The sequence below is a fragment of the Anomaloglossus baeobatrachus genome, chromosome 4 (genome assembly GCF_048569485.1).
Source record: "Anomaloglossus baeobatrachus isolate aAnoBae1 chromosome 4, aAnoBae1.hap1, whole genome shotgun sequence".
NCBI classification, from domain to species: domain Eukaryota; kingdom Metazoa; phylum Chordata; class Amphibia; order Anura; family Aromobatidae; genus Anomaloglossus; species Anomaloglossus baeobatrachus.
This window is the reverse complement of record NC_134356.1, coordinates 333398921-333471009: the sequence shown is the minus strand read 5'-3', so window position 1 is coordinate 333471009 and position 72089 is coordinate 333398921.

Below are 72089 nucleotides of genomic sequence, written 5' to 3'. Positions count from 1 at the left end.
TTGATCAATTCAGTAGCTAAATTTCTCTTGATTCATATGTTCATGGCAGTAATGCAGATTCCATTTTTCACGTTTTCACTCTTACATATAGCTATTGGATTTTTCAAGTCAGTATTCACACAGCAGTTTCTGCTATTTCATGTATTCCCCTTACATAGTCACTGGTGTGCATACCTTATCTCCCCATAGTGATGTTTTTTAGGTTTTTGCACCCAGTTCAGACTTAGAATGGTGTTCCAAACGTTATTCCTTATTTGTTAGTAGTTTTTCGTTTGTGAACCCTCCCCAACCACACCTATTGCCAATCCATATCATACGCATAAATAGCCTGGGTCTCAGCTTCCCATACACGGTAAGTTTTTTAACTGCATGAGAGGACACACACAAGCTAGGGACCCCAGCGTAGAGAAATACTTTGGCGTAGTTTTGGGGCTGTATTGCATTGATCAATTCAGTAGCTAAATTTCTCTTGATTCATATGTTCATGGCAGTAATGCAGATTCCATTTTTCACATTTTCACTCTTACATATAGCTATTGGATTTTTCAAGTCAGTATTCACACAGCAGTTTCTGCTATTTCATGTATTCCCCTTACATAGTCACTGGTGTGCATACCTTATCTCCCCATAGTGATGTTTTTTAGGTTTTTGCACCCAGTTCAGACTTAGAATGGTGTTCCAAACGTTATTCCTTATTTGTTAGTAGTTTTTCGTTTGTGAACCCTCCCCAACCACACCTATTGCCAATCCATATCATACGCATAAATAGCCTGGGTATCAGCTTCCCATACACGGTAAGTTTTTTAACTGCATGAGAGGACACACACAAGCTAGGGACCCCAACGTAGAGAAATACTTTGGCGTAGTGTTGGGGCTCTATTGCATTGATCAATTCAGTAGCTAAATTTCTCTTGATTCATATGTTCATGGCAGTAATGCAGATTCCATTTTTCACGTTTTCACTCTTACATATAGCTATTGGATTTTTCAAGTCAGTATTCACACAGCAGTTTCTGCTATTTCATGTATTCCCCTTACATAGTCACTGGTGTGCATACCTTATCTCCCCATAGTGATGTTTTTTAGGTTTTTGCACCCAGTTCAGACTTAGAATGGTGTTCCAAACGTTATTCCTTATTTGTTAGTAGTTTTTCGTTTGTGAACCCTCCCCAACCACACCTATTGCCAATCCATATCATACGCATAAATAGCCTGGGTCTCAGCTTCCCATACACGGTAGGTTTTTTAACTGCATGAGAGGACACACACAAGCTAGGGACCCCAACGTAGAGAAATACTTTGGCATAGTGTTGGGGCTCTATTGCATTGATCAATTCAGTAGCTAAATTTCTCTTGATTCATATGTTCATGGCAGTAATGCAGATTCCATTTTTCACATTTTCACTCTTACATATAGCTATTGGATTTTTCAAGTCAGTATTCACACAGCAGTTTCTGCTATTTCATGTATTCCCCTTACATAGTCACTGGTGTGCATACCTTATCTCCCCATAGTGATGTTTTTTAGGTTTTTGCACCCAGTTCAGACTTAGAATGGTGTTCCAAACGTTATTCCTTATTTGTTAGTAGTTTTTCGTTTGTGAACCCTCCCCAACCACACCTATTGCCAATCCATATCATACGCATAAATAGCCTGGGTCTCAGCTTCCCATACACGGTAGGTTTTTTAACTGCATGAGAGGACACACACAAGCTAGGGACCCCAACGTAGAGAAATACTTTGGCATAGTGTTGGGGCTCTATTGCATTGATCAATTCAGTAGCTAAATTTCTCTTGATTCATATGTTCATGGCAGTAATGCAGATTCCATTTTTTCACATTTTCACTCTTACATATAGCTATTGGATTTTTCAAGTCAGTATTCACACAGCAGTTTCTGCTATTTCATGTATTCCCCTTACATAGTCACTGGTGTGCATACCTTATCTCCCCATAGTGATGTTTTTTAGGTTTTTGCACCCAGTTCAGACTTAGAATGGTGTTCCAAACGTTATTCCTTATTTGCAACCAATCACAGGCCCAATTTGCGAGTCAGTATTATGGTTTAAAAATAAACAAAACAACTGGCATAGGGTACACACATATTCTGATACCCAGCACAGATAAAGCCCATGGCTATAGGCTGCAGCCATGTGCTTATCTAGGTTGTGTATCAAAATATGAGGACTCACATGTGGCTTTATTTTAACTATTTAACTAAATAACTTAAAAAAATGGTGTGCAGTCCCTCCAATTTTGATACCCAGCCAAGATAAAGGCAGACAGCTTAGGCTGGTATTCTCACACTGAGAAGGCCTATGGCTATTAGGCCCCCCAGCCTAAAAATAGGTAGCTGTCCAAGATTGTCACATCCATTAGATGTGACAAGCTCGGCGCTTTACCAGGCTCTTCCCGATTGCCATGATGTAGTGTAAATTGGAGTAATGAGGGGTTAATAAATGGGAAGGGGTCTATGAGACCCCCCCATCACTAATCCTATAAGTAAAAAGAAATACACAAACACCGAGAAAAATCCTTTATTTGGAATAAAATATAAAAACCACCCTCATTCACCACTTTATTAACCCCCAAAACACCCCTCCAGGTCCGTTGTAATCCACACGAGGTCCCATGATGCTTCCAGCACTACTACATCTGACAATTACAGCGAGCGGCCACAGAGCATGACTGCCCGCTGTGAGGTTCAGGCCATGACTAAAGTGAGCAGCGGGATCAGCAATGACGTCACTCATGTGATTTGTGGTTACAGGTGAATGACTCCAGCTGTTGCTTCGGCTAACCTGAGTGACATCACCACTGATTGCGTTGCTCACTTCCGTCGCGGCATGAACCTCACAGCGGGCAGTCATGTTCTATGGCTGCTCACTGTGATTGTCAAATGTAGCAGATGAGCTGTGGCTGCACTGACAGACGGAGATAAGCAGTGACAGAGAGATAAACAATGACAGGAACAGTGATGGAGGAATACATGGCGACAAGAGGTGTTGTACAGTGATGGAGGGATACAGGGTAGCAGGGGTTGTTGTACAGTATGGAGCGATACACGATGACAGGAGGAGCAATGGAAGGATACACAGTGACAGGAGGTGTTGTACAGCGATGGAGGGAAACAGGGTGACAGGAGGTTTTGTACAGGGACGGAGGGATACAGGGTGACAGGTGTTGTACAGGGATGGAGGAATACATGATGACAGGAGAAGTGACGGAGGGATACATGATGACAGGGTGTGTTGTACAGGGATGGAGGGAGACACAGTGACATGAGGTGTTGTACAGAGATGGAGGGGTACACAATGACAGGAGGTGTTGTACAGAGATAGAGGGATATACGTTGACAGGAAGTGTTGTATAGGGATGGAGGCATACACGGTGAAAGGAGTTGTTGTACAGGGATGGAGAGATATACGATAAGAGGAGGCGAGAGGAGGGCTGCGCAACAGATGTAGAAATCCCAGTAGATAGAAGGACCTTGGGCGTTACCGGCTTCATTGGTGGGCGTGGTGATGTTTCATCCCATCTGAGGGTCTTACCCCCAGACCACCGCTTCTATAATAACCAACTCCATGCCAATGTGGACTTAGAAAAATAATGTTGCTTCTTTGTATCTGCTATGTTGGCGGAGGCCCCGCCTCTTTTGGTCACATGGGCATGATGTCAGAAAAGGTCCTTCTAGCCACTTGGATTTAGATGTTACCGTAGCAAGCCAATGTAGTAGTCGTGGACCCAGAAGCAATAGAATCACCAGGAACAGCATCGCCAGTGTGTGTAGTGATATCAGAAGGTCATCTGAGTATCTAGCAAACTCAGATGACCTCCTGACGACACTGCCATGACACCAGTGCTATCAGGTGTTGCGGGGTTGTCGTCAGGCGGTTTTCCGAGTTAAAGGTATAAAGGCTCTGTGGAGACACGGGGGTCAGTGGGTGCTCTCGTCCGCTGGCCTGGCCGCCTTTAGAAAGACAGCATGGCCCAGGGCTCATCCCAACTTAACGCCCGACCTCCTTAACCGTGGGCGGAACACCACTCAGACAACACAGGGTGAGAGAATAACAATATTAAGACTTTATTGGATCCCTAAACAATTAACGGCACATACTACATAACCAGCAAAACACACAAATGTAATAGGCAACAGAGTCTCACCCTTCCGCTGGCTCACCAGGGATTTAGAATGTCTGTGCCTCAGAGCTTCCAGGGCTACTTACTCCAATCCAGCAGCACCCCACTTTCGGCGGGCACCCACCGAGAATGGAATAATGCCAGATTTAGGAAGCTGGCTGAGGTCTGCAAAGTCTGTTGTCAGGTGACTGGATTGTCCCAAGCTGGATTCCTTCCTTAGGTAGTCCTTGATATCTCAGCCGGATCATTGCATTCAATGCTGAAGTCCATGTAGAGTTATAATCCAGGTTCAGCTATGGCTTGCCAATCGGATCCGCAGGTCCCAGATTGGTATCATGTAGCAAAAGTCTAACTGGGCAATGGACAGTCCTCCTTCTTTTACCCCTGAGCTCTCCATTCAGACCATTAAGGTCTTCACGATTGGTGGAAAAGACTGGGCTCTTATCGGCTAGATTTCAAGCCATATTCAAATATCCAGAGACAAGGGTGAGACAGGTAAGTTAAATCACATCTAGCAATTCACTTAGTAATACAATGGGAAGTTTGCATAATTGATTTATCTGTGTGTGTGGCCTTCATTAGCCAAGGCAATTACATGAGTCAACAAGAGTCTTGTAAAAACAATGAGGGCTTATCTCCCATCTATAAACAAACTATCTAGGTAAATGATGTTTGGTGGGAACAATATCTGGGCTGCCCAGGGTGGTGGAAGATACAGTGTCTCGAAGTCATTGAGCTTGTATATCACCAACCTTGACCGTCTGGATGTGGCGGTGGAGGCTGGCTGGCTTACGGTGTCTGGCTTGTCATAGAGTGTGGACTGGGTAAACCACTTCCTCAGCTATTGGTGTTTCTCGGGAGTAGCAATCCTCAGGTCTCGTTGGTTCATCTCGGCATATGTTGACTGGTTGGACTGGCAGACAGGCTCCAGGCATGGGGCCCTGACTTTGAAGACACTCTTTCGCCATGTGTCCAAGGCGCCCACACATATAACAGCGCTGTGGGTTAGACAAGTCACCGGCCCTGTTGGTTAACCTTTGTCTTGTTGGGGCTTCTGTGGGGTAATGAGCTAGTCCAGCACGGGAGTCTGGAGGTCACTGGGATCCATCGTTGAGGGACCACCTGGGATTGGTGGGCCTATTGGGCCTCCAGCTAGGTCGGTTGGCTGTAAATTCGTCAGTCAATCGCGCTGCTTGCTCTGGGTATTGGGTTTTTTGTCAGCTACCCATTCTCGGATTTCCTTGTCCATCGTATCAAGCAGCTGTTCAAGCACCATCACATCCCGGAGGGCAGCAGCGGAGTGGGCAGCCCAACCATCGAGCCAGCGATTACAGTGTCATCGGAGTTGACTGCCAAATTCGAAGTATGAGACACCCTGGTGAGACATAGTCCGGAACTTAGTGCGATGTCTCTCGGGTGTTATGGTAAAAAGGGCCAACAAAGTGTCCTTAATAATTCCGTAGTCGAGACAGTCCTGAGGCCCAATTGATCGGACAGCCTCCTGGGCCCGGACCAGCAAGCTTGTCCACAGGTATTTGGACCACTCATCTGTGGGCACCTGGTGCATACGCATTAGCACCTCAAAGTTTTGCAAGTGTTCAGCTATCTCAGTGCTGGAATCATTAAACACTGGCACGTCCCTGTAGCGAAGAAGACTTCCTTGGGGGTGGTCTATCCTGGAGGTAGGTGTTGATGGTAAGGAAATTGGAACTCCCAACACGAATTGCAGAACTCCAGCTCTCTCTTCTCTTGAAGCTTCAGGCCCCAATGCAGCCAACAATACCCTGACTCGGTCTGTGTGGGCTTGGTTTGTTTCCAGACTGTCACTGGACCTAGGATGAGACACACAGTTTACATCCTCTGGTACCACATCGGCGGTGTCCTCATCATCATCTATCATAAGCTATGGCTTGCCAATCGGATCCGCAGGTCCCAGATTGGTATCATGTAGCAAGAGTCTAACTGGGCAATGGACAGTCCTCCTTCTTATACCACTGAGCTCTCCATTCAGACCATTGGGGTCTTCACGATTGGTGGAAAAGACCGGGCTCTTATTGGCTAGATTTCAAGCCATATTCAAATATCCAGAGACAAGGGTGAGACAGGTAAGTTACACCACATCTAGCAATTCATTTAGTAATACAATGGTAAGTTTGCATAATTGATTTATCTGTGTGTCTGGCCTTCATTAGCCAAGGCAATTACATGAGTCAACAAGAGTCTTGTAAAAACAATGAGGGCTTATCCCCCGTCTATAAACAAACTATCTGTAATGCCTGCCTGGATCCACAGACTCAGATGGGCTGTAAAGGGGAGGCTAGAGGGAAGCCACTCACCAAGCAGGACCCTCAGAACCCTGAAATCCTTTAACCCCTATACAGGGATTTGGAATTACACAGGACCCTGGAGATCACTACCTGTGGAAGGCTGCAGTCCGATGAGAGTAGTAGTCAGGCAGGGTCAAACCAGGAATTGCAAAACAGGGACAGAATCGGCAGGCAATGACGTAGTCAGCAAATGTAGCAGAGGTCAAATCCGGATCGGGCAGCGAGGTACAAAAACAGTAGGCAGGAGGGTAGTCAGAAAACACGCAGAAGTCAACACACAGGAATCACCAAACAGAATAGGACGTAACAGGAGCCAGGAAAATCAGAACTATCTCTGGCAGTGGTCATATGACAAGAGGGGGGAATAAGAAGGGTGTGGTGTCTTCCCATTGGCTGTAGCTGAACGCTGGCAACTTCAGCTAGAAGACACATGCCACCCACAGTCAGCCAACGGTACTGCAGATCCCAAGCTAACCCAGCCCAGTGGATGATCGGAGCCTGCGCCCACTGGTGCCGCTGGCATCGACTCCTCTCCCATCACCAGCACCATCCATGGCAGGAACACGGCGTCGCCTGGCGATCGGAGCAGAAGTCGCTGGAGCAGACTATCTTCATGTCTGGCTGAATTTTAAGAAATGTAACCCCTGCTAAGCACTGACAAAGTCCATGTCGACACAGGCTCTGATAAAGGTTTAGGTTCGGCTTGGGTTCGGTTCGATAAACGTTCGTGAGCACACCCCTGGTTCGGCTTGACGAGCCGAGCCACAGGGGGTTCGCTCATCTCTACTAATTATTTGCTAAATAACTGTAAGTCAACTTTATGTATGAGATAGCCAAGATGATTGTCTATAAAATGAAGGTAGTCTCATGTTTAAAGCTGTAGTGGATAATACAATATGGAGCCTGAAAGTTAAAAGTACAAAACATTATTAACGTTTTCCTCATCAGTGTCTGTATATAACCAAATGTATTATTTGCACTTTGCCAGAAATAATTTTTAGCAAAACAAACTGAGCTAAATCAGTCAATTGCAGCAATGTTTTTACTTCTAAAGTGTCACATTGAAACCTATAATGCAGCATAAAGAGTTATTGATAAAAATCTAACAAAAAAATATATTTTTACTGCAGCCCAAAAACTTTCCTTTGATGCTCCATCAACCTTCTATCCATGAGTAGCAACATGATTTCTGCATTCTGCATGTTCCGTAAATTCTCTTTCCTCTAGTGGTTTGACACTGAGCAATACATCAAGCAGACGTTAAGTGTATTTTGCATGGATCTACTAGTCAACTTTATAACTTTCAAGTATATTTACAACTGCCATTTATATATCTTGCTTTCCAATTCTGTGAAAAGTAAAATACACAATTACATGTAATACTCTAGCTAGAAATAGTATATCACACAGTCAGAGTGTCATTTATTTGTGCGCTGATTGATAGGAAATCCTCTGGAATATTTTACTTGCCAGAGAAATATTTTTTTAGATATGTATCTTGTTGCAGTATTTATATAGCTATTGGTACATAATCAATCAGTATGTTATTATTGCTCTAAAGAAACTGCTATAAACAACCTTCAAATCTATTAAAATTGCAGATAAAAACCGTGTGCACTTATATTCATACTAGAAGGTGGCCCGATTCTACGCATCGGGTATTCTAGAATTTACGTATTGTGTAGTTCATGTATGATTTTTGTTATAGATATAGATATAGATATATATATATATATATATATATATAGATGTTGTTGTGTGTAGTTACCAAGTGTTTGTGTAGGGCGCTGTACATGTTCTGGGTGTTGTCTGGGTGTGGCGGGGGGTGAGAGCGGTGTTGTGTGTGTGTTGCGTTGTTTGTGGAGCGCTGTGTGTCTGTCGCGTTGTGTGTGTGTGTTGCGCGGTTTGTGTGGGTGTGGTGTGTTTTGGGGGGAGGTATGTTTTGTGCAATGTGTGTGTTGTGCGGTATGTGCGTATATTTATGTATGCCGCGGTGTTTGTGTGTTGGGTGTTGTGTGTGTGCAGCGTTGTCTGTGTGTGTGGGTGTCTGTGTATGGCGGTGTTTGTGGTTCCCTGTGTGTGTGTGTGTGTGTGTGTTGGGGGGAGGTGTGCACCTCCCATCGTGCTCCATCCCCCATGCTGCGCACCCCCATCATGCCCCATCCCCTATGCTGCGCATTCCCCATCGTGCTCCATCCCCCATGCTGCGCACCCCCCCCATCGTGCTCCATCCCCCATGATGCAAACTCCCCATCGTGCTCCATCCTCCATGCTGCGCACTCCCCATCGTGCTCCATCCTCCATGCTGCGCACTCCCCATCATGCTCCATCCCCCATGCTGCGCACCCCCCCATCGTGCTACATCCCCCATGCTGCGCACCCCCCCCATCGTGCTACATACCCCATGCTGCGCACTCCCCATCGTGCTACATCCCCCATGCTGCGCACTCCCCATCGTGCTACATCCCCCATGCTGCGCACCCCCCATCGTGCTACATCCCCCATCGTGCTACATCCCCCATCGTGCTACATCCCCCATGCTGCGCACTCCCCATCGTGCTACATCCCCCATGCTGCGCACCCGCCATCGTGCTCCATCCGCCATGCTGCGCACTCCCCATCGTGCTACATCCGCCATGCTGCGCACTCCCCATCGTGCTACATCCCCCATGCTGCGCACTCCCCATCGTGCTACATCCCCCATGCTGCGCACTCCCCATCGTGCTACATCCCCCATGCTGCGCACTCCCCATCGTGCTACATCCCCCATGCTGCGTACTCCCCATCGTGCTACATCCCCCATCGTGCTACATCCCCCATGCTGCGCACGCCCCATCGTGCTACATCCCCCATGCTGCGCACCCGCCATTGTGCTCCATCCGCCATGCTGCACACTCCCCATCGTGCTACATCCGCCATGCTGCGCACTCCCCATCGTGCTACATCCCCCATGCTGCGCACTCCCCATCGTGCTACATCCCCCATGCTGCGCACTCCCCATCGTGCTACATCCCCCATGCTGCGCACTCCCCATCGTGCTACATCCCCCATGCTGCGCACCCCCCATCGTGCTACATCCCCCATCGTGCTACATCCCCCATCGTGCTACATCCCCCATGCTGCGCACTCCCCATCGTGCTACATCCCCCATGCTGCGCACTCCCCATCGTGCTACATCCCCCATGCTGCGCACCCTCCATCGTGCTACATCCCCCATCGTGCTACATCCCCCCATCGTGCTACATCCCCCATGCTGCGCACTCCCCATCGTGCTACATCCCCCATGCTGCGCACTCCCCATCGTGCTTCATCCCCCATGCTGGGCACTCCCCATCGTGCTACATCCCCCATGCTGCGCACCCCCCATCGTGCTACATCCCCCATCGTGCTACATCCCCCATCGTGCTACATCCCCCATGCTGCGCACTCCCCATCGTGCTACATCCCCCATGCTGCGCACCCGCCATCGTGCTCCATCCGCCATGCTGCGCACTCCCCATCGTGCTACATCCCCCATGCTGCGCACTCCCCATCGTGCTACATCCCCCATGCTGCGCACCTCCCCATCGTGCTACATCCCCCATGCTGCGCACTCCCCATCGTGCTACATCCCCCATGCTGCGCACTCCCCATCGTGCTACATCCCCCATGCTGCACACTCCCCATCGTGCTACATCCCCCATGCTGCGCACTCCCCATCGTGCTACATCCCCCATGCTGCGCACTCCCCATCGTGCTACATCCCCCATGCTGCGCACTCCCCATCGTGCTACATCCCCCATGCTGCGCACTCCCCATCGTGCTACATCTCCCATGCTGCGCACTCCCCATCGTGCTACATCCCCCATGCTGCGCACCCCATCGTGCTACATCCCCCATGCTGCGCACCCCCCATCGTGCTACATCCCCCATGCTATAATAGTTCTCCTATTATACTCAGAGAGGAGTATAATAGGAGGACTGTAATAGGAGGAGTAGTCCTGGGGGGAGAGGAGTATAATGCCGGCTCCCTGCACATGTGTACCGGGAGCCGGTGTACACTGGTAACTATGATACACATCGGGTAACTAAGGGACCTTAGTTACCCGATGTGTATAATGGTTACCAGCGTTCACGGGCTCCGTCAAGATCCCAGCATCGCAAGGTTATGTCTGGCGCTGCTGGGATCGTGACGGAGCCGGTGTACACTGGTAACTATGATACACATCGGGTAACCAAGGGACCTTAGTTACCCAATGTGTATAATGGTTACCAGCGTTCACGGGCTCCGTCAAGATCCCAGCATCGCAAGGTTATGTTTGGCACTGCTGGGATCGTGACGGAGCCGGTGTACGCTGGTAACTATGATACACATCGGGTAACCAAGGGACCTTAGTTACCCGATGTGTATAATGGTTACCAGCGTTCACGGGCTCCGTCAAGATCCCAGCATCGCAAGGTTATGTCTGGCGATGCTGGGATCGTGACGGAGCCGGTGTAGAAGCAAGCGATATCCCAGGATGTTGTGAGTGTGTGGATGTGATGTGTGAGGTGTGTGTGAGAGTGAGTGTGATCTGATGTGTGTGTGTGTACTCACCTGGGAGTCGGAGCTCCGTGTCAGTTGGGCCAGAGCGAGTGTGCATTGCGTGAGGGGGACGGGGCCTGCAGAGAGCCGGGGCGAGAGGCCAATCCGTGTGGGGGGGCGCTGCCATGGCGAGTCCAGCGGCCAATCAGCTTTGTGTCACCGTAAGGACACAATTTTGGAGCATGACAGACAGACAGACAGACAGAATAAGGCAATTATATATATAGATATTTAAGTGTGTAAAGGATCATACATATTTTTAATCTTTTGTTATGCGGTTTAATTTCTTAATCCTAAACTGTAATATAAACTCCAAATTAAACAGCTTTAATGGTATTTGATGAGCACTAATTTATATGAATTTTCCCAGGAATAGGAAAAAGGATCTGCTGTTTATTTCCAGGGCTGTCATATATTACACCATGGTAAATTAATCCATCGCACTCTGAAAACAATATCCAATGTTGCGCTCACTTTATTTGTGAAAACGCATACAGGTAAGTATTGAAATAAACGTGAAAAAGAGACAAATGAAGACTTCTTGACCTGTCCCAAGTACGGACAGGAAGGGCCAGGGGCAGAGGGCAACTAAAGGATACTTTACAGACAACGATATCGCTAACAATATATCGTCAGGGTCACGTCGTTAATGACGCATATCCGGCGCCGTTAGTGATATCGTTGTGTGGGACACCAAGGAGCAACGATCAACGATCACAAAAATGTCTAAAATTGTTGATTGTTGACACGTCGCTCCTTTTCATAATAACGTTGGTGGTGCATGCTGCTGGTTATTCATAGTTCCTGCGGCGTCACACATCGCTATGTGTGACGCCGGAGGAACGACGAACATCTCCTTACTTGCGTCCACCGGCAATGAGGAAGGAAGGAGGTGGGCGGCATGTTCCAGCCGCTTATCTCCGCCCCTCCTCGGCTATTGGGCGGCCGCTTAGTGACGTCGCTATGACGCCGAATGCACCTCCCCCTTGAAGGAGGGATTGTTCGGCGGTCACAGCGACGTCGCTGAAAAGGTATGTGTGTGAAGCTGCCGTAGCGATAATGTTTGGTAGGGCAGCGATCACCAAATGTCGCACGAACGACGGAGATGGGTGCTGTCGCTTGCGACATCGCTAGCAATCGGTGTAAAGCACCCTTTAGTGTCTATCACTACAAGGGAGGGGCGCGCTACAGGCAGAGCTCTGCCCCCTTATCTCCATTCTATCCACATAGAATCTCAGTAACATCTGCCATCTCCTATCTCAGTAATGGGAAAGTTCACTGAATACTGAATACCGTATTTTTCGTTTTACAAGATGCACCGAATTATAAGACGCACCCCAAATTTGGAGGAAAAAAAAAGGTAAAACAAAATAAATATATGGGGTCTGTTTTATAATCCGGTGGTGTTTTATCAGGGAGAGGAGGCAGCAGCCGAGTAGTGGATCACAGGAGGCAGGGGCGGTACTGGGGTACTGCAATGCTGCCAATGGTACAGATGGGGCCCAGATACTCACTGCGGGGGCTGCTATGTGCGGGGCTGGTGAAGCGTCTCTGCTCTGTGCTGGGCTGGTGACGCAGCATTTCTCTGTGCGGGGCTGGTGACGGGGCTCTGCTCTGTTCGGGGCTGGTGACACGGCTCTGCTCTGTGCGGGGCTGATGACGGAGCTCTGCTCTGTGTGGGGCTGGTGATGCGGCTCTGTTCTGTGCAGGGCTGGTGATGTGGCTCTGCTCTGTGCGGGGCTGGTGACGCGGCTCTGCTCTGTGCGGGGCTGGTGACATGGGTGGCATGGCTCTGCTCTGTGCGGGAGGCAGTGAGTCACAGGCCAGTCTGAAGATGTCGGTGGTCGACAGTGAGGGTTTCAAATAATGGCGGCTGGAGTCAAAATGTGCGCAGATGAGAGCTTGAACTGAGAGCTCCATCTGCGCACGCGCTGACTTTAGGGGCCATTATTTGAAGCCCTGACTGCGACATCTTCAGAATGACCACCCACCGCACTGAGCAGCCTCGCACAGAGCAGGACAGAGCAGAGCAGCCCCGAACAGAACAGAGCCACGTCACCAGCCCCACACAGAGCAGAGCAGCCCCACACAGAGCAGAGCAGCCCCGAACAGAACAGAGCCACATCACCAGCCCCACACAGAGCAGAGCAGCCCCACACAGAGCAGCGCAGCCCCGCACAGAGCAGAGTGGCACCACCCGATGCATAGAACAGCGCCACACAGACCAGCGTAGGCAGCACACCTCATAGCATTACCCCTGCCTCCTTTGACTCCTCTTCAATACCCCCCCAGTAAACTACATTCGGATTTCAAGACGCATCCCTTATTTTCCTTCCAAATTTTTGGGAGGAAAGTGCATCTTATAATCCGAAAAATACAGTACTTTTTTTTTTTTTGTTTAACTATACGTTTTTTATTAAAAAAAAAATTTCTAGTATATAACAACAAATACAGAGAAATAGAGGTAAAGAGCAAGCACATAATCACCTTTGCCGTTTCAACTTAGAATATAAACAAACCCTTCCCATTAACTGTCGAAATTCTGATTTATGGCAATAATAAGGCTAATCATACAAAAGATTATCCAATAACACAGCGTAACTAAACAGGAGAGGCAAAGAAAAGAAGAGAGAAAAGAAGAGAGGGGAACTTCAGTGACCTGTATGTTGCACTGAGATCCGAAGGAAAAATATCTGAAAAAGTCCTATGTCTCCCATTATCATCTATCCTATTATCAAGTTTAGTGGGTTTTTAAGCCAAGTCTTCCACACTTGGAGATATCACTGGACTGAATTGTTTTTATACGCAAACATTTTTTCTTATGAGCAAGGAGTTTATATCAGACTTTATTTCGTCGAGTAATGGTATGTTTGAGCTTTTCCAAATTTTGTTGCTGTAACAAAGTGTGCTATAAATTTTCGGTTCTTATGAAGGTTCGATTGAGTGTTCAGCAACAATAAGGCTAATGATGGAGAAAGGCGTATCTTCTTTCCCATCACTGAGGACAAGAAGCAAAATCCTGAGACCCATAAGGGGCGAATCTTCGAACAATCCCATAAAGTGTAAAGGAGTGATCCTTTGCCTCCACAGCCCCTCCAACAGCGGTCTGAAACATTTGGAAATAGCATATTCAGTTTCTGAGGGGTGTAATACCACCTCAATACCGTTTTCATGTAGGCCAATATATGCGAGCTACAACAAAGATTTATTAGCCAGCGAAAGGGCACAGTTCCAATCCTCCTCTTAAAATTCTGAAGTCCTCCTCCTTGAAATAAATGGGGCTGATTTCACAAATCTGTTTCTATCATGCATGAAAAAATAACCTTTCAGTGAAATACTTTTGTTGCTCAAAATTTGGGTTAGACCTGACTTAATTCTCACCTGCATAAGCGGGGAAGTTTGCACATAGTGACGGATGTGGAGGTATTTGTAAAATTCGTTATTAGGAAATAGATATCCACAATGTAGGGTTTCGAAAGAATGAATCTACGAGTCTGACATCAGGGAGGAAATGTCAGTGAGACCTTTAGCTATCCATAGCCCTAAATCTAGATCTTGAATTAGATACTCCAACATCGCCAGGGGAACTACTTTGTACAACAGAATGCCTAAAGGACTCCTTGAGATATGTATAGATTTCAACACCGCTGCAGAGTTTGCTGTGGAGGCCAAGGGGACACCTTGCTATGAAGAGGGTAGTACATAGGCATACAAAAACACTTTCAAGTCCACAGACCTGAGGGAGGCTGTTTCTAGTTGGGCCCAGATGGGTATAGATTCACCACTCCACCATGGTCCAGCTGTGTAGCGACATAATAACCTTTCAAATCTGGGAGACCCAATCCCCCAGTTTCTTTGTTTTTTTTTTAAGTAGAGAATGGGATAGCCGGGGTGCTTTTCCTTTCCAAACAAACTTATTAATCATTTGGTGAGCTATCTGAAAAAAGGATTTTAGTATGTCCATAGGCAAAGTGTTAAATAGATACAAAAATGTTGATAAAGTAAATATTTGAAAAGTGTCTATCTGTCCTACCTACGTATAAATCCTGTTTTGAGAACCCGGCTAGCTCCTTATCCACCTTTACCAGTAGCAGACTATAGTTAGCCTGATACAGGGAGTCTATCTGCACTGTGAGGTGAACGCCAAGATAAGAAATGTATTCCCCCCTCGAGTCAAATGGGAATTGTTATTTTAATGTGAATAGTTGCTGTTTGGGGATGTTGATAGGGAATATTTGAGATTTATCTGTGTTTATCTTCTAAAGAGAGAATTCCCCATATTGCTCAATTACCTTCAATGTTTTCATCAAATATATATCATTGGGTTTTTTTAAAGATAAAATTATATTGTCTGCATATAATGAGATGCATTAACACACAAATGGTCCTAATAATTGTGGACACTCCCATTATACAATTATATCAACAATTGAAAAAACTTTGTGAACTCATTTTTTCAAAAAGGAGCAAACAGTCCTGAGTATACCATATAAACTTTATTCAATATACAATCACACAAGCATAAAAAGATGTATGCAACAAACAAACATGGATTAGCAGCATGAAAATATTGCACATATATCCGATCCACTATGCAAAGTGACTAGTGCTGTACAAAAATGCCATTAATAGTAAATTCCCCTATCATGTCAGTATGAAGGATTCTAGGCCTAAACTAATTTACCACCAGGAATAATTAGTAGGAAGTCCACAAATGACCTGACAATTTTTAGGAATAGTATATTATTGCATACAGAAATAAATATATGTGAGTCACTATATTACTCAAGGGGTCTGAATATCGTGTCATATAACCCAGTTGCAAATGGATGGTGGTTTTTACCCAATTGCGTCTATAGGTGGCGCTGCGGTCCAACTTGTACGTGGGACCAATATAGAACTCATAAGACAGATAAGTCAGCCGGCGCCTGCAGAACCACTCCCGAACGGGAGAGATCATCGTGTACTAGCAGACGCCGAACCGGCAAAGTATGGGTGCCAAACCACCAAACAAAAGCAAGAAATTACCTGGGAATACTGTAATAAAAGGCTGCCAACCTCTTACCCCGACGTACGTTTCGCTTCCCGCTTCAACGGGGGACATGTCGGGCTGGAGAAAGCGCCAAGATTAAATACCGGCAGACATCCAATCAGCCGCATTCACGGCGCTTGCGTCAGTCGTGTTCCTCCCTTGATGTAACACAACTTCCTGTCGGGCGACCGTGGAACGCAGCTTGCGTGTCAAGCACCCGGAAGTGACCAACAAGCAATGCCGCTCCACTCACTGCGCCCGGCATTTCAGTTCCGGGAGGCTTCGGACCACGCAAGCGCTCAGCATTTGAATGGCAGGTCTGCCGCGTTACGGCGCATTAAATGCATAAAATTCCTACCCATAAAGACTATTCTTCATCAGATGACCAAATATAGAAACATGTAAATATATCTCAAACATTACAATAACCATCTCATCAGTATTACAATTAATTTCCTAACAATTATTATAGCCAATGTCAAATACTACTATACAAAAAATGTTCCTCATCAACTTTATTATGATAAAAATGACCCAAAGCCACCAAAGACTACTGCAAACTCCCAATTATATATTACAACCCAAATAACAAACTATTTATCCTAACCTCACTATTATAAATATACATATTGTATGCAAAGAAAATCTTCAGGATTTTGAAGGTGGATTTCTGTAAACTCCGACAGTTTCAGATGAGAAAACAGTTTCTATAATAGAGAAGACAATCATATAAGTAAGGAATCATATAAATATTAAAAAACACCCTAAACACACTTACATCCATACCCAAACACAAATTAAAATCAAGATTAAAAAAGGAATTGACAACGGAAGCATAAAAATATATACAATTCTTAGATTGCTGTTATGGACACCTCTACTTCACCTTACAAAAATGCCCCAAAACCCAAAGTCTCATTTAGTCCCTGTGGACTAAGTGTACCTAACCGATAGATCCAACGTCTTTCTACTCTAGCCAATATCTTTCCCAGATCTCCGCCTCTGATCCCCAGATCCACCTGATCTATGGCCCTAACTTTCAACCCAAACGGGTTGCAGTTATGAAATTCTTTAAAATGCCGTGGGAGAGTTTTTAATTGTGTGCTATCCTCAACCGTTTTTGCTTTGGCAATGTCTCTGTAGTGTTCTCGTACCCTAATCTTTATTTCACGGGTCGTTAAGCCAACATAAAGTTTTTTACATGGGAATTCACCAAGGTAAATAACTCCCCTTGATGAACATGTCAATTGTTTCCTTATAGTAAAAGTTCTCGACCCGTCAAAATTAACAAAGGTTTTAGACTTAACCAAATTCGCACAGGATTTACATAGCCCACAAGGAAAAAACCCCTGATCTATTGCGGTGACTGGTCTTTTGAGTTTTATACTTGGGTCAAAATGACTGTGGACCAGTGTATCCCTCAAATTTTTAGATCTTCTTGCTGTGACCAATGGTTTAGGGGGTAAAATACTTTTCAAAACCACATCAGAACGTAAAATGTCCCAATGTTTTTGTAAAATCCCCTTCATCTCTGCCCACTGATTATGATAAGTGGTAATAAACCGTACAGGTCCCGTTTTCTCCACTTTAATTTTATTTCTATTTGTATTTGTGTTATTAGAAAATAGAAGCGCATTTCTAGAAGAAAGTGTAGCCTGATGGTACCCTCTTTTTATCGTTCTCTTACTGTAGCCTCTTTCCAAAATCCTCTGGGCCAGGTCACTTGATTGTTTATCAAAGCTCAGTTGGTCCGAGCAGATCCTTTTCGTTCTTAAAAATTGACCCATTGGGATACCCGAAATCAATGTTTTCGGGTGAGAAGACGAGGCATGGAGAAGGCTATTAGTTGCCGTATCTTTCCTGAAAATAGAGGTCGACAAAATGCCATTATCTTCAGTTTTAATAGCAATATCCAAAAACTCAAGCTCTCTTCCCTGTTTAAATGTTAATTTGATATTCTGTTCATTGTTGTTTAAGGCTTGAATCATCCCATCCAATTCAGATGGGGTGCCATCCCAAATGAACAGAATATCATCTATGTAGCGCATCCAGTTAAGGATGCGACTACATTCAGGGATAGCATCACTCAAAAAAATATCTCTCTCCCAGGCTCCTAAAAATAAATTGGCATAGGAGGGGGCACATGCCGCCCCCATTGCCGTTCCCTGTATTTGGAGAAAAATCTTTCCATCAAAAGTGAACGTATTATGTGTTAATACGAATTCCAATAGTATCAACAATAATTCTACCATAGATTTATCAATTGCACTATTCCTCAGAAAAAAGGCAGCTGCTCGTAAACCATCTGTATGTATAATTGACGTATACAAGGACTCGACATCGGCCGTGACTAAGATCATATTTGGACTCAACTGAATCCCATCCAGTCTACATAGGGCCGATGTCGTGTCCTTGATATATGATGGAAGTTCGGCAACTAACGGTTTAAGGTAATAATCAATTATGTTGCAAATCATTTCACACAGCCCTCCATTACCTGCCACAATAGGTCTCCCGGGAGGGTCTGTGATGTTTTTATGAACCTTCGGGATCAAATAAAAGGTTGCCAGTCGGGGATGTAAGTTCTTCATGAAATCCAACAATTTTTTTGGTATTATCCCTTCCTCAAAAGCTTGGGATAAAATTGAAAGTAGTTCATCCTGGAAAATTGAAAGGGGATTAGATACTAGTTTTTTATAGCAATGTTTTACATTTAATAGTTTGTAGGCCTGTCGCTCATACATAGCGATCGGCCATACAACTATGTTCCCGCCTTTATCAGCGCCTTTAAAGACTGCATCAGTCCATGATTGCAGATCTTTAAGTGCTTCCCTTTCATTCTTGGACAAATTAGAATGACCCAATTGTCCAGGTAACAGTTGCTCAAATTCTTGTGTTACCATTCTCGTAAAGATCTCAATAGCAGGGCATGTGTTAAAGGCAGGAAATTTACTAGATTTGTTCAATAGATCATGCGGAAAGCTACTCACTACCTGAGATGCGTTTTCATCCTCTAAGGATTGTAATGTGGCCAACGCCTCCTTTTCCACCTCAGAGAATGAGTCCTCAGGCTGATGGGATTTGCTATATAGTCTCTTGAAGAAGAGTTTTCTTGAGAACAAATGTAAATCTTTTACTGATGTAAACGTATCTGCAGAACATGAGGGAGACAATGATAAACCTTTCTCTAATAGCGACACATGTGTTTCTGTCAAAACGTGATCTGAAAGGTTGATTACCTTGGGTTGTTGTTGTTCACCACCATGATTTTTGCCGAAAATATCATAAGGTCTTTTATTAAATTTCTGCTTGTTTTTGGACCGCGGTATTGAAAGTATGCCCCTGGTCTGCTGAAACACTGCCACTTGCCCCACTTGATGATGCTGACTGTATAGAAGAGCTCCTTGAACGATTTAAAATGGGTTCCATCTTCCTATTTTGCCATCGAAAGATCTTATTACTATCATAATCCCCTACATCTCGCATATATTTTTTCTGTTTATCTGTACTTATTTCCCTCTCCCATTTTTCAAAATCTTTATCTAGCAAAGAGATGAAGTTCTGAAAGGATTCATTATTCATCTCCTTTTGTAAGGTAGATTGAATAGATTCAATTTCTTTTTCAATTTTGCTCATGGTCAAAGAATTCTTCTCCATAATAATTCGTATAAATTCTAATGAGCAGGTGGTCGCTGCTGCAATCCACCTTTGATTTAAACTTTCTTCCTCCAAATCAAAAGAGGGGTAGATCTGAACCCTTAATCCTCTAGGTATTATTTTTTGGTCATGGTAATTTTCCAATGAAGTGCGGGTCCACCACAATTTCATTTTTTTGTATAACATATTTTTATATCTCCTTGTCAAATCCTTATATACCACATTACTATCAACACTTGCTGCAACATCTCTCTTAAAAATCCCTGAGGCTTTGGACTGCCAGGCTGTAAGCTTGGCTTCAAAATCCATATTGAAATGACCAATCTGTAACAAAAACAGAAGCAAGTGAATTAACACACAAATGGTCCTAATAATTGTGGACACTCCCATTATACAATTATATCAACAATTGAAAAAACTTTGTGAACTCATTTTTTCAAAAAGGAGCAAACAGTCCTGAGTATACCATATAAACTTTATTCAATATACAATCACACAAGCATAAAAAGATGTATGCAACAAACAAACATGGATTAGCAGCATGAAAATATTGCACATATATCCGATCCACTATGCAAAGTGACTAGTGCTGTACAAAAATGCCATTAATAGTAAATTCCCCTATCATGTCAGTATTAAGGATTCTAGGCCTAAACTAATTTACCACCAGGAATAATTAGTAGGAAGTCCACAAATGACCTGACAATTTTTAGGAATAGTATATTATTGCATACAGAAATAAATATATGTGAGTCACTATATTACTCAAGGGGTCTGAATATCGTGTCATATAACCCAGTTGCAAATGGATGGTGGTTTTTACCCAATTGCGTCTATAGGTGGCGCTGCGGTCCAACTTGTACGTGGGACCAATATAGAACTAATAAGACAGATAAGTCAGCCGGCGCCTGCAGAACCACTCCCGAACGGGAGAGATTATCGTGTACTAGCAGACGCCGAACCGGCAAAGTATGGGCGCCAAACCACCAAACAAAAGCAAGAAATTACCTGGGAATACTGTAATAAAAGGCTGCCAACCTCTTACCCCGACGTACGTTTCGCTTCCCGCTTCAACGGGGGGCATGTCGGGCTGGAGAAAGCGCCAAGATTAAATACCGGCAGACATCCAATCAGCCGCATTCACGGCGCTTGCGTCAGTCGTGTTCCTCCCTTGATGTAACACAACTTCCTGTCGGGCGACCGTGGAACGCAGCTTGCGTGTCAAGCACCCGGAAGTGACCAACAAGCAAAGCCGCTCCACTCACTGCGCCCGGCATTTCAGTTCCGGGAGGCTTCGGACCACGCAAGCGCTCAGCATTTGAATGGCAGGTCTGCCGCGTTACGGCGCATTAAATGCATAAAATTCCTACCCATAAAGACTATTCTTCATCAGATGACCAAATATAGAAACATGTAAATATATCTCAAACATTACAATAACCATCTCATCAGTATTACAATTAATTTCCTAACAATTATTATAGCCAATGTCAAATACTACTATACAAAAAATGTTCCTCATCAACTTTATTATGATAAAAATGACCCAAAGCCACCAAAGACTACTGCAAACTCCCAATTATATATTACAACCCAAATAACAAACTATTTATCCTAACCTCACTATTATAAATATACATATTGTATGCAAAGAAAATCTTCAGGATTTTGAAGGTGGATTTCTGTAAACTCCGACAGTTTCAGATGAGAAAACAGTTTCTATAATAGAGAAGACAATCATATAAGTAAGGAATCATATAAATATTATTATCATTTGGGATGGCACCCCATCTGAATTGGATGGGATGATTCAAGCCTTAAACAACAATGAACAGAATATCAAATTAACATTTAAACAGGGAAGAGAGCTTGAGTTTTTGGATATTGCTATTAAAACTGAAGATAATGGCATTTTGTCGACCTCTATTTTCAGGAAAGATACGGCAACTAATAGCCTTCTCCATGCCTCGTCTTCTCACCCGAAAACATTGATTTCGGGTATCCCAATGGGTCAATTTTTAAGAACGAAAAGGATCTGCTCGGACCAACTGAGCTTTGATAAACAATCAAGTGACCTGGCCCAGAGGTTTTTGGAAAGAGGCTACAGTAAGAGAACGATAAAAAGAGGGTACCATCGGGCTACACTTTCTTCTAGAAATGCGCTTCTATTTTCTAATAACACAAATACAAATAGAAATAAAATTAAAGTGGAGAAAACGGGACCTGTACGGTTTATTACCACTTATCATAATCAGTGGGCAGAGATGAAGGGGATTTTACAAAAACATTGGGACATTTTACGTTCTGATGTGGTTTTGAAAAGTATTTTACCCCCTAAACCATTGGTCACAGCAAGAAGATCTAAAAATTTGAGGGATACACTGGTCCACAGTCATTTTGACCCAAGTATAAAACTCAAAAGACCAGTCACCGCAATAGATCAGGGGTTTTTTCCTTGTGGGCTATGTAAAGCCTGTGCGAATTTGGTTAAGTCTAAAACCTTTGTTAATTTTGACGGGTCGAGAACTTTTACTATAAGGAAACAATTGACATGTTCATCAAGGGGAGTTATTTACCTTGGTGAATGCCCATGTAAAAAACTTTATGTTGGCTTAACGACCCGTGAAATAAAGATTAGGGTACGAGAACACTGCAGAGACATTGCCAAAGCAAAAACGGTTGAGGATAGCACACAATTAAAAACTCTCCCACGGCATTTTAAAGAATTTCATAACTGCAACCCGTTTGGGTTGAAAGTTAGGGCCATAGATCAGGTGGATCTGGGGATCAGAGGCGGAGATCTGGGAAAGATATTGGCTAGAGTAGAAAGCCGTTGGATCTATGGGTTAGGTACACTTAGTCCACAGGGACTAAATGAGACTTTGGGTTTTGGGGCATTTTTGTAAGGTGAAGTAGAGGTGTCCATAACAGCAATCTAAGAATTGTATATATTTTTATGCTTCCGTTGTCAATTCCTTTTTTAATCTTGATTTTAATTTGTGTTTGGGTATGGATGTAAGTGTGTTTAGGGTGTTTTTTAATATTTATATGATTCCTTACTTATATGATTGTCTTCTCTATTATAGAAACTGTTTTCTCATCTGAAACTGTCGGAGTTTACAGAAATCCACCTTCAAAATCCTGAAGATTTTCTTTGCATACAATATGTATATTTATAATAGTGAGGTTAGGATAAATAGTTTATTTGGGTTGTAATATATAATTGGGAGTTTGCAGTAGTCTTTGGTGGCTTTGGGTCATTTTTATCATAATAAAGTTGATGAGGAACATTTTTTGTATAGTAGTATTTGACATTGGCTATAATAATTGTTAGGAAATTAATTGTAATACTGATGAGATGGTTATTGTAATGTTTGAGATATATTTACATGTTTCTATATTTGGTCATCTGATGAAGAATAGCCTTTATGGGTAGGAATTTTATGCATTTAATGCGCCGTAACGCGGCAGACCTGCCATTCAAATGCTGAGCGCTTGCGTGGTCCGAAGCCTCCCGGAACTGAAATGCCGGGCGCAGTGAGTGGAGCGGCTTTGCTTGTTGGTCACTTCCGGGTGCTTGACACGCAAGCTGCGTTCCACGGTCGCCCGACAGGAAGTTGTGTTACATCAAGGGAGGAACACGACTGACGCAAGCGCCGTGAATGCAGCTGATTGGATGTCTGCCGGTATTTAATCTTGGCGCTTTCTCCAGCCCGACATGTCCCCCGTTGAAGCGGGAAGCGAAACGTACGTCGGGGTAAGAGGTTGGCAGCCTTTTATTACAGTATTCCCAGGTAATTTCTTGCTTTTGTTTGGTGGTTTGGCGCCCATACTTTGCCGGTTCGGCGTCTGCTAGTACACGATAATCTCTCCCGTTCGGGAGTGGTTCTGCAGGCGCCGGCTGACTTATCTGTCTTATTAGTTCTATATTGGTCCCACGTACAAGTTGGACCGCAGCGCCACCTATAGACGCAATTGGGTAAAAACCACCATCCATTTGCAACTGGGTTATATGACACGATATTCAGACCCCTTGAGTAATATAGTGACTCACGTATATTTATTTCTGTATGCAATAATATACTATTCCTAAAAATTGTCAGGTCATTTGTGGACTTCCTACTAATTATTCCTGGTGGTAAATTAGTTTAGGCCTAGAATCCTTCATACTGACATGATAGGGGAATTTACTATTAATGGCATTTTTGTACAGCACTAGTCACTTTGCATAGTGGATCGGATATATGTGCAATATTTTCATGCTGCTAATCCATGTTTGTTTGTTGCATACATCTTTTTATGCTTGTGTGATTGTATATTGAATAAAGTTTATATGGTATACTCAGGACTGTTTGCTCCTTTTTGAAAAAATGAGTTCACAAAGTTTTTTCAATTGTTGATATAATGAGATGCGATGAGATTTCCCCTGTACTGAGATTCCCTGAATATCCCTATGCGATGGATGCTCTTCACAACAAGTGTCCCAGGAATCTAGAGTAGGCCTTACCTCCCATTGCATTAATTCTGACAGTGTAGAGGGAAAATTCAGACAGATCAAGCAGAAATGATACTGATAGTTTTGCTCTGGCACAAAAGTATTTGGTTCACGTAGCTGTGCCTAATGGTAGTAGGAGATCCGTGGGTCCTTCCAGAAATCCCAGATCTTCTATCTCAGGAGACAATCCTGCCTGTATCCCAATATGAAGAGCCTTCATCTCACTGTGTAGCGTTTGAGCGGACGTTACAAACAGCCAGACGGTTCTCAAAAAATACGATCTCTAACCTAGTGATTTGTGGCTCATGGAAAAAAGTCATAAATTCCCCAAAAAATCACAGAAAAAGAAACAGCTATTACCAACACATGGTCAGATTACCAGTGTACTAGTAGGATGTAGCAGGGTCCATGATAAAGGTGGGGGCAGCACAGGTGCAAGATACTAATGAAACAACTACTCACAACCTATCAATTCAAGGAGAAGGAGAAGGTGGCTGCGAGCATTAGACATGGGAAGTTGCAGATTCTTTCAGTAAACCAACCTTTCATGAGCTTCTTCCCAGAGTAATTTTGAGATCTGACCCAGTCTTTTTTACTAAGGTGTCCTCACCCTTTCACAGGATCCAAGAAATAGTATTATCCTCATTGTGCAGTAAACATCAGAATAAAAAGGAAACGAAGTTCCCCATTCTAGATGTCAGGAGATGCCTTCTACATTATATAGAGGCAATGGCTAATTTCAGGAAATCTACCTCCCGATTTATTCTCTTTCAGGGTTATGGTAGAGGCCAAGCAGCAACTAAAAGGTCCCTAGCCAGATAGGTCAAGACAGGAATTTCCATGGCAAGCACCTGAGTCACTATGGCCCCCCATGGAAATTTAAAAGTGCACTCCACCAGGGCTGTATGTACTTATTGATCAGCTTTGTAGGGAAGCTACATGGTCTTTACCATCCACAAATTATTTACATAAGTTTTTGTAGCTGTGTGTAATAGTGTATTGTAGTGTGAGGATACATGTAGTTAGAACAATGTGAGTGTAAAATCATATTCAGATGTTTGGGGCAAATTAAGTCTGTAAATACACCTTCATATTTTGCGTAAGGCCCTATTCAGATGTCCATGTTGCATGTCCATCTTGTATCCTTTTTTTCATAAAGTAGATACAACACATAGCTTTTAGAATTTATGCTACTATTCACATGGTTGTGTTTTTCACGGATCATGTGTTCATACAAAATTCACAGACATGTGTACAGTCTGTCTACTGTCCGTGTTTAATATTGCAAACTATAGGACATGTTTTGTAATCTATCCCTTTGTGAAAAACACTGATGACAACGGATGATAAAAACAGACACACAGATCAAAAACTGATGCAAAATACTGATGACGCTAGTACCATTTTTGTTCACGTATGTGTTTAAACACAGACGGGTGAATGAGGACTTTGGAAACTCCATTTGTTTTTCTGTTTTAGTTGCAGACAAGTGGAATTACTGCATAAAACTGATCCTTTGTATATCCGGTACAGATAGAAGCTGTGAGATTCTCTGTTTTTCACATTAACTCTACTTATCTATTTCTAAAATAGAAAAGGCATTATGATTTCACTTTGGCCGAACATGGTACATTTGAAATAATACAAATGAGGTTTTCAGAAGCACTGCTGAGCCACTGACTGTGATGGCCAGATATAGTATTATTATTATTTATTATTATAGCTCCATTTATTCCATGGTGCTTTACATATGAAAAGGGGTATACATAATAAGGACAAGTACAATAATCATAAACAATACAAGGCACAGACAGGTACAGGAGGAGAGAGGTCCCTGCCCGTGAGGACTCACAGTAGAGAAGGGATGGGTGAGGATGCAGTAGGTAAGGGTGGAGATGGTCATGCGGCACTATAGAGAACTGAGAGTTATTGCAGGTTGTAGGCTTGTCGGAAGAGGTGGGTCTTCAGGTTCCTTTTGAAGCTTGTCAAGGTAGGCAAGAGTTTGATATGTTGTGGCAGAGCATTCCAGAATATGGGGGAGGCATGGGAGAAATCTTGTACGCAATTGTGGGAAGAGGAGATGAGAGTGGAGTAGAGAAGAAGATCTTGTGAGGATCAAAGGTTATGTGCGGGTAAGTACTGGGAGACTATTTCACAGGAGGAGACAAATAGTGGATGGCTTTGTATGTCATGGTTAGTGTTTTGAACTGGAGTCATTGCACAATGGGAAGCCAGTGAAAGGATTGGCAGAGAGGAGAGGTCGGGGAGTAGCGGGGGGACAGGTGGATGAGTCAGGCAGCATAGTTTAGAATATATTGTAGGGGTGGAAGATTGTAAAGCCTGCTTTACACGCTGCAATTAATCGTGCGATTACATTTGCAATCGCATCGCCCCCACCAATTTGTTGCCCGTGTCGCACAATGTTGTAACCCCCCGTCACACGTACTTACCTTCCAAACGACCTTGCTGTGGGCGGCGAACATCCACTACTTGAAAGGGGGAGGGATGTTCGGCGTCACAGCGATGTCACACAGCGGCCGGCAAATAGAAGCGAAGGGGCGGAGATGAGCGGGACGTAAAAACCCCGCCCACCTCCTTCCTTCCGCATTGCCGGCAGGACGCAGGTAAGCTGTGTTCGTCGTTCCCAGTGTGTCACACGGAGCCATGTGTGCTGCCTCAGGAACAATGAACAACCGGCGCACAGAAGGACGTTCGATATTTTGAAAATGAGTGACGTGTCAACGAGGAACGATAAGGTGAGCATTTTTGCTCGTTCACACTCGCTTGTAGCTGTCACACGCTAAGATATGTCAAATGATGCTGGATGTGCGTCACTAACGACGTGACCCTGACGACATATCGTATGATATATCGTAGCGCGTAAAGCCCGCTTTAGAGTATAGTATAGTACACATGTGCTTATGTTTGAATCCCTTTACTCTAGGTATACGTTTAGTTTTAAAAGTATTATAAGACCAGCATGTAATAAACTATTAAAAAATACCAAATACCTTTCATAAAGACAGTTGGACGTTAGCATTTTTGGTGTCATTGATTCAGTCTGCAGAGCGCCACTTTTGAATATTTTTTCTGTTTATTTTTCCAAATGTATGCACTTGTTTGATGCTGCAATTGTAAGGTTAGTGATCGAACATAACCAAATAAAAAGTTACCTTTTGTTGGAAGAAGGTGAGGAAAAAATTAAAGCACCAAAAATGAAAATTTGCTTCTGTGGAAAAGGGATAAGTTTACAGTGACCGAACTGAATAATTTCAATTTCCAGCTATGGAAGTTTAAAATGGAAATGTTACTATCCAATGATGACCATATAATATTCAGAAATACGACAAGGAAAGCAGATAGACAAAATCCACCATTAGCTTTGTAGTGAAAGTATTAAGGCTCTCCTGGCGAGGTGGATTCACTGTCATATGTCATAGTGAACACTTGGACTGAATCCAATGGAATAGCAAGCAGGGTTTGTCGGCTGGCACATTGATCAGCGAAGACCATGTTGCTTAACAGGACACACCAGAAAACACAGAGCCAGGGATAAAGACAATATTAGGAACTAAAGTAAATTGTCAAAAACGTGCTGCAGGTCTAATAAGTTAATAGGTGAACAAGTTCATATTAGATAAAGGGTTAATCATAATCAGCCATCATTAGATAGCCAATTGCATCTGATAATCTGATATGAAGAGGCACATTTGTTTTTAGAGAAGATACACATTGATGCATGAATATTTGAAGTGTGAACAAGTCCAGGTAATAGTTTTTATGCCTTTTGGAAATTATAGGTTAATCAGCTGGTCTGAGCAAAGAAGTAGATGCATGTTATAGAAATCACAGTAGTTTGCAGAGATGATTGCAGCTGACAGAATTGTATGGTTGCAAACTCAAAACCAAAACTGAACACAACTGAACACAAACCTTAGTCAACAGACACATTAGAAATACATACCTCAGCTCAAAGTAAAGAAATAATAAAGGCATGGTTCTCTCCTATCTGTACTTGTCTGTCATTGTTAGGGGTACTTTGCACGCTGCGACATCGAAGCCGATGGTAGCGATGCCGAGCGTGATAGTCCCTGCCCCTGTTGCAGCTGCGATATCTTGTGATCGCTGCCGTAGCGAACATTATCGCTACGGCAGCTTCACATGCACTCACCTGCCCTGCGACGTCGCTCTGGCTGGCGACCCGCCTCCTTCCTAAGGGGGCGGGTCGTGCGGCGTCACAGCGGCGTCATACGGCAGGCGGCCGCTCCTGCGGCTCGCTCCTGCGGCTTCTCACACAGTGATGTGTGCTGCCGCATGGGAACGAGGAACAACATCGTACCGTCGCTGCAGCGCAATTATGAAAATGTCAGACACTACACCGATGATACAATTACGACGCTTTTGCGCTCATTAATCGTATCATAAACGATTTACACACTACGATATCGACTGCGACACCGGATGTGCGTTACTTTCGATTTGACCTAACCGACATCGCAGCTGCGATGTCGTAGTGTGCAAAGTACCCCTTAGTCTGTTCACTGTAATTCATATTTGTACAGTGGAACCTTGGTTAATGAGAACAATCCATTCTGGGAGTGTGCTTGTTAACCAAGTTACTCATCTAGCAAAGCAAGATTTTCCATAGGAAATCATTGCAATGCAGACAATTCGTTCCACAACTTGTTAAATGTCTCATAATGGTCCACTATTGTGCAATTCCACACACACACAAACAAGCACAAACACACACAAACATGAACGTACACACACATATTATGCTCACCTTATCTTCCGTTCCATCGCCGGCCTCTTGGATCTTGCAGTTCGCCGGTACAGGATGTGTATTGGGTAACCATCGCGACCGATGCCGGAACTTCCACTTCCAGAGTGCTGACGTCAAAGGCATGAGCCGCTAGCCTCTGATTGGTCAGTGTGCTGCCTTTGAGTAGCGGCTGACAGTAGAAGTTCCTCCCACATTGCGATGGTTACTGATACACATCCTGTAGAGGCGAACTACAAGAACCATGAGGCCGGCGATGGAATGGAAGGTAAGGTGAGCATAATATGTGTGTGCGTGTGTGTTTTTGTGTGTTAGTGCAGACTGTAAGAGCGGGTCAAAGTGCTGTGGATGTACAGAACCGGAAGTGTGTGCGGTGAGTATTTTGCTCGTATGGCAAAGCTTGCTCGTAAAGTGAGTTATAAATTTATAGCAAGCTTTGCTCATTAAGCGGAATAATCGCTAACTGGGTTATATCAGTAATATCTTGAACAGACACAAAAAACAGTGCAGCCAACTATGAACCAGCTTGAAAATGGCTGTAAATATTGAATAGGTTGCATAGCTTGTGCAAGTGTTTGATTAGCGGGATGCCAATTATTGTACATATATTGCTGGCTTATCCTGAAAAGAAGCCATCAATTTAAAAAGACTGAATAAAGACCTTTAAGGGGTTAAAGAAACTGTAAATGAGCAACTCCAGTTGGAGAACACATGAATTGTTTGTATTGCGCTTTAAAGAGGGCTTTACACGCTACGATATCGTTAATGTTTGATCGTCGGGGTCACATTGTTAGTGACGCACATCCAGCGTCATTAACAATATCGCAGCGTGTAACACTTACCAGCGACCTCAGGCGACCTCAAAAATGGTGAAAATCGTTCACCATGGAGAGGTCATCCCAAACTCAAAAATCGGTAAGGGTTGTTTAGCGTTGTGATTCATCACTCATGCGGCAGCACACATCGCTATGTGTGACACCACATGAGCGCGGAACGTCTCCTTACCTGCCACCGGCCCCAATGCGGAAGGAAGAGGTGGGCGGGATGTTTACATCACGCTCGGCTCCGCCCCTCCGCTTTGATTGGCCGGCCGCTGTGTGACGTTGCGGTGACGTCGCTGTGATGCCGAACGTCCCTCCCCCTTGAAGGAGAGATTGTTCGGCAGTCACAGCGACGCCGCCGACTAGGTAAGTATGTGTGACGCTGCGTAGCGATAATGTTCGTTACGGCAGTGATCACAAACAATCGCATGCACGACGGGGGCGGGTACTTACATGGTCGCTATTGCTACAAATTGCTAGTGATATCGCTACCGTGTAAAGCCCCCTTAAGACTTGTTAAGGTACCGTCACACTAAGCAACATCGCTAGCAACATCTCTGTTGAGGCACAACTTGCTAGCGATGTTGCTTAGTGTGACATCCAGCAACAACCTGGCCCCTGCTGTGAGGTCGTTGGTTGTTGCTGAATGTCCTGGGCCATTTTTTAGTTGTTGCTCTCCCACTGTGAAGCACACATCGCTGTGTGTGACAGCGACAGAGCAACAACTAAATGTGCAGGCAGCAGGAGCCGGCTTCTGCAGACGCTGGTAACCACGGTAAACAGCGGGTAACCAAGAAGCCCTTACCTTGGTTACCCGATATTTACCTTTGTTACCAGCGTCCGCCACTCTCAGCTGTCAGTGCCAGCTCCCTGCTCCCTGCACACGTAGCCGGAGTACACATTGGGTAATTAACCCGATGTGTACTGTGGCTAGGAGTGCAGGGAGCCAGCGCTAAGCGGTGTGTGCTGGTAACCAAGGTAAATATCAGGTTGGTTACCCGATATTTACCTTAGTTACCAAGCGCAGCATGCTTCCACGTGTAGCGACGCTCCAGCGATCCCTGTCAGGTCAGGTTGCTGGTGGGATCGCTGGAGCGTCGCTTAGTGTGACATCTCACCAGCGACCTCCTAGCATTTTATCTATCAGGTTGTATCGTTGTTGGGATCACTGGTAAGTTGTTTAGTGTGACTGGGCCTTTAGTCTTTTGAGGGAGTAATAGTTTTCATTAGAATGCTGTACTTCATTGTCTCATGACTAGTACTCTAATTTGTACAATTGTGTTTGATGTATTTAGGTTTGAGGCTTAAATGTGGCATTTTCTTTGCTGGTAATGATCCTAACCAGCATAGATTTACTTTTTATTGATTTTTTACTTGTTAGTCTTTTCACGGTATAGCAATATCAGTATGATAGTCACAGATGTCAATAGCTGTTATAAAAGGGTAATGATCGCTGCATATTTAGAAGTTACAATGCACATAATTTAGAGCAATATTTACAGTAGTTTTTATTGTAGTTATATGGAAAAAATGTGATGTGTTTTTTTTAATCTGCTTATCAATAATGCATCTCACTATCTAACCCCAGTCACACAGTTGACATACTGAAGGTTAAATTGCCAGGCTTAGATGTCACTCCAATACTCAATGTTGGAGCTCTGCTGTCCCCAAGGTGAACATATGGATCCAGCATTTGCTTAGGATGTACATGTTCTTCTAGATACATCAGCAAGTTTATGGCTGCAGGATATACAGCTGGACCTACCAACAAAAAACATGTCTATTTTCATCCAAGTTGATTGACGCACATGTGAATAGGATATGAATATATGCATTGTAATTATTTAGAAGTCAATCTTCTTTTCAAATTCTTTGGTATTTCCAAAAAAGTAATTATTTAAATATTGAAGCCATTGAACATTTTAACTGTTCAAATTACATGGAAATGACAAATAAAGTGTCAAATGTAGATAAATAAACACGGAAAGAGTCATCTATAAGTTTAGTTATTTAGATTGCCGTAGTTGTTTGTGAACCAGCAAAGCAAAGGGGTTACAACAAGCATGTCATTTAATGAAGTCTATGTGTGACGGTTCCGCTGTGTGGAGCATTTTGCACACTGGTTATGTTCTGCCACGCTCTCTTTAACTGCAGAGCCTGCACTTACATGTTCCCTTTGCGCAGAGCATTTTGCATTTGGAAATGCTCTGTTATGTGTCTTGTGCACTTGCAGGCAGGTTGTTTTTCAGCACTAGGTTCCACACTTGTTCTGGGAAGTGCTTACGCAGATACTCCGCGTTGCTGTTGATTGCTCTGTTTCATTACTGGTCATGCTTTGCCAGAACTTCGCCAGTCATACTTCCTAGTTCCTCAGTTGTGATCTTGGCTTCTGTTTGTGTATTGCTGGGTTTACACACTGAGACTTTCTAGCGATCCAACCTGCAATCTCAACCTAGCCGGGATCGCTACAAAGTCTCTGGTGAGCTGTCAAACAGGCAGACTTGGCCAACGACCTAACAGCAATCCGGACTTGCAGAGCGACTAGCTGGTCGTTGGGGACGTGTCAAAAAAGCAGGTGAACTTCACCCGACTTCGTTTAATGCCGCGCGGCTCTGTGTGCCGTGTAAATAAATAAATAATTAAAAAATCCGGCGTGCGGTCCCCCCCTATTTTAATACCAGCCAGATAAAGCCATACGGCTGCAGGCTGGTATTCTCAGGATGGGGAGCCCCACGTTATGGGGAGCCCCCCAGCCTAACAATATCAGCCAGCAGACGCCCAGAATTGCCGCATACATTAGATGCGACAGTTCTGGGACTGTACCCGGCTCTTCCCGATTTGCCCTGGTGCGTTGGCAAATCGGGGTAATAAGGAGTTATTGGCAGCCCATAGCTGCCAATAAGTCCAAGATTAATCATGTCAGGCGTCTCCCCGAGATACCTTCCATGATTAATCTGTAAATTACAGTTAAAAAACACACACCCGAAAAATCCTTTATTAGAAATAAAAAACACTAACAAATTCCCTCATTACCAATTTATTACCCACAACAAAGCCCTTTTTGTCCGGCGTAATCCACGGTCCTCCAGCGTCGCATCCAGCTCTGCTGCATGTAGGTGACAGGAGCAGCAGAAGACACAGCCGCTCCTGTCACCTGCACGCAGCTAATGAAGAGAGCCGTGTGATCGGCTGAGCTGTCACTGAGGTTACCTGGATCCAGCGGTGGATCCAGCGGTGGCCGCGGGTAACCTCAGTGACAGCTCAGCTGATCACGCTACTCACCTCATTTGCTGCGTGGAGCTGACCGGAGTGGCGGTGAGTAGCGCGATCAGCTAAGCTGTCATTGAGGTTACCCGCGGCCACCGCTGCATCCACCGCTGGATCCAGGTAACCTCAGTGACAGCTCAGCCGATCACACGGCTCTCTTCATTAGCTGCGTGGAGGTGACAGGAGTGGCTGTGTCTTCTGCTGCTCCTGTCACCTGCATGCAGCAGAGCTGGATGCGACGCTGGAGGACCGTGGATTACGCCGGACAAGGAGGGCTTTGTTGTGGGTAATAAATTGGTAATGAGGGAATTTGTTAGTGTTTTTTATTTCTAATAAAGGATTTTTCGGGTGTGTGTTTTTTAACTGTAATTTACAGATTAATCATGGAAGAAATCTCGGGGAGACGCCTGACATGATTAATCTAGGACTTATTGGCAGCTATGGGCTGCCAATAACTCCTTATTACCCCGATTTGCCAACGCACCAGGGCAAATCGGGAAGAGCCGGGTACAGTCCCAGAACTGTCGCATCTAATGTATGCGGCAATTCTGGGCGGCTGCTGGCTGATATTGTTAGGCTGGGGGGCTCCCCATAACGTGGAGCTCCCCATCCTGAGAATACCAGCCTTTAGCCGTATGGCTTTATCTGGCTGGTATTAAAATTGGGGGGGACCTCACGCCGGATTTTTTAATTATTTATTTATTTATTTTACTGCACAGTATAGACACGCCCACCGGCTGCTGTGATTGGGTGCAGTGACACAGCTGTCACTCAGCGTGTGGGCGTGTCTCACTGCAACCAATCATATTTGCCGGTGGGCGGGGAAAAGCAGGGAATACGAGATTGTTTAATGAGCGGCCGGCTTTTTCAAAAAAGGAAAAGCCGCTGGAGCAGAGTGAACGCCGTGCAGAGCCGGTGATCGGGGATCGGTGAGTATGAGAGAGGGGGGGACACTTCAGTCACTCGGGGGATTAGCGGTCACCCGTGAATCCTTCACCGGTGACCGCTAATCAGGACGCTACACAGACAGAGCCGCAGAGTCGCTGTAAAGTCCCCTTTACACACTGAAACTTGCTAGCGATGCATGCTGCACAACGGGAAACAAAGGACCTAGGAATGGTCCTGAACGATTTGTAGCGATCACAACTTCACAGCAGGGGCCAGGTCGCTGATAGGTTTCACACACTGCAATGTCGCTGGGGAGGTCACTGTAACGTCACAAAACCGGTGACGTTACAGCGATGTCGTTTGCGATGTTGCAGTGTGTAAACCCAGCTTAATGCATATGGGGCCTTAAGCCCGCTTTACACGCTTCAATATATCTCACAATCCGTCGTTGGGGTCAAGTTGTAAGTGACGCACATCCAGCATCGTTCGTGACGTATTTGCGTGTGACACCTACGTGCGATCAAGATTGGACGCAAATACGGTGATCGCATACACGTCGTTTATTCCTCATACATTGGACGTTTTGTTGTACGAACTTAGTCAATTGAAATGTGTGACATCCCTCATACGATTTTGATGTCTGAGGCTATGTGCGCAGGTGTGCGCTCTCCACTGCAGCTTAGAAAAGGTCCGCTTCAGAGTGCAGCTGAAAATCTGCGTTCTGAAGCGCCTCACAATGTCTGTCATTCACTAATCTCTGTCAGTCGGTCACTATCTCTGTCCCTCTCTCTCTGTCCATGTCAGTCTATCCCTCTTACCCCCTCTCTCATATACTCACCGATCCCCGATCATCGGCGCGGCGCTGCACGGCATTCACACTGCTCCGGCGGCTTTTACTATTTTGAAAAAGCCGGCCGCTCATTAAACAATCTCGTATTCCCTGCTTTCCCCGCCCACCGGCGCCTATGATTGGTTGCAGTGAGACACGCCCCCACGCTGAGTGACAGGTGTCTCACTGCACCCAATCACAGCAGCCGGTGGGCGTGTCTATACTGTGCAGTGAAATAAATAATTAAATAATTAAAAAAAACGCCGTGCGTCCCCCCCCTTCATGCAGCAGAGCTGGAAGCGACGCTGGACCATCCTGGATTACGCCGGACATGGAGGGCTTTTTCGGGCTTATTAAAGTGGTGAACAAGGGTATATATTTGTGTTTTTTATTTCTAATAAAGGATTTTTTTGGGTGTGTGTGTTTATTTACTGTAACTTACAGATTAATCATGGAAGGTATCTCGGGGAGACGCCTAGGGACCCCAATATAGAGATATACCTTGACGAGGTCTTGGGGCTCAGTTACATTGATCAATGCGATTGCTAAATATCTCCTTTTTCCTAATATTCATGGCAGGTATGCAATTCATTATTCACATGTTCAAATTAGCAAGTAGCATTTTTCATTGTATATTCCAATATTTTTCCATATGCTTGAGGCATTATACCATTATCTAAGTTTGATGTGCAGCCTTATTCCTATATAGTATGTATTTTTTGGCTTGCACTCATATATATATATATATTAGTGCTCACTTCAGTTATCCTATTCAGTTATTGGCAGCTATGGGCTGCCAATAACTCCTTATTACCCCGATTGCCAAAGCACCAGGGCAAATCGGGAAGAGCCGGGTACAGTCCCAGAACTGTCGCATCTAATGTATGCGGCAATTCTGGGCGGCTGCTGACTGATATTGTTAGGCTGGGGGACTCCCCATAACATGGAGCTCCCCATCCTGAGAATACCAGCCTTCAGCCGTATGGCTTTATCTGGCTGGTTTTAAAATTGGGGGGACCGCACGCCGTTTTTTTAAATTATTTAATTATTTATTTCACTGCACAGGATAGACACGCCCACCGGCTGCTGTGATTGGGTGCAGTGAGACACCTGTCACTTAGCGTGGGGGCGTGTCTTACTGCAACCAATCATAGGCGCCGGTGGGCGGGGAAAGCAGGGAATACGAGATTGTTTAATGAGCGGCCGGCTTTTTCAAAATAGTAAAAGCCGCCGGAGCAGTGTGAATGCTGTGCAGCGCCGTGCCGGAGATTGGGGATCGGTGAGTATATGAGAGAGGGCTGCTCAATTCAGTTACTCAGGAGTTTAGCGGTCACCGGTGAGTCCTTCACTGGTGACCGCTAATCAGGACGCGACACAGACAGAGCCGCAGCATGACAATAAAGTCGGGTGAAGTTAACCCGAGTTCATTCTGATCGTGCGGCTCTTTCTGTGTCTGCTGTCATCTGCCATTCAGCTCTGCTACATGGCTGTCTGTGTCTGCTGTTAGCGGCCATGTAGCAGAGCTGAATGGCAGATGACATAGTAAAAATGCATCCCTACACATTACACACGCTTGGCAAGTCATTAAATAAATTAAAAAAAAAAAGGTGCCCAATGCATACGTCACAGAACACATTGTCTAATGGATCGCACACAAAATTGATCAATTTAATGTAGACTACTAACGCACGTGTGACAGCAAATGAACGACCTACGTGCAATCTCATTAGATCACATATGCGATCTGGGCGTGTCACATGGCAAACGTGATTGCACAACAAATTGCAACGTGTAAAGCAGGCTTTAAAAGTATTAATTTCATATGTATTTTTTTGCATGCACTACTATATATTTGCTCTTGATAGATGCTGTGCTGTACTTTCATTTGTTTCCTCCTGAATATTGTATTGTATGCTGATCGTTTTGTACTTCCAGGAGTTTATAGTCATAGGATTGAGTCACCTACAAGAGTATTGTTTGTGCCTGTTGTGTGATGTTTTTTAATTAGTGTAGTGATACAGATTAATTTTATGGCTTACTGAACATGAATCCTGCACATTTGTTTTGTTTTTCTTGAGTTTTTTGTCTATAGCAAGTTATACCCCACTGTAGGTTACTTGTATAAGATTCATATTACTAAATATTGCAAGTTTGCAACCTATAATTACATAATTGTGCAAACTTAGTTCTAATTTGTACATGCCATCATCCTAACGTCTTGATACCATATGCAAAATAGTTTTAAAAATATGTCAATAATTCTTAGTGGAAGTAAATAGAATAAAAATGATTAAAAGCATAGAGGGCAATTTATTTTTCCCTGTGTTATCTTTTAATGGATTAAAGAGCTTAATTTTTTACATTAGTCAATTTGTAAAATAATGTGGCTTTTTCAATTTTGTACCATCCTTGACACTTTTCTAAAAAGACGTTGTGGCTTAGCAGAAGGAAGCATGGCCAACTAGGATACAAAAATGTGCGATATTTTGTGGTAGAAAATCGATGAGTTCCTTTTTAGTATTTATAAAAATGTTTATATATGTTTTTATACTATCACAACTTTAGCATCCTCTACCAAAGGTTTATATGTTAATTATATTGCATATTCAATAGTGTAAAAAAAAAACCTGTTGTAATAATGATTTTTTTGCATCTCTATTAAAACAAAACCCTGATGGAAAGCAAACGAAAAAAAATTCAGAGATAGACATAATTTGGATTATATTCCCTGCAGAATAGTATTACTGTGAATTATATCTTTTAGAAATGTCTTTGTACACTATACATATAATAACGTACTGCACAGCTTCATGCTTTCTATTATTTCATAGTGTAAAGGTTATCCTACAGTTGGGTCAGTATCTCAGGCTTTTTAATATAAAAGGTAAAGTGACCAGAATGTAAGAGCATTATACTGGAAAGATGGAAGGCGATCATTTCTGGAAGTCACATAATGTGGTGAGTAAGGTTAATGGAAATTATTGCTACCACAATGATGACGCTCAATGAGTTCTGTACTGTCAAGAGCATTCGTATTACTAACCTCCAGTAATTGATTATGCCAGTAGATTATTTTGAGAGTTGCTGAGACAAGCACTAGCCTTACAATCATGATGACCAATTTTTCATTTTACAACAAGGTTATAAAAGAGGGACCAGGTCACATGAGAAATAAAGCAGATTGCTATCCATGCTCACTAGTAGGGATGTTCAGTATTGTCCATCATTAAAGAAAAGCAAAAATAGTTATTTTTTTAAAAATACATTAGCAAATCATTTTACAAAAACATATACTAGAGGCGATTCTATTATATAAGATACAGTTGAAGAAATAGATGTTGTGTTTCTAAAGTACAAGGTGCTGAATAATTTGTGCATAAAATTAGTAGGAATAGGAAAATTTACAAAAAAATCCTGGTTTTTTAAATTTGTAAAACACTTGTGTAACTGATTAGTTTTGACTGAATAAAGAAAATATGCTTGTCCTTAATCACCAAAGTAGAATACTATTTATCAACAAATTTACTCCTAACATGTCAAATTATGTCCATTTTAGATCCAAGAAAAACAAAATTAATCAAAATGTCCAAAAAATAAATAAGATCTTTAAGTTTTATTCCATAAGTATTAAACAGTTGAAATTTACATGTTGGCAACAGAAAAAAACACTCATGATTTTCTGACACTGTGCGCCCTAAATCATAGAAAATGACGGCCTTCAGTATTTGAAACTGCTCTCATTGCATAGAAAGATAAGTAGTGATGAGAGAGCAGTACCACTCGTAACAAGCACCCGAACACTCAGAAGGGCTCGACTCATGTACAGAGTTTAATGGAAGACAATGGAGAACTTGAGCATTTTTCTGGAAGACCTTTCGGAAAAATGTTCGAGTTCCCCATTGAGTTCCATTTTACTTGATACACGTGTCGAGCCAATCCGATCATCCGACTGCTCGTTATGCACACCAAGCACCTTAGCATGGTAGTACTTGATCATCACTAACATTAAGTAATTTTTTCCCTTTTTAACATCCATTTTAGGTTGCACTAACAGCTTTTGTAAGAAGATTACAAAGGATATCCCAACACCATTTGTCACCCACAAGAAAGGTGATAATAGATAATTGGTGATAAATTTGTAGATGTCCATCTGATGGGACACTCATCAATCTCAAGAACAAGAACCAAAACATCTGTTAAACTCTTTGGGTCCATGAGAGTAGAAGTGTGAAAACATCTGCTCCCATTGACTGTGAATACAACGGTGGTGGTCATGCATGTGAAATAGTACAGCTTTCACACAAAGCCTTTAGAATCCCATTCATCCAATCATCCTGTGATTAGTCAGTGTCCACACTGTCCACACTGAACTCCCCCAACCATGTTGTTATGGTCATGGCTTTGCACTGGGGCAAAGATTATTTGTAAATAAAAAAGGTCCTTCTTAAAAAAAAAAAGTATAAGAATAAAATGGCCCAAAATGTCAGGTCATGTTTAAGCAATAAACTTTCACTTACCTGGAACTAAGACTCCTAAGTTAACCCTTAAAAATCAGTCTCATTGCATTATCCCATCAAACCTTATAGTTTCCACAATGTAGAAAGCAGGTAAGCTTCTCCAGATAGCAGGGTCAGACTGACCACATGACATTTCTTGCAATTGCCAGATGGGCTGGTGCCTGCATTGGGCCTCTCAGTCATTCTGTAGGTATTTCCTTTAAAATATATACATCTGTGATTTGCCACTGCCCAGGAACCCGATTTCCACCTCCTCTGCCATGTGACCTTCTTTTCTCCTAATTCACACAGGGCACATAAAGGAGAAAAGAGGTAGTGACGCTGACAAAGCCAGTGAGCATTAATATAAGCTACGCACAGCCACACAACAAGAAAAGGCTGACAGACTTTACTACAAGCACTCCCTATTCTGACTGGTGAGTAGGGGTTTTTATGATGTGGAGAGACACAGTAGGCCTCTTCTGTTTTCCTTAAACAGCTCCTTCCTCTTTCCTATCCAGCTGTATCATGATGACTATGAGATAGTGGGGAAATGAGGTTCCTAAAGCTAGGGGGCCCTATGCTATCTCTATACTCAGGGATAGGGATACTCCTGATGGTGGAGAGGACTGACTCCTTCCTGTCCCTGCTCCTGACCAATCCTGATCAGATTCCACCTCTCCCTACCCCAGAGAGGGACAGACAGGAGTGTGATGAAACCTCACAGATAAACACAGACAATGGAAAATCAAAATTCTTTCACACAGCACGCACACATGTAAGTCGTGCACAGGGTGGGCTCCCCAGTATATAGCAAAGCCACGCACCAAGAAAAGGACTCTAGGCAGTTGGTTGATAAATGATTGTTTTACTTTACCAAAACAAAAGAAAACATGCAGAAAACAAAAAGAACAGAACAATATATTCACAACGCCAAAAGCCTATACCCCTAGGCTGCGCCACTCGTAATGGAGATTTATACTGCCTTCTCACCAACCTTTGCCTAACCAAGGGGTTGTCTAAGCAGTCACCTAATACCTTGTAATCCCTCTGGGTAGCAGGAGTAATTGTGTGTGTGAACACGCCCTACCAGTGGTGCAGCATAAGAGCTTACAACTTATCTACCTAAACATAAACAAAACCCTCTAACCCCCCTGAATACCCTTGATTGCTGAAGCCTCACAGATAAGGCAGATGATAAAAGTGGAAGGGGAAACCACACAGCTAGCAACGCAGTCCTGGAAATCTTCTAAAGCAACAGTCAATGCAAACAGGTGGCGCTGTCCCTTTAAGGTTTTAACTGTAACTGGCAAACTGACAAGGCAGAGCCAGCAAGTCCCACTGTGTATATAGTCAGCCTAAGCAGAACAGATATGTGTTTTGGTACCAAAACAAAGTGTTGTGTGCACTCACTCCTGGGCCCAGCCCACCGTACCCGGGTACTGTGGTGTCCAGCTGTTATAAATGGAGACTTGAAGATCCTCTCACGGTGATCAGTATAGCCAGCAACTGAAGAATGGCAGTCTCAGTCCACAGCCAAAAACAGTTAGCTGTTGCTATAGTGACCAAACCGTCAAAGGCAGATGCAAAACAGTGGCCCCTTGTGGCCAGTCAGCAACAATGCATACAATGGACAGTAAATAAGCATTTTGCATTCACAGGGAATAAAGGTCATTAATACACTCTTACTCTATCACACACACAAAGGTAAAGACAATAAGAGGTTCAAGCATAAAAACAAGAGCAGGAAGGAAGCTGCAAAACAACAGGGGTAAACTCCACAACCACACCAAAAAATGAGCATAACTTTCACCAGTAAGTTTGGGACACTACACCTCAAAGACTGATATAAAATTAACTATAGCTAGCATGGGTGAAATGTTTCAACCAGCAAAAATAGGAGAGAAGCAGATGTGATAGGCCTTCCCACAAAATCTGAGCAAAGGAGCATTCAGACAAGCAGAGATTAACTCTTGCTAACCTGCCTATGAATCAGCACACAGCAGGTTGATGCCCGAGTCTGCCTGTGTTGATCCCAGGCTCCAGAGAAACCATATGGAAGAACGTCAGAATCTGCAATCTGAACAAAGACCAATACCACCATGACAGTAGGCGACGTTTGTGCAAAACTTCATGTGACAAGCTTCATCTGGCTTTTACAATCTAAGTCTATAGAGCATCAGAACAAAGTTCCACAGCTATTCATTGTAAAGGAAACGTCAGCCTCAAAAATCGAGTATAATAATTTTATTTATATAGCGCCAACATATTCTGCAGCACTTTACAATTAAGCAGAGACATTTCTATGCAATAAATACCCTATTTTTCATATGTTCAGAAAAACCGAACTATAAGTTGCACCCCAAATTTAGAGAAAGATTTTTTTAATGCAAAAATGGTTAGTTTTATGTTCTGTCATATAAGCTGAATGTAGCTTACCAAGAGATGCAGGGGCGGTGGACGGGATCACAGAAGGCTGGTGGCGGCATGAGTGAGGCAATGCTGCAGGCTCTGGGCTAGTAAGAGGGGTGTACTGGCGGCAGGAGGCAGGTGACAATCTCCTGGCAATGGACTTCAGGGAAATGGCACAGGAGGTGGTACATATGCAGATTGAGATTTTGGTTCTCTGATATCGAAATCTGCGCATGCGCTGCCTCTGCCACCACTGTACTGACATCTATCACGTCTGTCGCCAGGTAAGAAATGGAGTCTGCCTCCCACCACCAGTACACCCCCTCCTCCCAGCCCAGGGCCCGCAGCATTGCTACACTTGTGCCGCCACTGGTTTCCTATAACTTTGCTGCACCACCGCTAAGCTCCATTCGACTTATAAGATGCACCCCCATTTTTACACTTATTTTTTGGGGGGAAATTGCTTCTTATAATCTGAAAAATACAGTACATCATAAAGTAACACATAGCTCAACAGTTACTGGAAGAGTAAGGGCCTTGCTTGCAAGCTTACAATCTATAAGATGGCATTGAATCCTGGGAAAAGCCACTGTCGTTCAGTTTATTATTACACTTACACTCTTGCACATATACACGGGTTTAATAAACAAATATCATGGGAGCACGTCTTGCATCGTGCAGATTTGTGTGCTCGATTCTATTACAGACAGGTGCAGGAGCTGCCTTTATCCCTAAAGGTCCATTTACACTGGAAGATCATTATCTAGGAAAGCTTGATTCACAATGCTGAGAACAGGAGCAGTTTATCAGTAGCAGACATAGAACAGATGAGGCCCCTATGCAAGAACAATATATGGGTCCAATGCATTCCAATAGCTCATCATAATGCATAATAAGAACTTTGGAGATAAAAGTGGGCTCCTGTGCAGCTGCACAGGTTGCACCAATGATATCTTCATCCCCGGCAGCTTATACTCTGACTGACCTAGACTGGTGCAAGGGATTGTGGGAGTTTTCCATGTGTATAAAAGGTTGCAATTAACAGCAATCTGTGTGGATAATGTTTTCTGTTTTGTGGAGCTGCAACAGCCTATATACCAGACCAATGTGAAGTGCATATGGATTTATTTTTGCCTGGTGATATTTCTCTTTTGCTGGAAGACAGATTCTTGTATTAAAATAAACGCCTTTGGAAGAAATATTTGCATCTAATGGACTCTTAACATCCCATGCTTCACATATGGTGTCAGAAGTGGAATTACTTTTGAGTATTGCTCCAAGTACTCATAGTGCAAATCTAAGGTGTTATGTACAAGACACGTTCCTGGCGTGTGAAAGCAAAAGGATCTCCAGCTGAAAAGCGAACTGAGGTAAAAAAAACCAAGGCTATGGAAGGTCTAGGTGCCAGACCTAAAGTGAAGGACACAGCACAGAGAGGATGAGGCAGAATACCCCAGTGCTGCTGAACAGCCCAGTGCTGCTGAACCACTTGAAAGGACTTTACCTGAGAGCATTGCTGAGCTGATGAAATGGCTGGCTCTGCAGCAAGTCCAAGCTGACAGAAGACAAGAAGAGGAAACCAGGAGACATCATGAGGAATTGCGACGTCAAGATGAACGATGGAGAAAATTGTTTCAGACGCTAAAACAGGAACAGCGAGCATCTCCCCCTCCTCGTGCTCCACCGGCAATGGAGTCACCTTGGAAAGACCCTCATATGACAAAACTTACTCCACAAGATGATGTTGAAGCATATTTAACCACGTTTGAGAGAATCGCAAGCACCTGTCAGTGGCCTAAGGAGCAATGGGTGGTGAGACTAGCACCATATCTTACTGGACAAGCCCAGCTTGCATACAGCCACATGAATATACAGGGTGCCAAGAACTATGATTTGGTGAAAGAAATGATCTTAATGCGTTATAACATCAATGAGGAAACCTACAGACAGAGGTTCAGGGATCTCAAATATTGCTACACTGATAATCCAAGAGAGGTCTTTACCCGCCTGCAAGACTTGTACATGAAATGGATGAAGCCAGACACTAAATCCATTAAAGAGGTTGGTGAAGAGATTATACTTGAACAGTTTCGATACATTCTTCCAGTTGATGTTAATGCATGGGTTAAAAAACATAGACCCAAAAGTGCTGACAAAGCTATTTCATTAGCAGAGGACTTTCTTTTTGCAAAAAAAAGATATCAACAGAACATTCAGGACGTCCAAATTACTGTTTGGTGGGAGGAGCTCAGACACTAGGACACCATTGGAATCAGCCAGAAGTGACAAAATGTGTTATATCTGTCATAAGAGCGGCCATACTGCAAAATTTTGTCCAAAGAAGAACACTGAGAGCTCAACATCAACATCATTTTATTCTTCCAGTGACTTTATCCGGCCAGTGCTAGTTAATGGACATTCTGTGGATGCTTTGCTGGATTCAGGAAGTAAATTAAGCCTGGTTAAGGGAATCTTGGTAACCCATGAGATAAAGTCTCCTAGAATACCTATTACTTGTGTTCATGGGGATACAAAAAGGTATTCCTCTTCAAAGATTGCATTGCAAGTGGACAATAATAGTTTTACCATGTCAGCGGTTGTTGTTCCTGAGCTGCAAGTACCAGTGACCATGGCAGAACTACTCCACGTTTCAAGGACTTGATTATGGGAGAATCCCATTTCTCTGCTGTTACTACTAGAGCGCAAGCAAAGACTCAAGAGGAATCTGAAACCTTGGAAGAAATCTTTCCGTTTCATGAGGACGTTAGGCAACCATCACCATCTAAGCATCAGGATGGCAGTATAAGCGTGTTGGACTGTGGGACACTGACTTTGCATTTGAGCAGGAACAGGACATTGATGTGTATGCATTATATGAGCAAGGGTCAAGAAATTGTGCATTGGTGGGGAAACATAGCAGACAGCCGGCTGCACCATTTTTCACAATTGATAATGATATCTTGTATAGAGTATGTACTCATCCAAAAACTGGTGAACAAGTACGACAGTTGGTTGTGCCAAAAAGGTTTAGATCAGAAATCTTGAAATTAGCACATGACGTCCCTATTGCAGGTCATTTGGGTTACAAAAAAACTTTAGCTAGAGTTCTGTATCGGTTCTATTGGCCTGGAGTTTATGACGAAGTAACCAGATATTGTCGAAGGTGTCCAATATGCCAGTACACTGCTTCTGTCCCTCCTCAGCGGAACTTATACCATTGCCAGTAATCGATGAACCATTTCATACTGTTGGTATGGATGTTATTGGTCCATTACAGAGGAGCTCTAAAGGTAATCGTTTTATACTTACCATTGTGGACTATGGCACAAAGTACCCGGAAGCCATTCCCATGCGAACAGTTACTGCTAAAAGGGTTGCAGAGGAAATTCTGAAAGTGTTTAGCAGGGTGGGATTACCTAAGCATATCCTGATGATCAAGGTACTAACTTTACCTCTTCTTTTATGTCAGAGGTTTCTCAACTTCTTGGTATACAGCCCCTCAAGACGACTCCTTATCATCCCCAAACAGATGGGTTGACTGAAAGGTATAATCAGACCTTGAAGAATATGCTTAGGAAATTTGCACACAATGATCCAAAACAGTGGGACAAATGGCTGCCATTTTTGTTATTTGCCTACCATGAAGTCCCACAAGAATCAACAGGGTTTAGCCCATTTGAATTGTTATATGGGAGGCGTCCCAGAGGACTCTTGGATATTATCAGAGACGTATGGGAAGGTACAACTGGTCATCAGAAAAATGTGGTTGAACATGTGTTACAAATGAGAGATAAACTAATGCAACTGACTAAGGTAGCTCATGATAATGTTCATAAAGCCAAATGCTATCAAAAGAAATGGTATGATCAGCATGCCAGAAAGAAATCCATTCAAGTAGGGGATAAGGTCCTCCTCTTACTTCCTAGCAGCGTAAATAAATTGATGGCAAAGTGGCAGGGTCCCTATAAGGTTGTTAGACAAACTGGACCTGTAGACTTTGAAATTGAAACGCCAGATAAAAAAACAAGTAGTAAGGTCTATCATGTTAATTTATTGAAACGATGGCTTGAACCAGAACCAAAGGGCAGTTCAGAACGTAAAATTGCTTGTACTGTTCTTCCAGAAACTTCACAAGATATGTCTGAGGACATGTATCCTTTCTTAAATAATTCTGCAAAGTGGTCAGATGTAATCTTTAATCCAAGGTTATCCGATGAGCAACATTTCGACTTGAGAAACCTTATTAGATCATGTTCACATGTTTTCGGTAGTCAGCCAGGGCGTGTATCTGTCATTTGTCATGAAATGAATACAGGGAATCATGCTCCAGTTAGACAGAAACCTTATAGAATACCAGAAAAACTAAAAAGCATAGCAGAAAATGAAGTCAAGGAAATGCTGAGACTAGGTGTCTTTGAACTGTCAAAAAGCCCTTGGTCTTCACCTGTAGTGATGGTTGGGAAAAAAGATGGGACAATAAGATTTTGTATAGATTTTCGTAAAATTAATGCTATATCCCAGTTTGACAGCTACCCTATGCCTCGCATTGACGATCTAATTGATAGATTGGGAGGAGCTGTTTATATCTCTACCCTAGATTTATGTAAGGGTTATTGGCAAATTCCCCTGGAAGAAAAGTCAAAAGAAAATACTGCTTTTGCGATGCCTAGTGGTTTGTATCAGTTTAAGACTATGCCATTTGGTCTTCATGGTGCTCCAGCTACTTTTCAGAGAGCCATGGACCTACTCTTAAAAGATCATACAGGGTATAGTGCTGCCTATTTAGATGATGTGGTTATCTTTAGTAGATCATGGAGAGACCCTTTGTACCACTTAGGAAAGGTGGTAGAAGATATTGGGAAGGCTGTGTTCACCATTAATCCACGTAAATGTGCTTTGGGATTTCAGGAAACAAAGTACCTCAGATTCATTGTGGGTAATGGTATAGTAAGACCAGAAATTACCAAAGTACAAGCCATCCAATCTGCAGGGATCCCAACCACGAAGAAAGAAGTCAGATCCTTCTTAGGTCTTGTTGGGTGCTACAGGCGTTTTATCCCTGAATTCGCTGAGGTAGTTACTTCCCTAACTAACCTAACTAAAAAGAACATGAAAGAGGAAGTGGTATGGACAAAGGAATGTGATCTCGCTTTTAGGCAAGTAAAAGAAATCTTGTTTAAAGAGTCGGTTTTGCAAAGTCCAAACTTTGACAACCCATTCATTGTACAAACGGACGCATCAGAGGTTGGACTTGGTGCAGTCCTTAGCTAAGAGATTAATGGTGAAGAACACTCTATCCTTTATTTAAGTAGAAAATTGCTTCCTCGTGAACAAAAATATGCCACTATAGAGAAGGAAGGGTTAGCCATTAAGTGGGCTTTAGAAGCGTTGCGGTATTATTTATTGGGACGGGAGTTCACTTTAATAACAGATCATCATCCTCTTACTTGGATTCACACTATGAAAGATAAAAATGCCAGAATTACAAGATGGTATTTAGCATTACAGCCATTTAAGTTTCAAATACAATATCGATCAGGGAAGGAGCACCAGAATGCCGACCATTTATCCAGGTATGGTGCTGAAGTGAAAGCAGCCTGAGGAAGGACAAGCTTCCTCTTAAGGTGGGAGGAATGTGAGGAGGTAGAAAGTGTTTCTTTTTATGTTTGTAGCCCTGGTACTTGTACATGACTCTTCCTAATCTGACAGCTTCTGTGTGAATGTGTGTACATGCTTCTACTTCTTACTTTTCTTATTGGGCTGGCCACCTGATGTACTTTTCTCTTCTTGCTGTGTGCTGCTAGTTAGGAATAATGTACAAATACCAAGGCAATTCTGCATATTATATCTGTGTCTATGTTGTAAATTCACTTACCTGCAGCAAGGTGTGTCTGTCCTGACCTTATAAGAGACTGGCCAAGAATTCTCTGGTGTTATATAGGGACTGGTGCAAGGGATTGTGGGAGTTTTCCGTGTGTATAAAAGGTTGCAATTAACAGCAATCTGTGTGGATAAAGTTTTCTGTTTTGTGAAGCTGCAACAGCCTATATACCAGACCAATGTGAACTGCATATGGATTTGCCTGGTGATATTTCTCTTTTGCTGGAAGACAGATTCTTGTGTTAAAATAAACGCCTTTGGAAAAAATATTTGCATCTAACGGACTCTTAACATCCCATGCTTCACACATAATAACTGGAGTAAGGCTTTACACTACCAAACATCTAGCGGGAAACAGCTAAGTCGGTTGACTACGTTTACAAGCCAGTTGAAGTTAACCCAGTACCTTGACTGTTAATGACCCTGGCCACAAGATTCCTGTGCCAGTAGAAGTCATCTGGTACCTTGACGGTTTAAGGGGCTTATTTGTTAGGTTCCATTCTCCAGCGCCTATCATGTGGAGCACCTCCATTTGAGTATTGGACTCTCATTACAACTCTATTCATATCCTCTGTCTCTAGCCATTAGAGATGAGCGAACCGGTCGCGGTTCGGCTCGAGGTTGGTTCGCCGAACGGACCTCCCGTTCGAGTTCGGTTCGTCGAACGTTCGACGAACCGAACTCGAACTGCATAGGAAACAATGGCAGGCAATCACAAACACAGAAAAACACCTAGAAAACACCCTCAAAGGTGTCCAAAAGGTCACAAACAACTCACAACACATGGGAAAGTGACAAGGACATATACTCATGCGAAAACAAAAGAGCTGGACAAGGAAAAAGAGTAGGACACACAGATATATGAGTATATGCAAGGAAACATCGATTCCATTATTGTGCAACTTGAGCCCTGCTCATTTTAGGCTTCCAATGTTGATAAATTGCCTGAGCTCGCCACGTACGTCTTGGGGATCTTGACGTGTCCTGCAGCCAGCGTTCTCTCGGAACCTGTCTTCAGTGCTGCTGTGGGTCTGCTGGCAGATAAGCACACGTGTCTGTCCACTGACAATGTGGACATGGCTCTCAGAGGACTTTTCTTCCCCTGGGTCAGCCAGGGGACGGGAAAGGCACGCGTATTTTTGAGAGTGCTTCATGCAAAGCATCTTTTTCTTTTTCAAAAGGGGGCTCAACCGATGCCAGTCAAGTGGGGTGTGTGTGGCCCAGTTAGTGGCAACGAGGGAGACTGTGGTTGGAGTCCCCTCGCTGTGTTTCTAAAAGAACCAAGATGAACAAGTCATGGCTCTCAGAGGACTTTTCTTCCCCTGGGTCAGCCAGGGGACGGGAAAGGCACGCGTATTTTTGAGAGTGCTTCATGCAAAGCATCTTTTTCTTTTTCAAAAGGGGGCTCAACCGATGCCAGTCAAGTGGGGTGTGTGTGGCCCAGTTAGTGGCAACGAGGGAGACTGTGGTTGGAGTCCCCTCGCTGTGTTTCTAAAAGAACCAAGATGAACAAGTCATGGCTCTCAGAGGACTTTTCTTCCCCTGGGTCAGCCAGGGGACGGGAAAGGCACGCGTATTTTTGAGAGTGCTTCATGCAAAGCATCTTTTTCTTTTTCAAAAGGGGGCTCAACCGATGCCAGTCAAGTGGGGTGTGTGTGGCCCAGTTAGTGGCAACGAGGGAGACTGTGGTTGGAGTCCCCTCGCTGTGTTTCTAAAAGAACCAAGATGAACAAGTCATGGCTCTCAGAGGACTTTTCTTCCCCTGGGTCAGCCAGGGGACGGGAAAGGCACGCGTATTTTTGAGAGTGCTTCATGCAAAGCATCTTTTTCTTTTTCAAAAGGGGGCTCAACCGATGCCAGTCAAGTGGGGTGTGTGTGGCCCAGTTAGTGGCAACGAGGGAGACTGTGGTTGGAGTCCCCTCGCTGTGTTTCTAAAAGAACCAAGATGAACAAGTCATGGCTCTCAGAGGACTTTTCTTCCCCTGGGTCAGCCAGGGGACGGGAAAGGCACGCGTATTTTTGAGAGTGCTTCATGCAAAGCATCTTTTTCTTTTTCAAAAGGGGGCTCAACCGATGCCAGTCAAGTGGGGTGTGTGTGGCCCAGTTAGTGGCAACGAGGGAGACTGTGGTTGGAGTCCCCTCGCTGTGTTTCTAAAAGAACCAAGATGAACAAGTCATGGCTCTCAGAGGACTTTTCTTCCCCTGGGTCAGCCAGGGGACGGGAAAGGCACGCGTATTTTTGAGAGTGCTTCATGCAAAGCATCTTTTTCTTTTTCAAAAGGGGGCTCAACCGATGCCAGTCAAGTGGGGTGTGTGTGGCCCAGTTAGTGGCAACGAGGGAGACTGTGGTTGGAGTCCCCTCGCTGTGTTTTACATGCTTTTAGAAGGGCATGACATGGCTTGGAGGTTGACTTTCATCATATGCAAACTGTTGGCTACCAAAATGCTGCCTTTCCAACAACTGTGGTTATAGGCAATGAGGAACATACTGATGAAGATGAGACGCAGATACCCGATTGGGATGACAACTTAAATATTCGGTCAGGGCAAGAAGAAACTCGGTCTGAGGGGGAGGGGAGTGCAAACACAACAATTGATGATGAAGTTCTAGATCCCACCTACTGTCAACCCACAGTCAGACACTCGAGGAGGTCAATAGAGGCGGTGGAGGAGGATGCAACCGACGTCGAAGTAACCTGGCGCCTTCCTGGACACAGTCGGAGCACTGGTAGCACGTCTACAACTGCATCCTCAGCCACCACTCTGCCTCTGAGCATTATTCGGGGTGGATCAACAGGTCGCATGGCCTCTAAGCCTTGCCTAGCCTGGTCCTTTTTTGACATAAAAAAAGATCGGCCAAATTATGTGATCTGTAACATTTGGCATGGTTATCTTAGTAGAGGTCAAAACCTCAGCAGTTTCACAACTTCTTCCATGAATCGTCACATGAATAAATATCATATGGCCTGGTGGGAAGCTCACCGTGCTGCAATGCGGCCTAGTGGAGCCAACCATCCACCGCCTGCCCCTTCCAGGGCATCCGCGCGCTCGTCATCTTCTAGGACTGTGGGGACAGCTGTCACACCTGTTTTTCCACCCACAACTTCCACCACTGTAACCGCAACAGGCAGTTTGCTTGGTAGGTCGTCAGTTGGTTTGGAAGGGGAAACAAGTGAGTGTGTACAGCTCTCTCAGACATCGATAGCACCAACTTTGGATGAAGGCAACATCATGTCTCCGCCTGCACTTTCCTCACAAAGCTGCATTTTTCCAGGGACACCCTACTCAACACCGTCTACACACAGCAGCCAGATCTCTGTCCCTCAGATGTGGTCAAATAAAAGGCCACTTCCTGCGACCCATGACAAAGCGAAGAGGTTGACTCTATCCCTCTGTAAGCTGTTGGCTACAGAAATGCTGCCTTTCCGCCTAGTGGACACACAGGATTTTAGAGACCTTATATCTGTCGCTGTGCCCCAGTACCAGATGCCTAGTCGCCACTACTTCTCTAAGAAAGGTGTGCCCGCGCTACACCAGCATGTCGCACACAACATCACCGCTTCCTTGAGAAACTCTGTGTGTGAACGGGTGCATTTCACCACCGATACTTGGACCAGTAAGCATGGACAGGGACGTTACATGTCGCTGACTGGGCACTGGGTAACTATGGTGATAGATGGTGAAGGGTCTGCTGCACAAGTCTTGCCGTCCCCACGACTTGTGTGTCAATTCTATGTCTGTCCAAGTTCCGCCACAGCTTCTGCATCCTCCACCTCATCTGTGTCCTCCACCTCCGCCCCAAGCCTGCCTGGTCAGGCCACCAGCGTTCTCACTGCGCAGAAGGAATCACGCACCCCTCATTACTATGCTGGCAGCAGAGCGCAACGGCATCAGGCGGTCTTTAGCTTGACATGTCTTGGGAATAAGAGTCACACAGCTGAGGAGTTGTGGTCAGCTCTGCGGTCCGAGTTTAATAAATGGTTGTCTCCACTCAACCTGCAGCCTGGTAAGGCCGTGTGCGACAATGCTGCAAACCTGGGTGCGGCCCTTCGCCTGGGCAAGGTGACACACGTACCTTGTATGGCTCACGTGTTGAACCTTGTCGTCCAGCAATTTTTAACACACTATCCCGGCCTAGATGGCCTTCTGAACAGGGCACGAAAACTGTCAGCTCACTTCCGCCGTTCAAGCGCCGCAGCAGAGCGACTTGCATCGCTCCAGAAGTCTTTCGGCCTGCCGGTTCATCGCCTGAAATGCGATGTGGCGACACGCTGGAATTCAACTCTCCACATGTTACAGCGACTGTGGCAGCACCGGCGAGCCCTGGTGCAATACGTCATGATGTATAGCCTGGGCCAACGAGATGCAGAAGTGGGGCAGATCACCCTGATGGAGTGATCTCAGATCAAGGACCTATGCACCCTTCTGCACAGTTTCGACATGGCGACGAATATGTTTAGCGCTGACAATGCCATTATCAGCATGACGATTACAGTCATTTACATGCTGGAGCACACGCTAAACACTATTCGTAGTCAGGGGGTGGGACAACAGGAAGGGGAGGAACTACAGGAGGATTCATATGCGCAAGACACAACAACATCACCAAGGTCCAGACGTTCATCATCACCAACGCGGCAGGCATGGGACCATGGGGGACAGGGATCAACAAGGGCGCATGGTAGCAGGCGACATGTTGAGGAAGGTGCAGGAGGACATGAAGATATGGAGGACGAACTGTCCATGGACATGGAAGACTCAGCAGATGAGGGGGACCTTGGTCAAATTTCAGTTGAAAGAGGTTGGGGGGAGATGACAGAGGAAGAAAGAACGGTTAGCACCTCTATGCCACAAACACAGCGTGGACTTGGTCCGCATGGCTGCGCAAGACACATGAGTGCCTTCTTGTTGCACTACCTCCAACATGACCCTCGTATTGTCAAAATTAGAAGTGATGATGACTACTGGCTTGCCACACTATTAGATCCCCGGGACAAGTCCAAATTTTGTGACATAATTCCACCCATAGAAAGGGACGCACGTATGCAGGAGTATCAGCATAAGCTGTTACTCGATCTTAGCTCGGCTTTTCCACCAAACAACCGTGCAGGTGAAGGGAGTGATTCTCCCAGTTGTAACTTGACAAACATGGGACGGCCTCGTCATCTTCAACAGTCTACCCGTACCAGTAGGACCGTATCTGGTGCTGGTAACAGCAATTTTATGGAATCTTTTCATAATTTTTTTAGACCCTCCTTTGCAAGGCCACCAGAGACAACAAGTCTGACACATAGTCAACGGATGGAGAGGATGATACAGGAGTATCTCCAAATGAACATCGATGCAATGACTTTGCAAATGGAGCCTTGCTCCTTTTGGGCTTCAAATCTAGAAAAATTGACAGAGCTCTCCAGTTACGCCTTGGAGATTTTGTCGTGTCCAGCTGCCAGCGTTGTCTCTGAACGTGTCTTCAGTGCTGCTGGGTGTGTGCTGACAGATAAGCGCACGCGTCTGTCCAGTGACAATGTGGACAGACTGACGTTCATCAAAATGAACAAGTCATGGATCCAGAAGGAATTTACTACCCCTGTGTCATCCTGGGGAGAGTAAATGCTTGTGGATTTGGAATGTGCTTGATGCAAATCAAAACATCCTGTTTGCAACTAGGGCACAAGTGCTGCCACTGATGGGGTGTCTGTGTGCCCAATTTTGGGAAAAAAGGTAGACTCCGCTTGGAGTAACCCTTGCTTGCTGTGTTTTTTAAAAATGATACAAGATGAACAGATCTGAAGGCAAGATGAAGGCAACATCATGTCTCCGCCTGCACTTTTCTCACAAACCTGCATTTTTCCAGGGACACCCTACTCAACACCGTCTACAGACAGCAGCCAGATCTCTGTCCCTCAGATGTGGTCAAATAAAAGGCCACTTACTGCGACCCATGACAAAGCTAAGTGGTTGACTCTATCCCTCTGTAAGCTGTTGGCTACCGAAATGCTGCCTTTACGCGTAGTGGACACACAGGATTTTACAGACCTTATGTCTGTCGCTGTGCCCCAGTACCAGATGCCCAATCACCACTGCTTCTCCAAGAAAAGCATGCCCGCGCTACACCAGCATGTCGCACACAACATCATCACCACTTCCTTGAGAAAATCTGTGTGCGACAGGGTGCATTTCAACACAGATACTTGGACCAGTAAGCATAGACAGGGTCATTACATGTCACTGACTGGGCACTGGCAAACTATGGTGAGAGATGGAGAAGGGTCTGCTGTACAAGTCTTGCCGTCCCCACGAGTTGTTTCAATCCTTGTTCTGTATGTAGAAGTTAATACACTGCTTCTGCCTCTTCAACCTCGTGTGGGTCCTCTACCTTGGCGCAAACCCTGTGTGGTCAGGCCACCCTTCCTTGCAACTGCGCACAAGGACTACCACACACCTCCTTACTATGCTGGCAGCAGAGCTCAATGCCATCAGGCAGTCAAAGTTTTACTTTGAAATGTATGGGAAATGTGAGTCACACCGCTATTCCAGAGAATAGTAGTCAGGCAGGGTCAAAACATTAATTGAGGAACAGGAACAGAATGGGACGGCCAGGACTTAATCAGAAAACAAGCAGAGGTGAAATGCGTATCGGCCAACAAGGTACATAAACAGCAAGCAGGAAAAGTAGTCAGGTAACAAGCACACAAAATCATAAAACTGAACTGGGGGTAAAATTAACCAGAGGTTCATAGCTATGTCTGGCAGTGGTCTGCAGACAGGATGGGCATAAAAAAGGGTGTGGTGTCTTCCCATTGGTTGTAGCTGAATGATGGTATTTCATCTGTGAGATACCCACCAGCTACATTCAGCCAGAGATTCTGCATCTGTCAAGGTAATGCAGCCCAGTGGGTGAGCATAACCTGCGTCCACCTGCGCCGCTGGCATCGACTACTCTCCCATCATCAGCACTATTCATGAAAGGAACACGTTGTCACCTGGCAACCGGAGTACAAATTGACGGAGCGGACTCCGTTGGTGACTTAACAGCCGTGTGCGGCAATGATGCAAACCTGGCTGTGGGCCATCGTCAGGGCAATGTGACACACGTGCCTTGTATGGCTCACGTGTTGAACCGAATTCTCCAGCAATTTTTAAAACACCATCACGGCCTACATGGACTTGTGCAGCGGGCACGCTCACTATGTGCTCACTTCCATCGTGCGCACACAGCAGCTCAACAACTTTCATCACTCCGGAAGTCTTAGGGTCTGGCAGTTAAACGCCGGAAATGCGATGTTCCGACACGCAGGAATTGGAATCTGCACATGTTGCAGCGTGTGTGGCAGCACCGCAGAGCCCTGCTGAAATACGGTAAGACATATAGCCTGGGATAACTTGATCCAGAGGTGGTGCAGATCACGCTGCTGGAGTGGTGTCAGATCAAGGACCTATGCACCCTGCTACACAGTTTTGAAATGTCGACGAAGATGTTTAGCACTGGCAATGTCATTCTCAGGGTGACAATTCTGGTCATCTACATGATGGAGCACACTGTAATTATTATTCAGAGTCAGGTGTTGGGACAAGAGGAAGGGGAGGAAGTACAGGAGGAGTCATATGCGGAAGGGATAACAAGATCTACGAGGTCCAGATGGTCAGCGGCACCTATGCGGCAGTCATGGTGAGGGAGAGGGATTAACAAGGGCGCATAGTATCAGCAAAAAGTGTTGATGAAAGTGCAGGAGCCCATGAAGAAATGGAGGACGAACTGGCGATCGGCATGGAAGACTCAGCAGATGAGTGAGAGCTTGCTCACATTTCGGTTGTGCGAGGTTGTGGGTAGAGGACAGAGGAAGTATGCACGATTCTCACCTCTCTGCCACCAACACACCAAGGACTTGGTCCTCCTGGATGCACAAGACACATGAGCGGATTCTTGCTGCACTACCTACAACATGACCCTCGGATTGTACGAATTCAAAGTAATCCAGAATACTGGGTTGCCACACTGTTAGATCCCCGGTACAAGACAAAATTTGCCGAACTAATTCCTGCCATAGAAATAGACGCACGTATACAGGAGTATCTGCAGAATGTGGTACGCAATCTTAGATCTACTTTTCCACTAAACACCAGTGCTGCACAGAGTGAATCTCAACGCTTTGTCATGGATAGGAGGAAATGGTCTTTTACTTGTCCACATCGGAGGGACCGAGGGATGGCTGCTGTGCTGAGATGGCATTGAGTACGGTGTCCCTGCACAGTTGCACTTTTGGTCATATCCCAAAATGAGTTGGAAAAGGACAGATGCTGTTGGAAAGGGGAACAGGTGTGTTGGAAAGGGGAAAAAAATTTTGGTCCGTGGATTTGGTGGTTAAGCAACTGTAACATTTGCTGAAGAAACAACATCTGTTACAGTGGGACTGGCAGATTTGGATAAAGTGGTATATAATCTGTGACCGCTATATAACGAAAATTAATAAGAAAAGAAAGAGAAAGGTATATATCCCCATCAGCAGTCAGTGTCCACCGTGCTGTCAGTTGGAAAAGGAGAGGTTGGCAACTGGAAGGTTTGGTGGAGGATACAGAGCTGTGTGGCTATGAAACTAATAGTAGCCTGAACCGAGTTAGACGCCATTCGGATCTGGAGACTGTGAGCCCTGTTAGCGTCACAGGGTCAACATGCCCACCCAGCCCAGGAACTCCCTGTTAACAACACAGGGGCCATTGAGTACGCTGACCGTGTGCGTAGGGGCCACACCTGTGGACAGCAGGCGCATCAGCAGCAGCAGGCCTGTTAATGCCACTGGGCTGCACAAGCAGGACTGTTAGGACAGGAGCTGGTCTTAACCGTTCTGCGTTACCAACTGTGGTGGTGGCCTGCATCCACCACCCTATCCCTGCCTACCTCTGGCCTAAAGCCGCAATGGGTTCAACACATGGAGGTGTGCTCTTTCGGAGCATAATAGAAGACTGCGCACCTCCTTGTTGGCTCCAGCCCCTTTGATAACCTGGGTCCGCCCCAAACCATGGTGAACCACAATGCACCTCCTATAGACAAAAGTAGAGTGACACGTCATGAGTGGCATAACCAGCGTCCTATTTCGAAACGCAACTTCAATGATGACCTCATGGCTGCCATGACCCAAACACCTCACCAGTCATCGTCTGACCATCAATAATGCGATGACAAGTCATAGGTGTGGGCCTCTGCAAGCCATTTGGGAGGACACCTGATGCCCTGTGGTCTATATGGGACCCCCACATCAGGGCCAGGGCCAAAGAGTTCATTACCGGACCTAGTCTCTGATGCAGGAAGTGCCTGAGCATGCTCAGTAGCATGAAATACAGTCTCTGAAAAAAGACTATCAGCTTTAGCATGGTGTCTAGGCACAAAACAGGACTTAGACCCGGCACGGAATGCAAGCACCTGTGCAAAGAGGCTTTTCACACTTAGTGTGGGAGCATGCGCTGTATCCCGAAATGAAGACTTAGCGTCAGGAATGGCACAGTCAGGCTGAGCATACTCACTAGGCGAAACACTGTAATTATGCTGCAGCTGGGGTACATCGGCACACGCATGCGCACTTGCTGCCTCTCCACACTTAGACGTGGAGGGGAAATTTGTCTTGGAGATGCTGTCTATGAACAGAAGGAAAAGCTAAAGGAAGCCTGACTTTCTATCCCTCCGAATTATGAAATGCAGCAATGAATTCCATGAGTTTGCTATAACATTAGCGTAGCAAAATGTGCATGAGGGTGTGATGTAGAGGTGCTAGAAATAGCTTGTCACCAGTGGGGCACTAATGGAATACAACAGCCAGTTCTATGATGCCACAAAATGGCAGTATTTTGTGCTATCATTATAGCTTATTAAAAACAGAGCACGAGGTTGTCATGCAGAGGTGCTGCACATAGATTTGCAGTAGTGTGAATAGACAAAAGTACAATAGCCACGTTTAGGATACAACTAGGTACAGTGAGTGTTTGCTAGTATAATGGCTGAGTTTAAAAAAGTTAGAGTGTGCAATGCAGGCAGACGTGCTGCAAATAACGTTCCAATACTGTGAATAGACAAAAGTACAAAAGCCACGTTTAGGATACAACTAGGTACACTGTGTGTTTGCTAGTATAATGGCTGAGTTTAAAAAAGTTAGAGTGTGCAATGCAGGCAGACGTGCTGCAAATAACGTTCCAATACTGTGAATTGACAAAAGTACAATAGCCACGTTTAGGATACAACTAGGTACACTGTGTGTTTGCTAGTATAATGGCTGAGTTTAAAAAAGTTAGAGTGTGCAATGCAGGCAGACGTGCTGCAAATAACGTTCCAATACTGTGAATAGACAAAAGTACAAAAGCCACGTTTACGATACAACTAGGTACACTGTGTGTTTGCTAGTATAATGGCTGAGTTTAAAAAAGTTAGAGTGTGCAATGCAGGCAGACGTGCTGCAAATAACGTTCCAATACTGTGAATAGACAAAAGTACAAAAGCCACGTTTACGATACAACTAGCTACAGTGAGTGTTTGCTAGTATAATGGCTGAGTTTAAAAAAGTTAGAGTGTGCAATGCAGGCAGACGTGCTGCAAATAACGTTCCAATACTGTGAATAGACAAAAGTACAAAAGCCACGTTTACGATACAACTAGGTACACTGTGTGTTTGCTAGTATAATGGCTGAGTTTAAAAAAGTTAGAGTGTGCAATGCAGGCAGACGTGCTGCAAATAACGTTCCAATACTGTGAATAGACAAAAGTACAAAAGCCACGTTTAGGATACAACTAGGTACACTGTGTGTTTGCTAGTATAATGGCTGAGTTTAAAAAAGTTAGAGTGTGCAATGCAGGCAGACGTGCTGCAAATAACGTTCCAATACTGTGAATAGACAAAAGTACAATAGCCACGTTTAGGATACAACTAGGTACACTGTGTGTTTGCTAGTATAATGGCTGAGTTTAAAAAAGTTAGAGTGTGCAATGCAGGCAGACGTGCTGCAAATAACGTTCCAATACTGTGAATAGACAAAAGTACAAAAGCCACGTTTACGATACAACTAGGTACACTGTGTGTTTGCTAGTATAATGGCTGAGTTTAAAAAAGTTAGAGTGTGCAATGCAGGCAGACGTGCTGCAAATAACGTTCCAATACTGTGAATAGACAAAAGTACAAAAGCCACGTTTACGATACAACTAGGTACACTGTGTGTTTGCTAGTATAATGGCTGAGTTTAAAAAAGTTAGAGTGTGCAATGCAGGCAGACGTGCTGCAAATAACGTTCCAATACTGTGAATTGACAAAAGTACAATAGCCACATATAGGATGCCACTAGGTGCACTGAGTGTTTGCTAGTATAATGGCTTAGTAACAATGAGTTGTAGTGTGCAATGCAGGCAGACGTGCTCTGCAAATGTCTTTGCACTAGTGGGACTATAGCAAAGTCCAATAGCCACGTTTAGGATGCCACTAGGTACACTGAGTGTTTGCTAGTATAATGGCTTAGTAACAATGAGTTGTAGTGTGCAATGCAGGCAGACGTGCTCTGCAAATGTCTTTGCACTAGTGGGACTATAGCAAAGTCCAATAGCCACGTATAGGATGCCACTAGGTACACTGAATGTTTGCTAGTATAATGGCTTACTTAGAATGAGTTGGAGTGTGCAGAGGACAAGAGGGTACAGTGGCAGGATTGTGGTGCTCTGGGTAGAGGAATGGAAGCCTGATTTTCTATTCCCTCCTAATGGTGAAATGCAGGGAGGAAATCCCTGACCTGGGCTACACAGACGCTGTTGCTGTTTGCAGGACCTGTCACCTATGGCTCTCTGACCCTGCCGCTTTGAGCCCTTAAAAGGACTGCTAGAAAGTGCTCTCCCTAAGCTGTCTAACGCTGTGTATGCAGCGCATACAGCTGTATCGGCTATAGGACTCAGGAGGACGGAGCTGCGACACTGATGTCTGACACCAAAGACGCAGAAGGCAGATAATGGCGTTCGTGAAGAAAATGTCCGGTTTTATAATGCAGGGACATGTGACATGCAGATCCTATCACACATGCCGTTGCTTCTCTGGCTCAAAGTCCACTTAGCTGTGTGTGTGTCTGTGATTGGCTGACATGCTGGCCCGCCCCACAAGACGCGCGCGCTTAGGGAAGGAAGACAAGAAAAAAAAAAAAAAAAATGGCGATCGCCATTATAGAAACAGCAGTGATCTGAAGGCGCTGTTCACGCACACTATACACTGAAATGTCATAATAGTGTGAGTCACAGAGTGACTTACACTATTACAGCAGAAACCAAGCTATGATTTAGCTGTTTTTTGGCTGCTAGAACCGTTCTCGAACGTTTCTAGAACTATCGAGCTTTTGCAAAAAGCTCGAGTTCTAGTTCGATCTAGAACATGCCCCAAAATCACTCGAGCCTAGAACTGGAGAACCACGAACCACGAACCGCGCTCAACTCTACTAGCCATCCTTGACGTTCAAGCTATATTGCCTTCTGTCTCCTGCTCTCCATTACCCCAAACAACCCACAGCATGTGACCTTCACAACCGACTATGTCTGACATGTACTATTAGTAAGCATTCATAGACTCCTAGAATGAGCAATCACTTTGCCTATTGGCTGACCCCTCCCAAAGTGGGCTAGTCCTAATACTTAGCTGTTTCTGTCTCTGATGTCTGTTGCTATGCAGAATTTTGTTCCAAAACATTCTAATATAAATCCTATTTATTACAAATTCCTTACATTGTGAACACTGCTACTTATGCATTACACAGTAACAACACAATGCAATACAATTCACATGACACAATATTCACAAAAGATGCAAGACATTATTCACACTGTACAACATAAGAATACATTCATGTGATTGGTGTCTTCAGAGGTAGGAACATGACCACTACATCGTTAAGTGTGGTCTGCCTGTGTGAACAGGCTTTTAAATGGCCACCAATCATTTAATATTTACCTCTCAGCAGTCATTCAATGCTGCAAATTGAGTGGTGTAAATTTATCCTTTCGAGGGTGAGGTAATTTGAAATCTAACACTCAACACTTTCATACATCAACTATTTTATTTGTATAGGCAGCTTAATACCATTACATTACATTACATGAAACCTATGAGAGACCAGTCACTTAAAAGGAATCTGTCATTCTTTTGAGTTTTCTTAGTTATTAATATGGGCATACAGGTAGCATAGAGGTGAAATTAGTCATATCTGCATACCTCCTGGATGTAGGGTCGTTTTGCAAAAAATCATCTTTTACATTTTCTATCTTTTGTTCTATGGGGCATGTGCTGCTAGGAAAATTAGACTGCCTCCAGTCTTTACTATACAGGATTCTTCCTCCTCTTCTCCTCAAAGTTCTTGTGATGTCAGGAGCACAGCCGGAAATCCTGCGCATGCACATTCTGCCTGGGGTCTCTGCCCTGCACTGTGAAGTAACAGTGACATCCCAACGACTACGCACATCAAAAATGAAGCCTGTGCACACAGAAGGGTGGAAGAGTGCAGGGTAGAGACGGCAGGTAGAATATGCATGCGGGAGGTTTACGTCCACAAACCTGAAGTCACAGGGACACTCGAGAAGAGAAAGGGAGGAATCCTGTATAATGAAGACTGAATGCAGTCTTATCTTATGCAGCTATTGCTACATTCAAAAAGTCCAATCTATCAAAATATAAAAATAATTAGCCCAATTGTTAAACAATGGAAACAGAAAATATTGGAGAATGGCAAAACTAAGTATTTTTGGTTACTGCAATATCACAAAATATGTTCAAAACCGATCAAAACATCATATCTATTCCAAAATGGAGTCAATAAACATATCGTCTCACCCCACAAAAAATAAGCTCATTGGACTGAAAAATGTAAACTTTATGAGTCTTGGAAATTAACGACAACCCCCACCCCCCAAATTTTTTTTCAAATATCTGAATATGTTTTCACCACTAAAATAATAATTAAAAAAAATTGGACCGGTTTGGTATCACTATAATCGTACTAATGAGGAGAATCAAATTGCTAGGTCATTTTTACCACACAGTGTATGCCATAAAAACAATTCGCAAAAAAGAATGTCAAAATTGACTTTTTTCACAATTTCATACATCTATGTGGACAGAAAAATAAAATCATTATGGCTCTGGAAAAACGGGGAGGAAATAATTGAACCATAAAAACTGAAATTAGCTGTGTCATGAGGGGGTTAAATATATGATGTTCTTCTATAACAGCTTTATTAAGCCAATGTGCATTTTATAAACTGGAAAGTCCGGGAACCAGTATTTGTTACTGACAAATTTTACTATAAATGCCCAGGCCTTCCTAATTTCTGGCATAACTCTAGGCGGTATTATGGACCTACATTCTATTTCTTGCCATCTAGAAGTTCACATTAAAGTTAGCAGGATCTTTAGTATCTGTTTTTCCTAGAAGAGACATTACTTTCCTACGGTAACAATGTATTTAATGTAGTCTTGAACAGTTCTTTGTGAATAACAATGAGGAATATGCTTTTTAAATGAAGATTATATTGGCTGCGTACATTCTGAACATGTCATATCTCTAGACAAGTTACGATCTTTATACGTTGTCGCAAATTATAACATCAAAGTTTATTTATTACTTATTAGGGAGTGTTACATTATAACTCTTGACACGTAGTGTTAATGACAGCACTAAGAAAGGAAGCATCTTGGCAGCAATAATCTATTTTACCTCTGTGAGCTGGACACACATTACAAGTACAATGAGAATATTGGATAATCACATTTTAAAAGTCTGTGTTAGCAAAAATTACATTTAATACAAAAAAAAGCACACAAATTATAAGACGATATGAAATATAATAAAGAAAAACTGATTTTTTTTTTCTCTACTGTAAGGAATTGGCAACTTACACAATATTTTGAGATCCAAGGAATGCTGTTAGGATTGATTAGATTTATTAGAACAGTCCTGAAATGTAATTAAGTCACACTTATTATCAGTTCCATACAGTCAACTGTGTTTTTAGACAAGGATTTTTTTTTCCATCAAAACTTTTCCCTCCCTCATATTTTGCCTTGGACTGATTTTAATTCCTGATTACTTTGTAATTATAGCACCCCTGAGGTATCAGGTGCCACAAAATGTAACCTGCGGAAACTCAAACCCTGAAATATCCATGCTAGTCAACACACCAGCACCCTCAGGCCACATACACAACCCCAATTCCAGACTTGGAGACTGCCTAGCAACAGGTAAAAGGGATGGGCACTTATTTGATAATTGCCACCCAATCTGTAGGGAGAGACACACCAAAGAGAGAGGCCAGTGGTCAGTTGGGAAATTGGCTGGAGGAAATAGTCAGTGGAGCAGAGTAGAGTAGAGTGAAAAGAGGAGAGTTGGAAGTGAAGGAGTGAGGAGTGAAGTAAAGAAGGAAAAGTGTAACGACCTAAAGTATGAATGGGATGCTGTAAAGGAGAGTGGGACTGTGGAGTAAGGAACCAGGACTCCAGGAACCGTGAGTTACCTGTGGAACTATAATACTCCAGGGACCGCGGGGTGCCTGTGGAAGTCTGGAACCTAGGCTCACAGGACCTGGCACAGGGTGCAGACTCGAGAACAGCAGGACACTTTATGGTCAACTGTTAATTCTGCCAGGTGAGGGGATCTCCAGGGTCCCTCACCACCCAAAGAGTCTGAAGCATCAGCAGCAAAGAGGGGACCTGGGACAAGGGACAGAAGTCCACCCATTAAATTATCTGGGCTGCCTGCAATAGGACCAATACTGAAACGGAGGGGCTCCCCCAGAAGCTCTAAGCCACGGGAGCCCAATACAAACAAGTTTGCATGGAGGACAGGTACCACAGGTCACAGCTAGCAGGGAGAACAAGGGAAGCAAGAACACCTGAAACTGGCACCAGCGGGTCCAAGTACCAAGCCAACAGTAAAAAGGCAAGTCGAAACTGCAATACCAGTGTGGACTGTTTCCTTCTCGCCTCTGTACACATACCTTGACTGTCCCCTACTATTGCCCCCTCATCATCCACTGCTGGGACCTTGCCCTTCTTGCGGAGGGCCCAAAACAGCTAAGCTGCACTACTCCACCAGTCCCAGCAGGACCCTGCAGCGGCAGCTTCAATAACGTGGCTGCACACCGCAAGTGGCGTAATCGAAAACTCTTATTTTCTTTTCTTCTATTTTTCTTCCATTTTTCACCCCTTTTTTATCGGACCGACCCGCAGGGTCACAGAACCGGGAATCGGCCGCGACCACAACTGTTCCCCCCCCCCCTGCACATCACACGCCCAGGACCGAGTACCCCACAGCACCTGGGGTGTCCCATAATCTTGAGCCTGCAGTGCTTCCTCAACAAGAAAAAAACACTGTTTGCCCTTTTTTGGTGCGTTTTTTGCATGCAGTGTCTTTTAACTTTTTGGATGCCAATGAATAGCGTTAGATGTTAGATAGAGATTAATATTAGTGATAGATATAGTATAATTGCACAACCCCTTTCATATACAGTTGAAACCAGGTTAAGGATAGCAAAGTCAATGTGCTGGAGTGGCCATCACAAAGCCCTGTTCTCAATCCTTTTAAAAATGTATGGGCAGAGCTGAAAAGGAAGGTGCAAGCAAGGTGACCTACAAACATGGGTCAGTTATACAAGTTCTATCAGGAGGAATGGGCCAAAATTCCTAACAACTATTATGAGAAGGTTGTGGAAGGATATCCAAAATATTTGACACATGTCATACAATTTAAGGGCAATGGTACCAAATCATAATAAAATGTATGTAAACTTTTGACTTTGCAGAAAGTAATAAAAATGTCTTAAAATATTTTCTCTCTCATTATTCTGGCATTTGGCAAATATAAATGTACCGCCCCCGTGTCAGAAGCCGAGCTGCTCGGATCCAGGTGGCGCGGGTGGCTCGAGGGGCGTCCGGACCCGGGCGGCCTCGCGGCCACTCGAATGAAGGGGGTATTTACAGGGGGTGGTACATTAAGAGTTTGTGATGCCACCCGTGGTGTGTGGTAAGGTGGAGTACCACCGCTGCGGGTGGGAGTACTCGGTGGCGATGGAGTGGGCAGTCAGGTGTTTAACCCCTCTACGGGTAGGGGGAGGCGCCCCGGGACTCAGTGATGGTGACAGGGAGGTGTCGTTGGAGAGGTAAGTGTCACTTGTGTACTCACTCAGTCCAATAACGCTGGCACCGTCAACTTTAATAAACCAAAGTTCTGGACACCGCTCACAGCAAGAGGGAGGCTCACAGCAAGGGGGAGGCTCACAGCAAGGGGGAGGCAGGAGGGTTACAGCAAGGGGAGTGTCACAGCAAGGGGAGGCTCACAGCAAGGGAAGGCTCACAGCAAGGGGGAGGCTCACAACAAGGGGGAGGCTCACAGAAAGGGGAGGCTCACAGCAAGGGGGAGGCTCACAGCAAGGGGGAGGCTCACTGAAAGTGGGAGGCTCACAGCAAGGAGAGGCTCACTTCAAGGGGAGGCAGGAGGCTCACAGCCGGGGGAGGCTCACTGCCGGGGGAGGTTCACAGCAAGGGAAGGCTCACAGCAAGGGTGAGGCAGGAGGCTCACAGCAGCGGTAGGCTCACATCAAGGGGTAGGCTCACAGCAAGGGGAGCTCACAACAAGGGGGGGCAGGAGGCTCACAGCAAGGGGAGGCTCACAGCAAGGGAGGAGGCTCACAGCAAGGGGGGAGGCTCACAGTAAGGGGGAACCAGGAGGCTCACAGCAAGGGAAGGCTCACAGCAAGGGGAGGCTAACAGCAAGAGGAGGCAGGAGGCTCACTGCAGGGGAAGGCTCACTGCAGGGGGGAGGCTCACAGCAAGGGGGAGTGTTATGATCCGGAACCATGGAAGACCACCACAAATCATTGGCAAAAGGTGACAAGAGCATTGCCAACTAATCTGGCCGCCATCCCCTTACTAACCATCACAACTAGAAGTAGCCGAGGGGTGAACTAACATCCTGTGCACCGCGAACCCAGCTGGAGAACTAACTATCCTAAAGGTAGGAAAGATGAATAACTCTTTGCCTCAGAAAATAGACAAGAATAGCTAGCCCCCCACATTCAAAGACTGCGGTGATATAGGAAAAACACAATACACAGGGAGATGACAATCTTAGCAAAAGGTGAGGCCCCCGCTGACTAAAATAGGAAAGGACAGGAAAGGGACTGATGGTTGCCAGAGAAAAACCCTGCAAAATACCAACTTCCTGATAGTACAAAAAGGCCCTCAGATTGCACGATCTGAACTTCGTCCTATACCAGGTGCCCTTGTCATACCAATGAACAGAAAACAAGAATCATAACAAAGTCAACAAGCCACAAACACATGGACCCAAAGGAGCTATACTCCACACAGAACTGCAAGGAGTTCCTCAACAATCCACTAAGGGGGAAAATCCCTGCAAGCAAATAAACTGAAACCAACCACAGCAAATGACAAACCCAGACAAACAAAAGAACCAGACAATAAATAAAGAGCAAGCACTTATCTGGGGAAGATGTGGTGTAGAGCAGGAATAAGCAGGCTGGAGATACAAAGAACAACTGACATCCGGCAACAGCCTGCAATCAGACCAGGATTTAAATAAGCAGAGAGTTAGCAAAGGAAACACCCACTGCACAACACACCTGGTCCAAGTCCAAACCATTCCTGGCCACCAGAGGGAGCCTCCCAGCAGCCAAAACATAACTAACATTCACAACAGTACCCCCCCCTTGAGGAGGGGTCACCGAACCCTCACCCACGCCACCGGGTCGCTCGGGATGAGCATGATGGAAGGCGCGAACCAACCTGTCCGCATGAATGTCAGAAGCCACAACCCAAGAGTTATCCTCCTGCCCATAACCCTTCCATTTCACAAGGTACTGAAGCTGACGCCTACTGCGACGGGAATCCAGAATTTTTTCAATCTCATACTCCAGATCCCCTTGTACCAAAACAGGGTCAGGAGGCGCTGCTGCAGGAACTGCTGGCTCCACATGTTTCTTCAACAAGGACTTATGGAAGACATTGTGAATCTTAAATGACGCAGGCAGAGTCAAACGGAAAGATACAGGGTTAATAATCTCCGAAATCTTATAGGGTCCAATAAATCTGGGCTTAAATTTAGGAGACGGAACTCTCATAGGAATATGTTTAGAGGACAACCACACCATGTCCCCTACTTTAAACCGGGGACCAACAGTCCGACGCCGGTTGGCAAACTTTTGGGCAGTTTCTTGGGACTGAAACAATTTATCCACTACCTGCCCCCAAATCTGCTGCATTCTGTTGACCACCGAATCCACCCCTGGACAGTCAGACGCCTCAAGCTGCCCTGAGTGGAACCTAGGGTGATACCCAAAATTGCAGAAAAAGGGGGACACCAATGTGGTAGAGCTAGCTCTATTGTTAAGGGCAAATTCAGCCTAAGGCAAAAATGAAACCCAGTCATCCTGATCCGCAGAAACAAAACACCGTAAATAGGTCTCCAGGGTCTGGTTAGCCCTTTCAGTCTGACCATTGGTCTGAGGATTAAACGCCGAGGAGAAAGATAGGTGAACACCCAATTTGGAGCAAAAAATCCTCCAAAACCTGGATACAAACTGCACCCCTCTGTCAGAAACAATGTTTTCGGGAATACCATGCAAATGAACAACATGTTGGAAAAACAAAGGCACCAACTCTGATGAAGACGGCAACTTAGATAGGGGAACCAAGTGGACTATCTTGGAGAATCTGTCACAGATCACCCAAATCACAGTCATTTTCTGAGAGACAGGAAGCTCTGAAATAAAATCCATAGAGATGTGCGTCCAAGGTTTCTTAGGTACAGGCAAAGGCAATAATAACCCACTAGAACATGAACAACAGGGCTTGGACCTAGAACAAACTCCACACGACTGCACAAAACGACGGACATCTCGGGACAGGAAAGGCCACCAAAAAGAGCGTCTCACAAGATCTCGAGTACCAAAAATGCCAGGATGACCCACCAAAACAGAGCAATGAACCTCAGGGACAACTCGGTCTCTCCATTGGTCTGGGACAAACAGTTTCCCTGTAGGACATCTCTCAGGTTTATCCCCCTGAAATTCCGCCAGTGCCAACCGCAGATCAGGCAAAATAGCTGAGAAAACTACACCATCATTCAGGATAGTAGACGGTTCGACAACCTCCAAATAGTCAGCGCATAAACTCCTGGAAAGGGCATCGGCCTTAACATTCTTGGTGCCCGGCAAAAAAGAGACCACTAAATTGAACCGGGTAAAAAACAAAGCCCACCTGGCCTGCCGAGGATTCAACCTCTTGGCCGATTCCAGATAGTTGAGATTCTTGTGGTCCGTAAGCACCACAACTTGATGCCTAGCCCCCTCCAACCAATGCCTCCACTCTTCAAATGCCCACTTCATAGCCAATAATTCCCGGTTCCCCACATCATTGAGAATCGGATCATCAGACGCTAAAGAGAAGGGGGGTCCTGGGGGTCACCACGCAGCAAGGAGATGACAATCTTAACCTGCTGTACGGGATTCCCTGAGGACTTGGGGCGCAGGTCAAAAAATAATTTACAATTATTTTTGAAGCTCAAAAATCTCGACCTATCTCCCGAAAAAAATTCAGGAACAGGAATCTTAGGCTCTGCAAGGGGAGTCTGTGCAAGATAAGACTCTATACAACGAACCTTAGCATCAAGATGAGCAACACGCTTACCCAATTCATCCATGCTAGAAAAAGAAATCTTCCACAGAACCCAAAGAAGAAGAGGAAAAATACCAAAAAAAAATAATGTTTTCTCAGCAGCTTTTTTTTTTTTTTTCCTTCTTAAGAGGAGCCTTTAAATTTGTTGGCCGGATGTACTGTTATGATCCGGAACCATGGAAGACCACCACAAATCATTGGCAAAAGGTGAAGAACATTGGCAACTAATCTGGCCGCCATCCCCTTACTAACCATCACAACTAGAAGTAGCTGAGGGGTGAACTAACATCCTGTGCACCGCGAACCCAGCCGGAGAGCTAACTATCCTAAAGGTAGGAAAGATGAATAACTGTCTGCCTCAGAAAATAGACAAGAATAGCTAGCCCCCCACATTCAAAGACTGCGGTGATATAGGAAAAACACAATACATAGGTAGATGACAATGTTAGCAAAAGGTGAGGCCCCCGCTGACTAAAATAGGAAAGGACAGGAAAGGGACTGATGGTGGCCAGAGAAAAACCCTGCAAAATACCAACTTCCTGATAGTACAAAAAGGCCCTCAGATTGCACGATCTGAACTCCGTCCTATACCAGGTGCCCTTGTCATACCAATCAACAGAAAACAACAATCATAACAAAGTCAACAAGCCACAAACACATGGACCCAAAGGAGCTATACTCCACACAGAACTGCATGGAGTTCCTCAACAATCCACTAAGGGGGAAAATCCCTGCAAGCAAATAAACTGAAACCAACCACAGCAAATGACAAACCCAGATAAACAAAAGAACCAGACAATAAATAAAGAGCAAGCACTTATCTGGGGAAGATGTGGTGTAGAGCAGGATTTAGCAGGCTGGAGATACAAAGAACAACTGACATCCGGCAACAGCCTTCAATCAGACCAGGATTTAAATAAGCAGAGAGTTAGCAAAGGAAACACCCACTGCACAACACACCTGGTCCAAGTCCAAACCATTCCTGGGCACCAGAGGGAGCCTCCCAGCAGCCAAAACATAACTAACATTCACAACAGGGGAGGCTCACAGCAAGGGGGAGGCTCACAGCAAGGGGGAAGGCTCACAGCAAGGCAGAGGCAGAAGACTCACAGCAAAGGGAGGCTCACAGCAAGAGGGAGGCTCACAGCAAGGGGGAGGCTCACAGCAAGGGGGAGGCAGAAGGCACACAGCAAGGGGAGGCTCACAGCAAGGGGGAGGCTCACAGCAAAGGGGAGGCAGGAGGGTCACAGCTAGGGGAGGCTCACAGCAAGGGGAGGCTCACAGCAAGGGGGTGGCTCACAGCAAGGGGGAGGTTCACAGAAAGGGGAGGCTCACAGCAAGGGGGAGGCTCACTGCAAGTCGGAGGCTCACTGCAAGTCGGAGGCTCACAGCAAGGGGAGGCTCACATCAACGGGAGGCAGGAGGCTCACAGCCGGGGGGAGCTCACTGCAAGGAGGAGGCTCACAGCAAGGGAAGGCTCGCAGCAAGGGGGAGGCAGGAGGCTCACAGCAAGGAGAGGTTCACATCAAGAGGTACGCTCACAGCAAGGGGGAGGCAGGAGGCTCACAGCAAGGGGAGGCTCACAGCAAGGGGAGGCTCAAAGCAAGGGGAGGCAGGAGGCTCACTACAGGGGGAGGCTCACAGCAGGGGGAGGCTCACAGCAAGGGGGGGATTACAGCAAGGGGGAGGCAGGAGGCTCACAGCAGGAGGAGGCTCAAAGCAGAGGGAGGCTCACAGCAAGAGGAGGCTCACAGCAGTGGGAGGCTCAAAGCAAGGGGAAGGCTCACAGCAGAGGGGAACTCACTGCAGGGGGAGGCACGAAGCTCACTGCAGGGGGAGGCTAACAGCAGGGAGAGGCTCACAGCAAGAAGGAGGCTCACAGCAATAGGGAGACTCACAGCAGGGGGGATGCTCACTGCAGGGGGAGGCAGGAGGCTCACAGCAAGGGGAGGCTCACAGCAAGGGGAGGCTCACAGCAAGGGGAGGGTCACACCAAGGGGAGGCAGGAGGCTCTCTTCAGGGGAAGGCTCACTGCAGGGGAGGCTCACTGCAGGGGGAGGCTCACTACAGGGGGAGGCTCACAGCAAGGGGGAGGCTCACAGCAATGGGGAGGCTCACAGCAGGGGGAGGCAGGAGGCTCACTGCAAGGAGGAGGCTCACAGCAAGGGGAGGCTCACAGGAAAGGGAGAGGCTCACAGCAAGGGGAGGCTCACAGCAAGGGGGAGGCTCACAGCAAGGAGGGAGGCTCACAGCAAGGAGGGAGGCAGGAGGCTCACAGTAAGGGAAGGCTCACAGCAAGGAGAGGCTCACAGCAAGGGGAAGCAGGAGGCTCACAGCAGGGGGAGGCTCACTCCAGGGGGGAGGCTCACTGCAGGGAGGAGGCTCACAGCAGGGGGGAGGCTCACAGCACTGGGTTGGTGGCACAGTGCTATGGCCGTACACAGCGGCAGGAGGCTCAGATCAGCGGGAGTCAAGAGGCTCACATCAGCGGGAGGCAGGAGGCTCACAGCAAGGGAAGGCTCACAGCAAGGGGAGGCTCACAACAAGAAGAGAGGCTCACAGAAAGGGGAGGCTCACAGCAAGGGGGGCGGCTCACAGCAACGGGGAGGCAGGAGGCTCATAACAAGGGAAGGCTCACAGCAAGGGGAGGCAGGAGGCTCACTGTAGGGGGGGCTCACTGCAGGGGGAGGCTCATAGCAAGAGGTAGGCTCACAGCAAGGGAAAGGCTCAGAGCAAGGGGGCAGGCTCACAGCAAGGGGGAGTCAGGAGGCTCACAGCAAGGGGAGGCTCACAGTAAGGGGAGGCTCACAACAAGGGGGAGGCAGGAGGCTCACTGCAGGGGGGAGGCTCACAGCAAGGGGTAGGCTCAAAGCAAGGGGTAGGCTCACAGCAAGGGGAGGCAGGAGGCTCACAGCAAGGGGAGGCTCACAGCAAGGGATAGGCAGGAGGCTCACTGCAGGGGGAGGCTCACTGCAGGGGGAGGCTCACAGCAGGGGGAGGCTTACAGCAGGTGGAGGCTCACAGCAAGGGGGAGGATCACATCAAGGGGGAGGCAGGAGGCTCACAGCTGGAGGAGGCTCACAGCTAGAGGAGGCTCACTTCAGGGGAGGCTCACAGCAGGGGGAGGCTCACAGCAAGGGGAAGGATCACAACAGAGGGGAAACTCACTGCAGGGGGAAGCTCACTGCAGGGGGGAGGCTCACAGCAAGGGAAGGCTCACAACAAGGGGGGGGCAGGAGGCTCACAGCAGGTGAGGCTCACATCAAGGGGTAGTTTCACAGCAAGGGGGAGGCTCAAAGCAAGGGGGAGGCAGGAGGCTCACTGCAAAGGGAGGCTCACAGCAAGGGAAGGCAGGAGGCTCACAGCAGAGGGAGTATCACAGCAAGGGGGAGGCTCACAGCAAGGGGAGGCTAACAGCAGAGGGAGGCTCACAGCAAGGGGAAGGCACACAGCAGGGGGGAAACTCACTGTAGGGGGAGGCAGGAAGCTCACTGCAGGGGGAGGCTAACAGCAGGGGGAGGCTCACAGCAAGGGGGAGGCTCACAGCAAGGTGAGGGTCACAGCAAGGGGAGGCAGGAGGCTCTCTTCAGGGGAAGGCTCACTGCAGGGGAGGCTCACTGCAGGGGGAGGCTCACTACAGGGGGAGACTCACAGCAAGGGGGAGGCTCACAGCAATGGGGAGGCTCACAGCAGGGGGAGGTAGGAGGCTCACTGCAAGGAGGAGGCTCACAGCAAGGGGAGGCTCACAGGAAAGGGAGAGGCTCACAGCAAGGGGAGGCTCACAGCAAGGGGGAGGCTCACAGC